General features: G+C 38.9%; 4 protein-coding genes across 5 annotated transcripts in view; 2 read left to right on the top strand and 2 right to left on the bottom strand.

Moving 5' to 3' along the window:
* Positions 1-2,241, bottom strand: part of LOC135468574 (uncharacterized) — a 41,206-nt gene extending 38,965 nt beyond the window's left edge. The window contains exon 1 of the mRNA XM_064746911.1: positions 2,078-2,241. Within this exon, the coding sequence (XP_064602981.1) occupies positions 2,078-2,239 (162 nt within the window). The 5' untranslated portion in view covers positions 2,240-2,241. The remainder of the gene's footprint in view (positions 1-2,077) is intronic.
* Positions 2,242-2,406: 165 nt separating this feature from the next.
* On the top strand, positions 2,407-20,762 carry LOC135468423 (DNA polymerase alpha subunit B-like). Its single transcript, XM_064746680.1, has 18 exons — positions 2,407-2,536; positions 4,933-5,063; positions 6,219-6,313; positions 6,569-6,629; positions 7,183-7,298; positions 7,516-7,706; positions 8,204-8,292; positions 8,739-8,894; positions 9,473-9,535; positions 9,723-9,768; positions 10,964-11,085; positions 13,299-13,337; positions 13,559-13,632; positions 14,043-14,133; positions 14,676-14,788; positions 15,081-15,140; positions 16,262-16,388; positions 19,629-20,762. Exons 1-18 carry the CDS (start codon positions 2,446-2,448, stop codon positions 19,770-19,772), a joined length of 1,809 nt encoding a protein of 602 aa, XP_064602750.1. The 5' UTR covers positions 2,407-2,445; the 3' UTR covers positions 19,773-20,762.
* Positions 20,763-21,809: 1,047 nt separating this feature from the next.
* LOC135467582 (DNA repair protein RAD51 homolog 1) lies at positions 21,810-33,185 on the bottom strand. Of its 2 annotated transcripts, none has more exons than XM_064745356.1 (10): positions 33,118-33,185; positions 31,069-31,181; positions 30,241-30,378; positions 29,449-29,566; positions 29,095-29,186; positions 27,843-27,937; positions 27,387-27,500; positions 26,857-26,986; positions 26,364-26,485; positions 21,810-23,172 (listed from the first exon to the last, which is right to left on the bottom strand). In XM_064745356.1, exons 2-10 carry the CDS (start codon positions 31,153-31,155, stop codon positions 23,049-23,051), a joined length of 1,020 nt encoding a protein of 339 aa, XP_064601426.1. In that variant the 5' UTR covers positions 31,156-31,181; positions 33,118-33,185; the 3' UTR covers positions 21,810-23,048. The 2 variants fall into 2 exon arrangements, with proteins under 2 accessions (XP_064601426.1, XP_064601425.1); XM_064745355.1 differs by having other exon boundaries at positions 33,023-33,177.
* A 1,654-nt stretch (positions 33,186-34,839) lies between these two features.
* LOC135468011 (centrosomal protein of 128 kDa-like) lies at positions 34,840-65,266 on the top strand. The gene is made up of 32 exons (XM_064746008.1): positions 34,840-35,455; positions 36,312-36,552; positions 39,793-39,879; positions 40,832-40,943; positions 42,185-42,222; positions 42,864-43,030; positions 43,330-43,402; positions 43,758-43,874; positions 44,700-44,810; positions 45,229-45,303; positions 46,077-46,194; positions 47,190-47,353; positions 47,556-47,821; positions 48,308-48,482; positions 51,602-51,721; positions 51,943-52,074; positions 52,721-52,795; positions 53,315-53,401; positions 53,740-53,799; positions 54,041-54,127; positions 55,307-55,404; positions 55,816-55,882; positions 56,512-56,540; positions 56,824-56,893; positions 57,233-57,310; positions 57,649-57,708; positions 59,861-60,032; positions 60,513-60,562; positions 60,918-61,025; positions 62,114-62,157; positions 62,356-62,419; positions 63,414-65,266. Exons 2-32 carry the CDS (start codon positions 36,421-36,423, stop codon positions 63,675-63,677), a joined length of 3,300 nt encoding a protein of 1,099 aa, XP_064602078.1. The 5' UTR covers positions 34,840-35,455; positions 36,312-36,420; the 3' UTR covers positions 63,678-65,266.
* Positions 65,267-72,089: the final 6,823 nt, after the last annotated feature.

The following is a 72,089-nucleotide window of genomic DNA, read 5'->3' as shown; positions in this document are numbered from 1 at the left end:
CATCAGAAAGTCAGCAGTCAGATCACTGAGATCTTTGAGTCACCATTCAGCCTGGCACAATTCATAAATGTTGAGTTTGGCTATTTCATTTCCTGTTAATGGGAATACCAGTTTTGAATCTAAGGTTATTATAAAAACAACACAGAGTAACTATAATTTCAACTACTGCTGATGGTGAGGAAAGCTAAGCAATATTCTGTACCAGTATCTTTATGTGTTTCTTTATGTCTTATCACCTTAAAACAATAAAACACATGTTACAGTTACAAGTCACTTCCCTTCCATTCTTTATCTGCACAGGCATGTCCAGTTTGGGAGATGGGTTTTGTACGGTTTTAAGTTCAACTTGACTGGAAGACTCTGGGCTTTACAACCTATGATGAAACGATTTATCAGGTAAATCAATACCATATGTTTCAAATCTGAGTCAGGCAATGTTCTTTTAGCCACAGATCAATGCAGATTTCTTTTCATTCATGTTTTGAAACTGCCACACAGTTCGTGGGCTATGTCATCTGACATTATAGTCACAGCTTCGAGCGGCATTGAGCGCAGCAGAACTGCTGAACTCTGAAATTGTACCCAATGTATTTTTCTTGATTAAGCATGTCTGCGCCCACTGCCTGCCTTCAACGCATTTCACTGGATGTCATTTAACCCCCCATACTGCGGGAAGTCAAGCCTGACGGGGTGTTATTACCTGTAGTACAGACCAGGGTATATACAAAACAAATGCGCACTCTAAATCACGACTAATGTATAATAGGTGATTCCGTCTGAACAACATGCAAACATTCATCAAACGTCAATTTTTAGGGGGCTATTGTGGAGAGAAAACAGGGTATGGTTACTTTTTCGGGAGTATATACAAAAGAAATGCGCAGTTTGGGTTGCTATATCATGACTTAAACTAGGTGATTCTGCCTAAACGATATGCGAGCGTTCATCAAAAGGGACTTATTTTAGGGCTATATTGGATCGAATTGGGGGCATGGTTACTTGTTCACGGGCATATACAAAAGAAATATGCATATGCATAATCTGGAGGGAGGGCCGGGGGGCATATTTTTTAAATGGCATCTCTTAAATGGTTGGCATCTCTTAAATGGTTGGCATCTTTTAAATGATTGGCATCTCCAAAATGACTGTGATTTCTGTTGTAGACATTTGTACACACATTTACAAAAATGGAATGAACACAAAGCATGTAGGCCTACTTACATCTGCTGTGCTTGTGGTGGAGTTTTGCTTTCTCCAATTATCCACTGCAGTCTCCTCATAACAACTTTGTGCGCGCAGTACCAACGGCCACGTTTACCTTCATGGAACACTCTATGCAGATATTGGAAATGTTGCAGGTCAGGCATTAGAAGTTGTATCCATTCTAAAAGAACAGCTGGATCTAAACCTTTAAAGTATACGAACACGCCTATCTGGAATGGCTGCCACTTTTTCAACCCTTTTGTCCCAAATAGCCTCCTGACATGTCTGATAGCAGGTAGCCACAATTTGGCTTCATCGATGCAGTCTTGAATGGTCGTCCACATTTCAGAAATATGTTTGTTTCACGTAGACATAACTTCATCCCACTTTCACAGATTTTTGTAGGAGTGCCGTTTAGGCCCTACTACACAAACATACCCTATAGTTTTTGTTTGTATGGGTTTATACCTGTATATCCACTTGCTGTATGCTTAAGGCTAACTTTGTGCGTGCACCAAAAGGCTGTTTATGTAATTTTGTGTTTGTATCTTTAGTCGTCCCTTTCCTCGCACGCCTTTCTTGCATATCAGTACACAACCAGCCCTCCCCATGACAGCATTTACTGACTGATACTCACGCTCATTTTCCCTTGGCCCAGCGGGAAGGTGTGCGCAGGGTTTACCATAAACACAAGGTGGCCATTCATGCGCCTACACGGGTTTCCTCCTGTTCCTTAGGACCACATACAATACACGATACTAGGCAGAAATAGTCGATAAAAAAAAACGGTGGGGTGCTATAAGACGATAATGCACTCAGTTACTTGCGTCCAGCCACGTCATTTTAGCAAACCAACAATACTAGTCAGACTTACCACAATCGAATATGATGCACCCGAGTCGGAAGTGAGGAGATCGAGGGTTATGTTTTCTACATTGCTAGCTACTGTCACGGAATAATCAGTGATAGTTTTGTTGAAAACTGGACTCAATATTCCAGGCTTTACGGAGAGTTTTTCCAGAGTGCAGTCGTCCATTTTGAAACCTAGGACGCTTCAGTGCGGAGGTGCAAAAAAACAAGAGTATTTACAATACATTTAGTTTCCAAAAATATATTTGGAATTATTTGTCAAATGATAACTGCACACGACAAAATTTCGGTGAGTAACAGATTTTGACCAATGGTTATTTTGAATGAGTCAATCTTGCGGCCAAGTGATTATTTCCGCGGGAAAGAGGAAAAATGACTTCTGTGTCGGCCGGAGATCTTGTGGATGAATTCGAATGTTTTGGTGTTGAACTGAGCATTGATGACGATGATATAATCGACAAATGTGAGTTCCGAAAATTCCAAGTTGTGGACGTTTTTGGTTATTGTCGATACGATGGAAATGATTTCATCTTCACGTCCACTGCGCGGCCGCGCTTTCTTTTGTTGTTGTTGTACAATTTATACTTGTAGACACAATGATGTATCTAAGGTTATCCTAAAGCTAAGCTGGACGTTCAAACGTAACGCCCAGCTTCGGCCGGGTGTTTAGCGGACAATTTCTTTAAAAAAAAAAAAACCGGCTCGAACCCTACTTTATTTTTGCTATCCACCGATTTCGTAAAACGCCCGAAATGTATGTCCAAGCCAGCATTGGTAAACCATCTTTCAACAGTAATCCAGCCGTTTAAACTTTCGAATTGGACGACTCAGATCAGCATCTGTTATGTGTGGAATTTTTTTTTTTTTTCAACTTCGGACAAGGTGATAGGCGGTAAAATTTTTATCCAACCCAACATGCTTATTATTAATTGCATGCCCTGTAAACAGTTAGCAAAAATAAGGTTGGATTTGAGCGATTTTTTTTTCCAGTTAAATTGTCTGCGTGGAGGTCTATATGACAGAATTGGGGCGTTAGAAAAGAAATGACAAGGTCAGCTGTGGGCTAAGCAAAGGTTGCCTGGGATAAACGAGGAGGGCCAGGTTTAGTGTCTGGCTTCAGCACGCTCTTTGTCTTAACTTATGATCTTGGTCTTGCCTTAGTGGGGGTTAGGGAAAGGGAATGAGGGATGAATGATGTGACCAGGTTTTATTATTTATATGAAGAAAACCCGGCATTTCAGGAGTGTTAGGACGAGACAATGGTCAGTAATAGACAGAGCCAAAAATGAGGAACTACACAGGACAAAAAACATAGCTGAAACAACAGGGAATATCTGATAAATGACCAAAAACCCCTCATAATATAAGCCAAGGGCAATTACCATGACAACACAGAGCTGTGAACTCCAGCAGCCAAATCTGTTTCGTGACATGGGGGCCCAAAGGGGTAAATAGTAACAGCTGATACAAACCAATAAAACCAATCAGCTGTCAAGAGAGTATAAATAATAGTAGTAAATAATATTGTGAGCCAGCTGTTTAGTGCGGTTGAATTGGGAATTAACGCGATGGTGTGGTGCCCCATTTTTGGGGGGTACTAGCATAAAAATATTCACGTGGAAAAATGGCAAAATTGTTGTCACAAGTACATCTCCAGGCATCACTTTTGGCCAGATTTGAGAGTATAACAAGTTCTTATTAATGTAAATTCTTAATATGAAAAAATAAAAACTATGCTGACAATCGTAATCCTGCCATACCTGGGTAAACAAAGCGACATGCTCGAATGGGAATCCAGGAACAAACATGATTTCAGCTGATTTTCTTCCCTTCAAACTTGTTGGCTGCTATTAAAGCCCTCCACATATGATGCTGCCGTTGACTCCAGATTGTTTATTTTTATTTTCTAAAGCTTAAAGTTCCACTGTTGAATTTAGTTGAAAAACATTTTCAATCTCTGCAGCTCTTAGGTAAATAAAATTGGAAATATATGTATTTTGGAGTAACCTTTGCCCGACCTATGATGATTTGGCAAGAATCGTCCTTTGTGTTTATTGTGAGCGACAGATTTGTTGTTACCACTCCAGCGATCTAACAATGTGTGGCCGCCATCTTTGTTATCTTACAAATTGTCAAGCATTATGGATTAAGGTTTGTTCTCTTATAAAATAGATTATTCCATTAAAAAAAATAAAGAATTCGTGATATATTCTTGTCACGCAGGTCTAAAGTTCACCTTTCTCAAAGATAACAGATTCTCATTTCGCGAATAAAGCAATCCATTCAGTAATATTTGGCGTGGTAAATCACTTTACACCATTACACCAGCCGTTAAAAATTATCTCGATTGTCAGGACTCAATTTTCGCGAATTCGTTTATACCATGATATGAATTAATTCCAGCAGTAAAGGCTAAATGTGTATTAATGATGAGGTGGGTGGTCTTAAACATTATGACTGTGTAGTCAGTAACTTGAGTCATTGCCTCAGGTATTTTGTTCCTGAGCGGAATTTATACTTACCCCTCATTAAGAACACCAAGATATTGGTATAACTTTGGTACTTCTCTTCTCAAAATACCTACCTTTTTCATGACCCAGAATAAAACAAAAGATCTTTCACACCTACAACCTATTTTTTGTGATAGGTCCATACAGGTGACGTCTGGCCGTAGGTTTAGCCTTAAAGGTTTGTCTTTGAGATGCCCTGGCCTGACAAAATTAATACAGGAAAGATAGGCAAAAATTGCAAATGATACAGCCTTATTTCAAATTCTGGCTAAATCTAGGCGCTTTTTTACGGATGCCCTCATTGGTTTAGGGCTAATCTAGACTAAAAACTGTTTTTTGTTATTTCTAGTGAAGGGTTTCTGCTCGATCTACCGATTGGATGCCAGTGACCTGAGCTCTGAATGGATTGCGTTTGTCCACAGTAGGAAAGCTGGTCCGAAGAACATCAGTGCTGAGTTGTTAGATGTCTTTGAAAGGGAGGTAAGAATATATAATGTAAAGAATGAAAGTGACAGTTTGTAGTTTGAAAGTTTGCCTGTGTCGCCCTTACCATCTAGATGTTAACTGGATGGTGCAAGTGAAGAGAAACAAGTTTTCAAAGTCTAACAAGTCAATTTTTTTAACATGTGGTATTGTCTCTGATGCTTGATTTTGTCCTTGTGAGGTAACATTTTTGATAGGGCTTCCTGTGCCTTGGTGAGTTGCAACACTTTGAAACAAAAAGTGCAGCATTTTCCCAAAGCTTGACATAATTATTTTTCATGCAAGGCGAAAATGGATGAATATTTCCAGTTATTAAGTTCGGAACATTATCCATTGTGGTTTGTCAGCTCCCAAAATTTGAAATATCTGCTTAACCAGAAAAAAGGTTATGTGAAATTAACTTTGCATAGGCTTTCGGTTAAGCAAATTATTTTTGCATAACCATGGGTTGTATGAACGGGTTCCGCCAAAATGTGTTTGGCAGAAATAGGTTATGAAATTCAAGTACATATAAATTTTATAGTGGATAAGTTTTACACTGGAGACTCCCGGTTAGTACAGTTAACACCAGTCGTTTTCCTTTGTGGTTGACCACCGCTGGACTTATGCAGGCATGAGGGTTTCAGAATTGCCGGGAAACACCTTTTCGGTTTCATGTACTTTTGACCTAGGAAATGGTGGGCTCCCAATAATTTCTACTATGGAAACCAATTTACCTGTAGTAATGTTATGTTGAAGGTATTTCATCAATAAATTTTGGTGTCTGGTGTTTTGTGAAGATTTAATTATCACTGACTTCCCTCGACATTTTCGTTTATGACATATGAACTGTCACTGACTGATTGAGGTGTCGGACAGATGACTGTGGAAACAGGTGTGGTGTGATAACATCATCTTTTTTTATACTTCAATCTTTTTTTTTTTTCCTTTGTCATTTTGCCTGTTTCTGAATTTGTGTAACCGCTAGGCAAACTGAACAATCGTTCACGCCAATTTTGAGGGCTGCACAAGAAATAAGTAAACAGTATTGGAAGAAGTAGAGTTTGATTAGTGCTTAAATTTAAAGTGAAGTTTTAAAATCACTTAGTATCGGAGCTGTTTTGACTTGAGCCTTTACATGCACTTGTATTTACAAATGATTTTATCTTCTAGCGTTTAAACAAGAAAATATCCAAATTACCCAAGACACCAAAAGTAAAGAAGGAAGGAAGCAGTGTGATTTATGACTTGGAGACTCTCCCTGAGGCGTATCCTTTGTGAAAGTGTTTCAGTTTACTACTAAATTTGTATTGCCTTTTTATCTTCAGAGTCCTGTACAAATGGTAGAAATGCAGATACACTAACCAAGCTACCAATACATTTAGTAGTAAAGCTGCAACAAGAAACTTATGCTTCTTACATTTTTAGCATTAAATGTTTACAACTCTTGTGCCTGTCTTGCTGCACTCAGAACAGCTGTTAATTAAGGAAGGAACTTGTGTTTACACCTTAATACCAGCCAGTGTGCACAGTGAAGAGCAGGGGGATGGGTTACTGGACACGTACTCCACTCCATCTTTTAAGGTAAGATCAGGGTGAATAGTCTACCAGAAAAATGTACCTGATGTGGACATGTTCTTGTTGGTATTTTGTGTACATATACTTTTGGGAGCATGTTTTTATTTTGTATCTTCTCATAAGTTTTGGATATTCTAGTTTAACATACTTGTACATATATTAGTCCATGTTTTTATAAGGTATATATGCTTATATATTTACATATATTTTATAGGTGGCTGAGGTGATTAGCATGCCAGTATGGCGCAGTGATTCAGGAGTATTAACAAGCGGTCGCTCTCAGGTTAAGTCCAGCTCATGCTGGCTTTCTCTCTGGATGACTAAAATGAATTCACTGCAAGTTCAGTGCTGATTATGTTAATAAAAGGAGTTTGACTTATGTACTTTGAGCTTATAAAGAATAATTTAGAAAAAAAATTGAGCAGTGTTTACCGAGAACTGTGATCATCTGATGTTATATATGTACTCCTTTATTATAGTAATGATAATCATCATACAAAATCCAGATATAACATGACACTATAGCACTTTGTTTCTGTATTTTGTCTGTACATTTCAGGGCGGACAAAATAAAAAGCGACAGTTAACACCAGATAATCTACCAATCAAACGTCTAACAGGAAAAGGCAGAAGCCCTGTAGTGCCATTTTCTCCCGCCAGTTTTTCACCAGCCAAGTAAGAATTTATTTTTTTTTTTTATTATTATTGTTTGTAATATTTGGACCTTTGTTTAGGGGAACTCCAAGGTTTGGACCTTTTACAATTATCTGAGTAATTTGTTATAAATAACACACACTGTTCTTTTTTTTTTTTGTTTTTGATTTGTTTTAATCTTTCTGTTTGTGTAATTGAGGTATTTTTTCATTCACGTGTATATGTTGATATTTTTCAGCGCCACACCATCACGCAAATATGGTTCCCGCACCACAGCCGGTGATGTTGTGGCTAGTTACGGAAATGCTGACAAAGTGAGCTGGAAGCGTGAGGCAGAGAACACAGCGTCGATTACCCCATGGGATCTCACAGATATGCTGGACAAACCCTACAAGTTCATGTTCCAGAAGCTGGCAGACAAAGCTCATGGTATGATCTACAACAACAACACTGAGCTTTCTATGCTTTCTTTAAAGAACATGTGAACAGGAATAAGGAAATCAAAAGGCTTACTTAATTTCTGGTCCTTTTTTAGTATTTCATGAAGCAATATATCCGGTCTCACATACACAGATAATTGATTTTAACGAGTTAATGCTGTCACTGAATTCAGCGCAACAAGTTAATGCTATTGCTGAATTCAGCGCAACAAGTTAATGCTATTGCTGAATTCAGTGCAACAAGTTAATGCTATTGCTGAATTCAGCACAAGTTAATGCTATCACTGAATTCAGCACAACAAGTTAATGCTTTTACTGAATTCAGCGCAACAAGTTAATGCTATTGCTGAATTCAGCTCAGCAAGTTAATGCTATCTCTGAATTCAGCAGAACAAGTGAATCCCTTTTGGTTGTCCACCTGTGATAGCAGCCAGGTACTGTATTTATATGACTGTATGCTTCTTTGTTCTGTTTTGATGTCTGCAGTGCTAAATGATGGGGTAGAGGAGCTGGCACAGTACCTTCAGACTCACCACAAGATAGAGGAGTTCTCACATGTGGCATTGCCTGTACAGGTAATGGTGACATTTGTGTGTTTCTCAAAAGGACTGTAACATGTTTGTAACTATTATGTCTATATCATCGAAATCATCAGGTTTGTTGGGACAGTCTCTCCATAAGAATCATCGTTGGCTGAGCGTCAAAATGGCATCCAGGTGGAATTCGTTAGCATTTCACATGAGAGGTGACATGTTTAACTGCAGCTTGATGTCAGGGGGTCTGATAAGTACTTGGTGAAGGTCAGGGCTTTACTCTGGGTAGTGCAGCCATACCTGCACTCATGAAGGTGAAAAATTTTTGAGTATTGCATTGAAACACTAGCGGATCTCTTCTGATTTCAATTTTAGAAAAGAAAATGGGAAATATATACTGTGTATCAGAGTATGACTGTCAAGCGATATATGTCCATGATTACAGCAATCATGTTCCGGAGTATGATATAACAATGTACACGTTCCAGGATGAAGTGACTGTGTGTGGTAGAATCTGCTGTGATAGTCAAGGTAAACTCAATGCCAAGTCTGTGGTACTGGAGGGCTCCAGGGAAACTTCGGCAGGCAGGTGTATACCCATTGACCTCTCCGAGCTCAAAGAGTATTCACTGTTTCCTGGCCAGGTAAAAATACCACCGTTTCTGTAATTCTGTGATTTTCTGTAAATGTACATGTTGTATATACGTGTATATATTCATGAAGTTCCGTTTGTGGTATTGTACCGAGTAGACCATTCTATTTGTGGTATTGTACTGAGTAGACCATTCTATTTGTGGTATTGTACCGAGTAGACCATTCTATTTGTTAATGTGATTCATCAGCGTGCATCTGTATTCACAGATGACGACTTCTGTACATAATCAAAGTTGAATAAAAATTTTCCTGTTCAGTTTACCTCATCTAAAGATGAGAAGGTAGTTTCAAAATATATGTTGAATCAGTCATTCTTCACCAAAGGTGAACTAGTACAGGTATAAGTTAAACAATATAGCCACATTGATGTGGGTTATTTTGAGATTATAGAGTGCTTCAACCTGACCATACATAGAGCTAACCTATTTCCTCATGACATCTCATTTGCTGAGTTCAGACTAGTAAGTATGTGATCAAAAATTGGAATGTTTTGGTAAAGGGCCAAATGTTTTGGTAAAGATTTTATATCCAAATAGTACTTTATGAACTATTTTGGCTTGTTTCACAGGTTGTGGCTTTTGATGGTATAAATATCACAGGCCAGAAGTTTGTGACCAGAAAACTTCACAAGGTGAGAACTTCATGTGACAAATGTGCCCCTAATTACCTTGTCGTGTGATGTTTCATCTCGTCAAAGCACAAGCAACTTACGCGCATTCAGTGATTTACTGCCAACGTAAACAAAATATGGCTGGTCTTTGTGAAATTTTCACTGAAGTAATATGTTAGGTATAGAAATATTTGTTCTTGTTTTGTAGGGAGTGCCCCCACCCCAGCCTGAGAAAGCTGTCAAGATTGAAGCTGGTATGTTTATGATGTGCTGTTACTGCTTGTTTAAGATGTCTTCTATATATGTGTTGTACATGTTAAAATGGAAAAGATATTGATACTGTCCCTGACTTGATCAGACAATTGAAGTGTTAAGTAAATAATATGTATTAACATGTTTGAATATAAAACTCTTTGCCAGGTCGTTATTAGTATAATGCAAAGATTTAGAAATGCCAAAAAGTTTAGAGAAGTCTTCATACCATTGACTCACTGTATAGCAAACACAAAATCTAGGTAAGAGTACATGTATCTGTGAACAAAACCAGTAATAAGTTTGTTGTATTGCATATAAGGACGTAAATGTTATGGTGGCCACTGGCCTGTTCTACACATCAGATAACATGACGTATGAATTTGTGGTATTGCATATAAGGATGTAAATGTTATGGTGGCCACTGGCCCGTTCTACGGATCAGATAACATGACATATGAATTTGTGGTATTGCAGATGAGGTTGTGAATATTATGGTGGCCACTGGCCCGTTCTACACATCAGATAACATGACGTATGAATTTGTGGTATTGCATGTAAGGATGTAAATGTTATGGTGGCCACTGGCCCATTCTACACATCAGATAACATGACGTATGAATTTGTGGTATTGCAGATGAGGATGTAAATGTTATGGTGGCCACTGGCCCGTTCTACACATCAGATAACATGACGTATGAATTTGTGGTATTGCATATAAGGATGTAAATGTTACGGTGGCCACTGGCCCGTTCTACGCATCAGATAACATGATGTATGAATTTGTTGTATTGCATATAAGGATGTAAATGTTATGGTGGCCACTGGCCCGTTCTACGCATCAGATAACATGATGTATGAATTTGTGGTATTGCATATAAGGATGTAAATGTTATGGTGGCCACTGGCCCATTCTACACATCAGATAACATGACGTATGAATTTGTGGTATTGCATATAAGGATGTAAATGTTATGGTGGCCACTGGCCCGTTCTTCGCATCAGATAACATGATGTATGAATTTGTGGTATTGCATATAAGGATGTAAATGTTATGGTGGCCACTGGCCCATTCTACGCATCAGATAACATGACGTATGAATTTGTGGTATTGCATGTAAGGATGTAAATGTTATGGTGGCCACTGGCCCGTTCTACGCATCAGATAACATGACGTATGAATTTGTGGTATTGCAGATGAGGTTGTGAATGTTATGGTGGCCACTGGCCCGTTCTCCACATCAGATAACATGATGTATGAACCCTTGGGAGACCTGTACAAGTATTTACAGAGAGACCAGCCACACCTACTCATACTGGTGAGGATCTGAATGGAAACTGAGTGGTTAAAGTAAATGTAAATGTGACTTGCCAGTCAAAATTCTCTGTTTACAACCATTGAACCTTTATATTCTGTGGACAGTACTCTGTTTACAACCATGGTAAGCTTTATAATCTGTGGAAAGTACTCTGTTTACAACCATTATTGAACCTTTATATTCTGTGGACAGTACTCTGTTTACAACCATTGAACCTTTACATTCTGTAGACAGTACTCTGTTTACAACCATTGAACCTTTATATTCTGTGGAAAGTACTCTGTTTACAACCATGGTAAGCTTTATATTCTGTGGACAGCACTCTGTTTACAACCATTGAACCTTTATATTCTGTGGACAGTACTCTGTTTACAACCATGGTAAGCTTTATATTCTGTGGACAGTATTCTGTTTACAACCATGGTAAGCTTTATATTCTGTGGAAAGTACTCTGTTTACAACCATTGTAAACTTTATATTCTGTGGACAGTACTCTGTTTACAACCATGGTAAGCTTTATATTCTGTGGAAAGTACTCTGTTTACAACCATGGTAAGCTTTATAATCTGTGGACAGTACTCTGTTTACAACCATTGAACCTTCATATTCTGTGGACAGTACTCTGTTTACAACCATTGTAAGCTTTATATTCTGTGGACAGTACTCTGTTTACAACCATTGAACCTTTATATTCTGTGGAAAGTACTCTGTTTACAACCATGGTAAGCTTTATAATCTGTGGACAGTACTCTGTTTACAACCATTGAACCTTTACATTCTGTGGACAGTACTCTGTTTACAACCATTGTAAGCTTTATATTCTGTGGACAGTACTCTGTTTACAACCATTGAACCTTTATATTCTGTGGAAAGTACTCTGTTTACAACCATGGTAAGCTTTATAATCTGTGGACAGTACTCTGTTTACAACCATTGAACCTTTATATTCTGTGGAAAGTACTCTGTTTACAACCATGGTAAGCTTTATAATCTGGACAGTACTCTGTTTACAACCATGGTAAACTTTACATTCTGTGGACAGTACTCTGTTTACAACCATGGTAAGCTTTATAATCTGTGGACAGTACTCTGTTTACAACCATTGAACCTTTATATTCTGTGGACAGTACTCTGTTTACAACCATGGTAAGCTTTATATTCTGTGGACAGTACTCTGTTTACAACCATTGAACCTTCATATTCTGTGGACAGTACTCTGTTTACAACCATTATAAGCTTTATATTCTGTGGACAGTACTCTGTTTACAACCATTGAACCTTTATATTCTGTGGAAAGTACTCTGTTTACAACCATGGTAAGCTTTATAATCTGTGGACAGTACTCTGTTTACAACCATTGAACCTTTACATTCTGTGGACAGTACTCTGTTTACAACCATTGTAAGCTTTATATTCTGTGGACAGTACTCTGTTTACAACCATTGAACCTTTATATTCTGTGGAAAGTACTCTGTTTACAACCATGGTAAGCTTTATAATCTGTGGACAGTACTCTGTTTACAACCATTGAACCTTTACATTCTGTGGACAGTACTCTGTTTACAACCATTGAACCTTTACATTCTGTGGACAGTACTCTGTTTACAACCATTGTAAGCTTTATATTCTGTGGACAGTACTCTGTTTACAACCATTGAACCTTTATATTCTGTGGAAAGTACTCTGTTTACAACCATGGTAAGCTTTATAATCTGTGGACAGTACTCTGTTTACAACCATTGAACCTTTATATTCTGTGGAAAGTACTCTGTTTACAACCATGGTAAGCTTTATAATCTGGACAGTACTCTGTTTGCAACCATTGTAAACTTTACATTCTGTGGACAGTACTCTGTTTACAACCATGGTAAGCTTTATAATCTGTGGACAGTACTCTGTTTACAACCATTGAACCTTTATATTCTGTGGACAGTACTCTGTTTACAACCATGGTAAGCTTTATAATCTGGACAGTACTCTGTTTACAACCATTGTAAACTTTACATTCTGTGGACAGTACTCTGTTTACAACCATGGTAAGCTTTATAATCTGTGAACAGTACTCTGTTTACAACCATTGAACCTTTATATTCTGTGGAAAGTACTCTGTATCTATATAACATTAGAACCTAGATGATTCATTTGTGTGATGTTAGTAAGACAAGTTGCCCAGATATCTCCTCATTTCCGCTTATTTCCACTTATTTCCACAGATGGGTCCATTTGTTGATTCTAAGAATGAAGAAGTTGAGGTAAGGAAATGTATTGCTGTCAAACTTGCTGTTCTCTGTGATATTTTATATAGGTAATTGATCAGACTTGCAGCCATTGTTAAGCTTGATAGTGCTTCACGTGTGCCAGAAACTGAAAGCAAATAAAGAATGAATAGTCTTTTGGTTGTTAATTATTATTATTATTATTATTTTTTGCGCTAAACCCCTATTTGCTAATTTTTGTCTCTTTTATTTTTCAGAAAGGAACTTTGGAAACCACTTTTGAAGAAGTTTTCCAAAGGAAAATGGATGAAATAAGCATTCTGACGCAAAGGTAGACAAACAAAATAAAAAACATGTCAAAAATCAGAGACAGAGGCCTCAGAAAATACTGGCATCACAACCCTCAACCTTGGGCAACGTCATCTCATCCCACTTGTCCACCAAATTCATTAACTCAGACAATAATAAAGTCATGCAAGTAAATAAACAAGGCAACATGGCTGCAGATACAGACATATTCATTTGAATACAAATTAGAAATTTGGTAAACAATTGATTTACTCAGTCACTGTGTTAATCGAATCAAATCCTTTCAGGACATTGACACTCTGTTATAGCGCACTGTTGTTAAATGCCTGTTTAATGAGTCTGTTCCCCTGGCCTATAAGAAGCTGTAATTGGAGGGATACATGTATGTCTGGTTTTCACAGTAAAGAGGATCTTTATGTGTTTGTGTTACAGAATACAGTGTGAAGTTGTAGTCGTTCCCTCACAAAGAGATGTTCACCATGACTATGTGTACCCACAGCCACCATTCAGAATGAACTCAAAGGTAGTGGACTGTAATTAGGCCCTCTATCATTGTTGAGCTTGGAATGCAATAAATAAATTTATTTTACACCTTCCACAGTTTTGCTCGTCTTTAAACGAGATCTTGATTGCGTATGTTTGATGTATGTCGCCATTAGCAACATTCATATTGCACATCACTAATAGACAATACCATGGCATTGGATGTTACAATGTCTGTTTTTTTATATATGTAGAAGTTTTTGTGTCAGAGTTCATGGCAGAGGCATGAGCTGGTTGTTTAATCACGTCTGATTGCAGCACAGTATTAGAACCCATTCACATGAGCCTGTATTCAGTCAGTAACCTACAAACGTGCACTGTTATAAAGGAAAACTGTATTGTTAATGTTTACTTGTGTTTTCTTGCACTATCATACAGGTAGTATACAATATAAAGTCAGGAGCGTGGAGAAATATTGTATGTGTATTTTACAAAATGAAGGAATCAATCGGAGTATGCAGTGCCATGAGGTACATACTTCCTGTGGCATATTGATGACATAGGTAATGTTTTCTGCTCCAGCACAAACACGTGAGGTTTGTGAGTGACCCATGCACACTGAGGGTGAACAACACAGTCATAGGTCTCACTTCCACAGATGTATTGTTACACCTGAGTGGAGAAGAAATCTCTGGGTGAGTAGGAAGTATGTTGGCAATGAGTTGTGCAGTAAAGTATTGTACTGTACTTGAAGAGGAAATCTCTGAGTGAGACGGAAGTACATTCTCCTAGTAATGTTGTGCGATGAAATATTGTACTATACTGTGTATGCAAGGTAAATCTCCCAGTAGGATATTACGTGTGTCTGTTCAGAGGTAAGGTACAATTTAAGCCATTCTTGTTTGCTGTGGATACTGTAACCAATAGGGAACGATCGTGTCCAAGGTCAGGCTTCACATTATTGGTCTCCTGTTTTCCTTCCCTCAGACCTTCAGGTTCCTCAGACAGACTGGGCAGATTAGCCAAGCACTTGCTCACTCAACACAGGTAAGCAAAAGCCTTCACTACAGTGGACCCTCTGGGTATGCAATTATAGAAAACATTTCCTGTCATCAACCTGCAAATGGTCATTTTTGCCTGGTTTCGAGAAACATTTTTTACAGTGGCGTGAAACAATAGATCAATAAATGGAAATAGGAGACATTTCCATAGAGAATGGTGAAGGTTTGATACATGTGGTGAATGGTTTGTAAATATACACATCATGAAGATAGTGCGAACAAATGCTGTTTCTTGGTACATATTTTCTAATATGATTTACGGACAATTATTAACAAGCGGAGCAAGTCCATTGTGGTTAAAAGTGTCAATGTTTATGGGACCTCTGAAATATGACATGGTCATCTGGAGAAAAACCCCTGAAAAAGATCAGCTAAATGTTTCACCAAAAAATTTGTCCGTGCCCAGTAATGGATAGTTTTGTACTGGATTTGTCACTTGAAACACGAAACCTTTACAGTTCCCATTAGTAAGTAGGATCCTTCTTTAAATGTATCTTCAAACTTATCTTTACATAAATGTTTTTCATATGTCTTCTACACAGTCAACTCTATATATGAATTATTTGAGAGCATCGCTGGCGATGTTGTCATAAATTATTTGAAGGCCATTGGCCTATATAATAAAATATAAATTTTAATTGTCGTAAATATCTATAGATAAACAGTTACATACATATAGATTTCTAGATAAACTGTTTTGACAGTATGCTGGTTTTCGAGTTTTAACTCTTATTTTTCTTTTTTATCTGATTTTAAACATGTCTGTACTTTTTGTTTTACTTTTGATGTTCACACTATTGTATCGAAAACCGTAACTGTCTCGTGTTTTCACTTTGTTCTCGCCACGACATGGCTGAAATATTGCCGATGTGGCTTTAAGCCATAATCATTCATTCACTCATTCTTCACATGTCTCATTGAACACAATTCAGAGTATAATTATTGGAAAATGAGGCTGAAAAGTAAGCATTTGATAATAACTAAGGTGTGAGACATGGTTTTACACCTGTTGTACCAGTTCAGTATTGCTAGTGTAGATAATTAATCAACCCTTCATAGTAGATCAGAATTCTATACAGTCGTGTACATTGTAGTGTTTTGTTGTAGTTATTACCCGCTGAATCCTCCGTCAGAGGAAGTGAACATTGACTATGACAAACTTGAGCTGTATGCCAGGCTTCCCGTCAACCCACATGTACTGCTGGTGCCCTCTGACCTTCGGTACTTCATTAAGGTAAGCGTTGTGCACAGCATACATGCTATTTGGAAATGTGTCGGTAGTGAACAATCTGCTTCTAATGTTCATGTTTTACATTCAGATGTTTTTGTGATAATGCTACTAGACTTGTCTGACTTCTGTCTGGTATGATCAGCTTGATGAGAAATTTCACCCTTTTATCCAAATAAATACACCTGGCTAAAGCCAGTTAAACTAAAACTGTTATCCAACAGAGTTGCCTGGATCCATGCTAGTAGACTTTTACCACTTCTGGTAGCCAAGTGTCTATATAGGTCATGATATTAGGACATGAAAAAAAAAAAAGTGGAAAGGAATTTACTAGATTTGAACCCTAGATTGCCAGGTATCATTTACAATTGACCAGGTACCAAAGACTAGCAATAGAGAATAGGTGGCTTTGATCTTCTGCTGATAGCCAAAAGACAGAAACAATACATTGTTGCAAAGTTGATGCCTCAGAGCAAAAGACAATAAGAATACATTGTTGCAAAGTTGATGCTTCCGAGCAAAAGACATGGATACATTGTTGCAAAGTTGATGCTTTGGGGCAAAAGACAAGGATACATTGTTGCAAAGTTGATACTTCGGAGCAAAAGACAAGGATACGTTGTTGCAAAGTTGATGCTTCGAAGCAAAAGACAAGGATACATTGTTGCAAAGTTGATGCTTCAGAGCAAAAGACAAGGATACATTGTTGCAAAGTTGATCCCCATTCTCAATGGTTTCATTCAGTCTAGCATGAAGCTTTCCTGTTATTTAGTTAGAATGGTTTAGTCAAATTTTGGATGGTTTTTTTGGTCATAACATGAAAACAACAAAAATAATTCTTTTAAATGGTTTTAATAATTGACCTATTTTTGAGCCAAGTTTATTGCTCAGTTTTGGCCTTTTGTGCATACCAGACTTTTTTACAATATGGGTAAGGCGATCCACCTACGAACATTAAACGAAAAGTTTTTCTCAAAAGGTTTAGCCGTATTGGAGAAGAAGATTTTTTTAGCTCATCATTAAAATTTAAAATGGCCGCTAAATCGTGTGACTGGTAAAACAGCACAGAAAGGCCAGAATTTGCTTCATATGTTGTTCATTAAGATTCCAAAGTTTGTTTTTTTTTTACCTTTACCGGTGTATTTGTTTATTTTTACAAGATATTGTAATTTTACGAGTTGCCCATAGAGAATAATAATGCTAATAGGAATGATTTCAAGAGGTGTCCTGCCAGGATACAAGCATGGACCCCTAATTATTATTAGACAATTTGGGACTATCTGATGTGTAATCTAGTCAGATATTTCTCAATAACAGTAACTGATACAGTGTGTCAGACTACGATTGCAGGATCTGTTTATTAAAAAGTGGACAGAAGATATTAGATACTCCCCCTAGGGCCACTTTTACAGGGAGATCAAGACCAAATTTGAGTTAGTAAAATACTTTTACGCGTTACCTGGCCAACTGTTACTTTCTTTACTATACTTTCAAACATCAAATCATTCACCACCTGTAGAAGTTGGCAGATGGACAAACGTATCGACTTGTATGAATGAATTTGTAATAAGTGTCAAAGTGCGCAGGTGACGAAAAGCATTATATTTTTTAGTGTAACTTCTTCAGTGACAAAAGGAACAAAAATATCTGGCAATATTATATTCGCAACAAAGATCACACGGATTAAATAGCATGTTTGTAAATACAACCATTGGAGTTATGAGAAGGTTAGCATAATATGTTAACTACGTCTTGTCTAGTTGTTAAAGTGTTTCTAGGTGTCCTGGTGAATTGTAATTTATTTCCCTTTTGCCAGGTTTTGTATTCCCACTATGTAATTATCTCAGTGCCCTGATAATGGCCTGAGGGTAATAAAGAGAGTTACGAAGGCATTGCTTGATAGAACACTGACTTTATTGGTTATATCACTATGTAATGTTTTTATTGTCCGTATGATGTTTTTATTGGTAGTGACAGTATGTAATGTTTTTATTGGTCATGTCCGTATGTAATGTTTTTATTGGTGGTGACAGTATGTAATGTTTTTATTGGTTATGTCCGTATGTAATGGTTTTATTGGTCATGTCTGTATGTAAGGTTCTTATTGGTTATGTCCGTATGTAATGTTCTTATTGGTCATATCCGTATGTAATGTTTTTATTGGTTGTGTCCGTATGTAATGTTCTTATTGGCTATGTCCGTATGTAATGTTTTTATTGGTGGTGACAGTATGTAATGTTTTTATTGGTTATGTCCGTATGTAATGTTTTTATTGGTCATGTCCGTATGTAAGGTTCTTATTGGTTATGTCCGTATGTCAGGTTTTTATTGGTCATGTCCGTATGTCAGGTTCTTATTGGTGGTGACAGTATGTAATGTTTTTATTGGTCATGTCCGTATGTAATGTTTTTATTGGTGGTGACAGTATGTAATGTTTTTATTGGTTATGTCCGTATGTAATGTTTTTATTGGCCATGTCCGTATGTAAGGTTCTTATTGGTTATGTCCGTATGTCAGGTTTTTATTGGTTATGTCAGTATGTAATGTTCTTATTGGTCATATCCGTATGTAATGTTTTTATTGGTCATATCCATATGTAATGTTTTTATTGGTCATGTCAGTATGAATGTTTTTATTGGTCTTGTCCATATGTAAGGTTTTTATTGGTCATGTCAGTATGAATGTTTTTATTGGTCTTGTCCATATGTAAGGTTTTTATTGGTTGTGTCCGTATGTAATGTTTTTATTGGTGGTGACAGTATGTAATGTTTTTATTGGTTATGTCTGTATGTAATGTTTTTATTGGCCATGTCCGTATGTAAGGTTCTTATTGGTTATGTCCGTATGTCAGGTTTTTATTGGTTATGTCAGTATGTAATGTTTTTATTGGTTATGTCAGTATGTAATGTTCTTATTGGTCATATCCGTATGTAATGTTTTTATTGGTCATATCCATATGTAATGTTTTTATTGGTCATGTCAGTATGAATGTTTTTATTGGTCTTGTCCATATGTAAGGTTTTTATTGGTTGTGTCCGTATGTAATGTTTTTATTGGTGGTGACAGTATGTAATGTTTTTATTGGTCGTGTTCGCATGTAATGTTTTTATTGGTCGTGTTTGTATGTAATGTTTTGATTTGATGAATACTTTTTTAGATTTTCTCCAGCGCGTCCTCTCGTGGTAAAACAAGACTGACAGAAAATTAATATTGAGATATTACAGTGATTGTTTACTGCTGTTGTAGGATATTGATGGATGTTGTTGTGTGAACCCGGGGCGACTAGCTAAAGGTCATACGGGAGGCACGTACGCCCGCCTACGACTGCAGCCCTCTGACAAGACCGACAGTCGTGGTGTAGAGGTCTCTGGTCAAGTGATACGAGTGTGAGGCTTATATGTGCAGCTCCCTGAGGATTGAGTCAAGACTTCAGTTAAATCATTAAATCGGCTTGTTTACAACTGAGACATTAGCATACAGAAGACACTGATGTTTAATGGAGACATCTGTGAACAAGAGGTCATAATGTACAACATAATCACAATGGACAGAGTACATGTACCTAGGCAGAGAGATTTTCTGCTCTGTGTAATACCCCCTCAGTTTGCCATCAGAATTACCCCTGCTGCAGTCAGTGCATCGTACAGTGTAGATAGAAGCAGTTGCCCAGTCCTGGTTTACAGTCTGTTCACAAAGTGCATCAACACTGGTGCCTGCCAGTAATGTATATGTGATTAACCCTTGAGAAAAGCATGCAATTCTCTGCTTGACGGCAAAACAGTTACATACTGTTGACATGCATGGCGTACAACTGTACTACCTAAAACTGAACAGTGAATGCTGTTCAAAGCTGATTAAATCACTGTCAATGTTCCAGGTCACACATGTGTTCTACTGTTTACCTCTGCCTATATGTAACTCCGTAACAACTTATTACAGTTCTGTAAACATGCCTGCAACATTACCCTGGACAACAGGCACAGACAAAATTATACAGTAGGAAGCTGATGCTGGCTTATTTAGGAAGTAGACTGAATGCCATAATAACCTCTGCCAATGAGGATTCACAGCTAAATCTGGTGAAAAGAGGATAAATATAATGATTTAGGTGTTGTATAATGTAATTTCATGATTCATTGCATGTAATATGTGGGACAATGTGAGCCCAGAAATACAGGCGAGCCCAAAAATACAGGTGATCCATGATATGAGAAATATATCAAGGTGCACCATACATGAACCAACAGCGGGCTCATTTTCCTTGGTTTGATGAACAACTGTATTGTGGTCACTATCAATCAGTTTACATCAGTCATCTTGATCATCGTCTTGATATAAACATTTGCATATTACTGTCAGAATTATTTATGCTCTGAATGTGTACACTAAAATAAATCAAAAATTTTTATATCTTGGCATTCATCTTGTGTTTTATGAGCATCAGCACCTGTTTGTTGATTGCTTTGTGTCTTGCCAAAAAAACTTGAGAAATTTTGAACTATCATTTGATGCCCAGCCGGTTCATACTCTTGCCATTTGTATCACACTGTAATAAGGAGCAGTAGATCCAGGGTCAATCCTGGGCTGAGTCACCTTGAAAGAGGAAGTTGTAACTTCCTTGATTGGCGTTCAGCATGAAGGGAATAGTGCAACGAGTGCTTGACCCGTATCAGTATAATGGCTCGGGCGGGACGACTTACTTGCCTTCGGTAAGGGGTCTTGGTGAAGCAGCACTAGATAAAAGAGCGGTGAATATCTGTCCTGCAACAAGGAGGCACATTATATGCACTAAATGTAATATGTCTAAAGCAAACCTCAAAACACCTTTCTAAAATTAATGGAACTCTCCACAACAGGGAATATGGGCAAGTTAGTCCTGGATGAAATTTAAGGTAGTGCGTCTGTGGGCTTTTAAGTCTTGTGCATAATTGCAGCATGTCTTTTGACTGACATGGTACTAAAAATCTCATCACTGGTGATTGCTTTCTGCTTTGAGAAAAAAATTATCAAAACAATGCTAAGTGACAATTTCCAATCTTTGCATGTCTGCAAATTGTATTGTATCCATTTTGCTGGTCTTCAGGGCCATATTCAGATTTAAAATCCATTTCATATGTCGAGATCAGGATTTAGGTGGAGAAAACAGTGCAAGAGAAATCACACCTTGTCAGGTACATGACGAACACTTGGAGGCGAACCAGCAGCTGAATACTTGGAGGCAAGGTTTACAATCAGCCTGTGAAGGGTGTCAGAAGCATGCATTTGCACATAAATTAACCATGGCATAAACCACCAAGAAAGCTGGCAACGCCACTTAGAATTTTTTTTCTTTTTAAATTACAAAGTATAGTCAGACAAGACTTCTTAATGTTTTTGTAATAGTTTATTTTATGTACATATGTACAGAAAAAACAAAATTCTATCAGAAACTTGGAGATCGATAAGCTATGACAAAACCATCTTAGCTACGGTACATGTACCTGTGTCTACCCTACAGGTGTATGTTTGACTTACTAAATTAATGAAGCACAATTTCACAATAAAACAAAAGGCACTTTTTGAAGAGAGCACACTGCTACATGTAAATGTACAAATCCCTGTCCTCTTGACAGAAGGAGAATACTCTCAACTTTCTGTCAGTGGTGAAACGCGATTAAATCAGAAAATCTGGTCTAATGATTGACGTCATTTTTTCTGTAACTCAAAGCAATGTAGTTGTGTACTGACCTACACCAAACTTGACCTGTAACTCATTACAGGTAATATGGGTACCCATATTAAATTCATTATGATGAAACTGACTTTGCATGACGGCTTAACTTACTGACCAATGAACTTAGTGTTTTACCGTTATCTAACAAACAAAATGGATTATTTATAAAACTGGATTTGTTTCTTAAATAAAGTATTTACATCACTGACTGGCTGATAGGCAAGCCTAAGCTACTATGAATTTTAAGTATAGTGCATTTATTCATGTGTGACCAAGGCTGTAGTCCTTAACCCAGGAAATCTTGTCTCTACTGTTAGCCAATCCCTGTCTATGCTGTATGTTTTTAATACCCCGAATGACTGGTTTACAGATTGCCATTTGTTTACACAATGCTCGCCCAGGTGGCAATCAACAGCCCAATTCATTGGTGTGTTGAAAAGTGACACAGACCAACAAATGTGTCCCCCATCAACAGTTACCACTCACAGTAGCTGATCCCATGATACAAGCTTGAAGGTGCCTTTTTGACAACATTACAGCTGAGCAGCAAACTGCTGATCTGTTTATTACAATGTGTTTTGATGTTCATGTGGAAATGTGGGTGTGAATTATACAAGCAGTCACAGCATCACAAGATAATTTAGAGAAGAGCAGACATTTAATACAAAAGGTCAAGTACGTTCATTTTAACACATCCATAATAGCATCATGGTAATAAAGTACACTGCAATGGCTCGAATGAAATAAAAGCCCAATACTATCTTGTTTTGTCATGTCTAATCAAACAAATTATTAGATAGTACCAGTAAACATTTTGTTTTTTTTTTGTTTGTTTATATGGTGTATTTGATTCCTCCTCCTTGCAGATCTGGGTCTAGAAGTACTGGTAAGACTCATACCAGGTGAGCAGCTTCGACCAAATGATAAAGAGATTGCAGTGTCTATTCAAAGACTCAGTCTTTGGCATCTCCGATACCATCAGCGTTTATAGCAAACATGGCTTCTGCTTCGGGAAGACAAGGTGAATCATAAATCTTACAAATTCTTGTTTCTCCGCGGCCTTTACGAAGATATAACCTACAACACAAACAACCGACACAACAGTCAGAAATCTGCAACACAATCAAGTAATTGTCCATCATGTAACAGAGACAGACATCAGAAATTTACAATAGTCAAGATATATTGTATAGCCACAACAACACCAGGCAGTATATACCAACTATTACAATTTCACAAAATAAAAACTTGAGAACTAGTCAAACCGTATTATTAATTTATTTATTTGGTTGGTGTTTTACGCCGGGCTCAAGAATACAGTCAAGTTGTACAAAACATTCTTTTTGACCAGTCAATATAATAAATCCATGTGAATACTGCAACAACAACAAATGTTCCTTCACATAAAAGAGGCACGGGTAAAAATCTGCTACAAGATGCTGTAGGAGTGTGCCAACCATCAAAAAATCAATGATACGAAAATGATCAGCTAAGAGAGACTTTCTGATCATCTGGAGCAATTTGCTGCACCGTACTGTTGATAAATGCATTCAGTTTATTGAGTGAACAAACAAGATATTATCAGAGGCCTAAGCAACAAGGGAAAGAGACAGAATCATGCTGCAAATTGGGTGGCAGTTGCTTCTGCAAAATGCAGCAAAAGGTTTTCTGTTCAAGGGAATTAGATTTTCTGATGTTGTGCACCTGAACTTCAGTCTAATCTTGCATTAGACAGGACACAGCAGAATATTCACCATGTGACTGAGGCATGAGCCATGATGTTTCCACCAAAGTTTTCCCTGGGATACTCATCTTGTGACTGGAGCATGAGCCATGATGTTTCCACCAAAGTTTTCCCTGGGATACTCATCTTGTGGCTGGAGCATGAGCTATGATGTTTCCACCAAAGTTTTCCCTGGGATACCCACCTTGTGGCTGGAGCATGAGCTATGATGTTTCCACCAAAGTTTTCCCTGGGATACTCATCTTGTGACTGGAGCATGAGCTATGATGTTTCCACCAAAGGGTTTCCTGGGATACTCATCTTGTGGTTGGAGCATGAGCTATGATGTTTCCACCAAAGGGTTTCCTGGGATACTCATCTTGTGACTGGGGCATGAGCTATGATGTTTCCACCAAAGGGTTTCCTGGGATACTCATCTTGTGACTGGAGCATGAGCTATGATGTTTCCAACAAAGTGTTTCCTGGGATACTCATCTTGTGACTGAGGCATGAGCTATGATGTTTCCACCAAAGTTTTCCCTGGGATACCCACCTTGTGGTTGGAGCATGAGCTATGATGTTTCCACCAAAGTTTTCCCTGGGATACTCATCTTGTGACTGGAGCATGAGCTATGATGTTTCCACCAAAGTGTTTCCTGGGATACTCATCTTGTGACTGGAGCATGAGCTATGATGTTTCCACCAAAGTTTTCCCTGGGATACTCATCTTGTGACTGGAGCATGAGCTATGATGTTTCCACCAAAGGGTTTCCTGGGATACTCATCTTGTGACTGGAGCATGAGCTATGATGTTTCCACCAAAGGGTTTCCTGGGATACTCATCTTGTGACTGGAGCATGAGCTATGATGTTTCCACCAAAGGGTTTCCTGGGATACTCATCTTGTGACTGAGGCATGAGCTATGATGTTTCCACCAAAGGGTTTCCTGGGATACTCATCTTGTGACTGGGGCATGAGCTATGATGTTTCCACCAAAGTGTTTCCTGGGATACTCATCTTGTGACTGGAGCATGAGCTATGATGTTTCCACCTAAGGGTTTCCTGGGATACTCATCTTGTGACTGAGGCATGAGCTATGATGTTTCCACCAAAGTGTTTCCTGGGATACTTATCTTGTGACTGAGGCATGAGCTATGATGTTTCCACCAAAGGGTCTCCTGGGATACTCATCTTGTGGTTGGAGCATGAACTATGATGTTTCCACCAAAGGGTTTCCTGGGATACTCATCTTGTGACTGGAGCATGAGCTATGATGTTTCCACCAAAGGGTTTCCTGGGATACTCATCTTGTGACTGGAGCATGAGCTATGATGTTTCCACCAAAGTGTTTCCTGGGATACTCATCTTGTGACTGAGGCATGAGCTATGATGTTTCCACCAAAGGGTCTCCTGGGATACCCATCTTGTGGTTGGAGCATGAACTATGATGTTTCCACCAAAGGGTTTCCTGGGATACTCATCTTGTGACTGGAGCATGAGCTATGATGTTTCCACCAAAGGGTTTCCTGGGATACTCATCTTGTGACTGGAGCATGAGCTATGATGTTTCCACCAAAGGGTTTCCTGGGATACTCATCTTGTGACTGGAGCATGAGCTATGATGTTTCCACCAAAGGGTTTCCTGGGATACTCATCTTGTGACTGGAGCATGAGCTATGATGTTTCCACCAAAGGGTTTCCTGGGATACTCATCTTGTGGTTGCAGCATGAACTATGATCTTTCCACCAAAGGGTTTCTTGGGATACTCATCTTGTGACTGGAGCATGAGCTATGATGTTTCCAACAAAGGGTTTCCTGGGATACTCATCTTGTGACTGGAGCATGAGCTATGATGTTTCCACCAAAGGGTTTCCTGGGATACTCATCTTGTGACTGGAGCATGAGCTATGATGTTTCCACCAAAGGGTCTCCTGGGGTACTCATCTTGTGGTTGGAGCATGAACTATGATGTTTCCACCAAAGGGTTTCCTGGGATACTCATCTTGTGACTGGAGCATGAGCTATGATGTTTCCACCAAAGGGTCTCCTGGGATACTCATCTTGTGGTTGAAGCATGAGTTATGATGTTTCCACCAAAGGGTCTCCTGGGATACTCATCTTGTGACTGGAGCATGAGCTATGATGTTTCCACCAAAGGGTTTCCTGGGATACTCATCTTGTGACTGGAGCATGAGCTATGATGTTTCCACCAAAGGGTCTCCTGGGATACTCATCTTGTGGTTGGAGCATGAGCTATGATGTTTCCACCAAAGGGTTTCCTGGGATACTCATCTTGTGACTGGAGCATCAGCTATGATGTTTCCACCAAAGTTTTCCCTGGGATACTCATCTTGTGACTGAGGCATGAGCTATGATGTTTCCACCAAAGGGTTTCCTGGGATACTCATCTTGTGACTGGAGCATGAGCTATCACATTCCCACCAAAGGCCTTTGTGGAAAACTCACCTTGTGGCTGAGACAGTCACCTTGCATTTGAGGCACGAGCTATGATATTAAAACTAAATATCTTCCTCCGATACTCACCTTGTGGTTGAGGCATGAGCTATGATATTTCCACCAATGGGTTTCTTGGGATCAGCAGAGAACATGGCTGCCCCATCCACCTGAGCCACCACCTGGTTAGTTATCACCACGGCAACACCAAACTGAAACAAACACAGAACACTGAGCACTGGCATAACTAAAAAGAACAACAACAACAATGAAGGATCCAGTAATGACTTTTCAGGCCTTTCATACAGTTTAATTGGTTTTATTTATCTCCTCCAAACCACATTATATAAAGAATAACAGATAATTACAGATACTTTCAAAAACACATTCTGGTACATGTATTTTTACTAATAACAGTCCTATTCCTAGGGCTGATCACCAAGACATTTGATTGATGTCATAAAGTTCTCATTGAAACAAAATTTTTGAAATAAATTCTAACTTTCTAATTCACAAGAAAGGGCTGCAAAATGTAGCCTGGTATAAGCCTTTAGTCTACTTTCACAAATCAAAAACACAGTACCTCATCAGCCAGTCGCAGCAATGTGCGTAAAAAGCGTGCCAAGTGCATCTGTCTGGCAGAGAGTTCTCCTCGGCCTGAGTAGTCCGTTCTGTACAAGGCAGTAGCACTGTCCACGATCATCAGAGCATACCTATCAAATAGGCCAGTGTAAATTCTCTTAGCAGCAGGTAACAGCAGTGTTCATATACACCCATAGCTTTTATACATGATGTAACATCAATTCCTTGATATCTTAACATAAACGTAGAAGGTAACAAGCACACACTGGCAAGGTGTGACCAGTTCATTTATGGATATGTCTAAACACTTCAGATTCATTAGTTTGTGGTATTTTGATGTACATTCTAACATCAATGCCATGCAAGGTCTTTAGCAAGCAATTCATTTATGATTACGGCTATTTTGCAGGGGGAAAGCAGAAAAAAATCAGTTCATATGAAGTATAATATTTCAGGTTAACTTGCTTAATCACAAATCACAAAGTCACAAATGGACAGTACTGAGTACAAACTGCCAATGCCATTGGCTACCTTGATTCTGCCATCATGGCAGCTGCCTGTATGAGTAACTGGGACTGGTGGTCACTGTTGTATGCTCTGGCATATGCCACATTGTCCAGGACGTCACTACCAGATAAGCCGTACCTGAGGAGACAAATCACCTGTATGTACTCAGTAAAGCTGATTGGAACTGCTCCAAAACTATAACATTCCAATGTTTACAATCTGATCAACAAACTGGAATTGTTCTCCAAAGTGTTTAAATTCACATTCTGAAGTTAATCTACAACAATTTCATTTATAGAGAGATAAACACAAACTTTAGGCATGATATCAAATTTGCTTTCTGAAACCTGCCCCAGAATATACACTGTATGTAACAGTTTATCTTTATGCCAGGGAATCACAGCAATCTCAAACAATTACCTCAGATACCGATTAACACATACAGGAATACTGTAAATAAAGGCATGGACAAATACAGACCTTTCTGACACAGCCAACAGTCTCTCTGGTCTAAATGTGCCTTCTGTGTCCACATATAAAGCCTTTCCTTCACCACCACCCATGTCTATAGGTAGCTGAAATATACAAAACCGTGCATGTTTGGTTACATTTTACTGCTAGAACAAAATTACAAAACTCCTACACAAGCTGAAATTTTTGTAGCATTTTTTAGAGCATGGACATACTAAGCAGCCAGTATACATGCAACTGAAACATATTTGAACACTTACACCCACCTAAACAGAAATGTCACAGTTTATTGTGATACACCTGTGTTAACATACTGCTCCTGTGACAACCACATAGTATGTTACAACTATTGTGTTACACACCTGGATAAACAGAACACTCCTCTGACACTCACCTGACAAGTTACAGTCAATGTGTAACACACCCGCATTAACAGCATACTCCTTTGACACCCACCTGACAAGTTACAGCTAACATGTAACACACCCGCATTAACAGAATACTCCTTTGACACTCACCTGACAAGTTACAGCTAATGTGTGACACACCTAGGTTAACAGAATACTCCTTTGACACTCACCTGACAAGTTACAGCTAATGTGTGACACACCTGGGTTAACAGAATACTCCTTTGACACCCACTTGGCATGTTACAGCTAATGTGTGACACACCTGGGTTAACAGAATACTCCTTTGACACTCACCTGACAAGTTACAGCTAATGTGTAACACACCCACATTAACAGAATACTTCTTTGACACCTACCTGACAAGTTACAGCTAATGTGTAACACACCCGCGTTAACATAATACTCCTTTGATACTCACATGGCATGTTACAGCTAATGTGTGACACACCTGGGTTCACAGAATATGCCTTGGACACCCACTTGGCATGTTACAGCTAATGTGTGACACGCCCGCATTAACAGAATACTCCTTTGACACTTACATGACATGTTACAGATAATGTGTGACACACCTGGGTTAACAGAATACCCTTCTGACACCCACCTGGCAAGTTAGAGCTAATGTGTGACACACCTGGGTTAACAGAATACTCCTTTGACACCCACCTGACAAGTTACAGCCAATGTGTAACTCATCCAGGTTAACAAAATACTACTTTGACACCAACTTGGCATATTACAGCTGAAGTGTAATACATCCAGGTTAATAGAATACTACTTTGACCCCTACAAGGCGTATTACAGCTAAAGTGTAATACAAATGGGTTCACAGAATACTCCTTGAAACCCACCTGGCAAGTTACAGCTAGTGTGTGACAAATCTGGGTTTTTCCAGTTCTAAATTCCCCGAATATTTCTGTGATTGACCCCGTCTCAATGCCACCTGAAAGACAAAACAGAAAGACACATATACTGAATTGCTGAGAATCAGTACATGTCTACAGGATTGTCATAAAATTGAAGAGTGCAATCAAATTTAAAAAAAAAAAAACTGTGTCCTGAATAAATTTCCTCCACAATAACTGGTAACTGGTTTATTACTGCAGTGGGCTAAACATATTTACATTAATTGACGATGATACATGGATACTTGTCCTACACTGACAACAGAACTGAACATTTGGGGGGTGGTAATGAACAATAACCTTGTAAGAGCTTGTCCAGTTCTTTGGAGCCTGTAGATATCTGTATGATTTCTGAACGCTTCTGGTGAAATTCTGTTGCCGTTGTAAATCCCATTGGTACCAATTTGGCAGCTTCATTCTGCAACATTAAAAAAAAAGATAGCTGTAGGAACTTCAGGTTTAAAATCTGTTGATGATGCAGTTCTGTAGATATAGTGTTAACATTATAACAGGCAAAGTTTCACAATAGTTGCTACATTAAATGTGCATCTTGCATAGTTGCGTCTGTCAGCTCGACAGTGCTGTTAACAGCTTCTGTTTATCAAATTTATCAAGAAAAGACAAATTATTTGCTGGACATTACAAAAAGACCTGGGAGTCCTGAGGCCTACGAGTAAGGCTGGCTTGGGATTGGGACTGAAGCCTAGCATATAATATTAATAATCTCTTCATTTATGGAAGGTAACTTGGTCAATTTACAATGAAACTGTTCTTCCCCATGGCTTTTAAAGAGAAAACAACGTACAGGAAACACCTACTTCAGAGTCCAATAGAGAAAATACATCAATATATGTATATATATATAACATGATAAAGCATAGTGTAATTTGAAAAGTGAAGCTACATATATTCATACCAAAAGCAACAACAGCGAATAGTGCTGGCCCCGCAACTGTTCCAACCAGCAGGAGAAGTAGGGTAGTGGGAACATCTTGTCATGGAGGCAGACAAGCGAATTACGTGGCCGCTGTGGTCACAAATTATCAAAAAGTGTTGAAGTGATATATAAAACAATTTAACATTAACACATACCAAGATCTTGTCTGCTTTTGCTTCACTTATGCCCTTTATGGCCAGTAAACTCTTCTTTGGGGCAAATGCAACAGACTCAACAGTAAAATAGCCAGATTCTTCCAGCTTCTTGATGTCATTTGCTGATATTCCGCTAGCCTACAAATAAAAACGATCATATTAGTCGGTAGTGCCGCATTCGTTCCTACATGAAACTATTCTCCACCAATTCTCCAAACCTACGTTAGGTTTTTAATTTTATACCACAATCCAACAGCACAAAACTTACATACAACTGCTTTTCAAACTGATTAAACCATTACTTTAGCAGCCTATTTTACATTGGTTACAATGCGAAATGCTTTCTATATGTGACGTTGCCGCAGAAGCTTATTTTTCACACGATTTCTTCAAATAAAAGAAACGCCAGCATCCTCAACTGTCATTGTAGAGAGAAGTCTCATCAAAAAGCTTGCATTTTCGTGTTACCCCCTTTTTCTCAAAAATTTTCACTCTTCTAAATTTATCCCAGACTATTCTGCACAGCTACCACAAAAGAATTCATTTTAGACAAGGAGCCTAACTAAAATAAACCTCCACTGTGTGGAGTCGAAGCAAAACAACGACACATTCAATCATCTTTTGTACTGCAACTCCTTGGCTGCATCACTCCAAGTAGAGTTACATGTTTGCAACTAACTCTGCACAGATATAAACTGAACATTTCATACTTCTTTTTCCCTCAACATGCATGTTACTGTTTTCATGTACAATTTATCAGTTTTTAATAGTCATGGAAGAGAGTCAAATTAAAATTATGAAGTCTCAAAATCACAAAAAGATTGGTACCTCAAGACGGTTTAGAGGCATGGGTCCAAAGCTTTCATCTTCTGCCTCTTCCACACCAGCAGCTTGCCGTTCTACCTGCATTGCCATGGCGACTGAGATATGGAAAGCTTATTCTGGGAAATATTAACCACATTTTGAACATATTAACATTGCCCATTTTAAGCAATAGTCTTTGTTGTAGATAACAACAGATTACAACCATTATTACAAAATTATTACAAATATATCGCTCACTTCACTATTATTTTCAACAGAGATCTCATGCTGTTATATTTTCCACAGAGGTCTCATCCAGTTACACCGTCATTTCAACTGATAGACTATACCTGTGGCCTATCGCAAAATTTCTGCTTAATCAATTCAAACTGAAATTTGTGTAGTTTTCCTCCAATATCTAACTCATGCATTTTCAAAAAAATATCACATTCTATACCTTGCGATATTCCATTTTAACACAATAATAGATTATTTTAGTAGTTCTGTTTTGACCTGAACCAAAAAAGTTAATGCATGCATGAAAATTAACAGCCATCACCACTTGTGGATGTATCGGCAAAAGAGGACTGCTTGTGAAAGGAAGATGTCACAGAAAGACTGAACTATGTGCATCATCTTGTTGTCGTATTTGCAAGAAAAATGATGCCATAATCGTCACATGTATATTCTTCATTGACAGTTTTGATAATGGTCCACCTTATATGAGTCCTCCAACTATAAAAAAGCCAACAGTCATCCAGAGCTCTAGTGTATAGCTCTTCCTAAAGGCAGAATTATACAACATTCCATTTAATTTTCTTGGTGTACGGGCAGAGTTCTGTCTCTTCGTGCCTAAGGTACTTATCTAATATTTGCTGCGAAAGTACAGACCTGCACAAATATGCATGCTAAAAATCCTCATCTTCATTCCTGAGCAGCCTGCTGCTTTTTGAAGATCATCGTCTTTCATTAAAACAAAACCTAACAATGATGGCGGTGGTGAGTCTAAACAATGTCACCTCCCGTGGGTGGAGTGTTCTCAGTGAACATTTTTCTCACCCCAACACAGTTCATCTTGAACCCTACATTAGCTGCTGCAATATTTCACTGACACAAATCTGAACTATTAGTGAAAACCGTACTCCAGCTATGTGGTCAAGCCTAAGCAATTTTTTCGTTTTGTAAAATTTTAAATGGAGCCAAATGCTACAAGTACAAGTCATTGCTCAAAAAAGGGATGGTCACCATTACATTTTGGTTTCGTTTTAACGTGGGACAATGATCTTCGAGACCGACAGGCTACTAATGAATAAGGGTGAGGCCGCCAAAATTGTAGCGCGCATATCTGTGGAGGTCTGAACTTCCACAGGAGACACACTATAAATGCCTGAGTCACAAGTTGGCAGAACGCTGGCACTACTTCCAGATAACTAAATATAAGGCTGCATGACACTACCATAGTGACTTCAAAATAATATTAGAGTGAAGTTGCAAGACTACAGAAAAACAGGGTTTTCTATTCTAACTTGTCTTCAAATGCTTATTTTACATCTACAGCATGCAAAGCTACTTTATTATTTCAAGATATATACCAATCACAATGCCAAAATTCTCCGGTGTAGTCTCTTTAACACTTTACAGTAGGACTGATGACAACATGGCTGATATCTTCAAAGATTATTTATTTCCTGCCACAGTTAGCACTGAATGACTATGTTTACATTTTCTATGTTGGACTGGGGCTCGCAGAAATATAAAAACAAACACAGTCATCCACGACCAAGAGTAACTTTTGGTCATTTCATTTTTTTGCCTCACATCAAGTGTAAGAACTAACGTTTCAGTTTTTGGTAGTCAATCGAACAGAAAGAAGACAACAAAATCTCAGTGCCAGACAACGCTGTCACTTATAAGTTTCGTAATCCGACTTAACCACAGTCTATGGTGTAGGATTACAAACTTCGGGCGAAATACGCACCTCTGTAGTTTTCCAACAAAGTAAACACACAGCTAACAAAATTAATGATGAAAGTTCAAACTGTAACAAAGAAAAAAACGGTATAGGGTATATACTGTGCACTAGACGTGAAATTATGAGCAACGATCCCTGTTTCTGGGAAGAGGAAAGTCGCGTATCCCGCCAACCACTGACGTCACTTCGTTCTAGAGAACTCTTAGAGGGGAGACAACCTTGTGTACATCACAAAGATCAATCTTATTACGTGCTTGGGTACTCACTGAAAGGGCACTTCAATCAAAGCACCTTGAAAAATTAAAAGTCGGACGTATTTTTTTTATTAATCAACTATCAAAGTTCAATGTTTTGTTTAACTGAACTGTTGCATAACAATGTATAGCATGCCCACAAGGTTGGATCTACTTACATACACTTACATTAGATGAGGTACAACTTTTGTAAAACTTTGGAAGTCATATCTGGGACTATGATATACATTGTACTATAATATATTTCCCCCGGGCTCTTTCCATTTTCCTCCCACCATAATGCTGGCCGTTGTCGCATAAGTGAAATATTCTGGAGTACGACGTAAAACATCAATCAAATAAATAAATAAAGAAATAAATAAATAAATACCTGTACTATAATATACTGTGAATAATGGTCGCAGATCATATTAATTGAACTTGTTTCATAAATGCTGTTATCTGGAATAGCTCCATAAGGTGACATGATTAAAAAAGTTACAAAAAAGTAAATCATGAAGTTTATTGAAGAATGAGGTCACTGCCATTAAAACAGCTAACAGAAAAATAAACATAATAACACATTGTAAGAATGATAATAATTATAATTAATTATTATTATTATTATTATTATTATTATTATTATTATTATTATTTAAAAAAAAAACAGAATTGCCAATACTGGAAGTTGTGTTAGATCTACTGACTTGAGAATCACATGATAACTTATTTGTTACTGAACACAATATTTACTTCAAAGGTAGCATTTTTTTGATTCAGTACTCCAGTTACTTTGGAAATTCTTCTTATTCAGTTTAGAAGATAATGCTCACGGTCTTCACTAAGATGGAATCGGAAACAACAGTGTCACCTATTGGCATTTGGTCATTTGTTTATGTCATAATTTTCGTGGAGCTACAGGCAAATAGAATGATTGTTAATGATGTTTTGTGGATGACTTACAATGTATACACAGTGTCGCGTGTTAATTTATCATTGACCATAATTTTTAATTGAGTCACAAAGATATCTGAACGCGGGACCCTTGTAAACCCCAACATGTAGGAAATGTGTGTTGTCTGATACCAGCACTGATATGGTGATTATATGGTGCTGCATGTGGCAGGCTGAGAGGTATTCATACACATGTTGCATGAGAATTGAATTTGTATATATCCAAGAAAATCCCCAGAAATCACGTTATCTGTTCAAACTTTGCAAATCTGGTATCAAGTATATTTTTAATTAAAAGTTTTATAGGTGAGATTTTTCAACAGGGCCATTTTTATTATGTCAATAACAATGATGTTTCTTGGTGGAGCTGAATTCACATTCCATCGAGATGGTATGTACAGCTATATGTTAACCATTGCTGCAACAGTATGTTTTCTTTTGTTGTTGTCTTGAAAAAAAAAACTGGTACTCTCCAGTTAATCTATCCATTCATTATTATAACCACGTGGGTTTATTTACGTGAGTCTGTCAACTTTCAACCTAGTTTTAACCAATCACTGAGCTTCTTATTCGACAACTCTTCGCTTCCGGAAAGAGCGGTTGTTTCGATTTTCGTTTACTTTATGATAGATCCAAACACAGCTTGTTTGATACTACTGTATTTGTTTTCACGCGAGCATGAAAACTGTGGGATGTAATGTAACACGCTGTGTCTGTAGTGTAGTAAACGGTAAGGTACCTAATTAGGTAACTAAAGGTAAACTCCATCGATGAAGGACACATGGGGAACAAGTTGGTACACGAATCGTTGTTGTTGTTTGAATTAGCTGACAACGGGCCACGTAAATTGTTTTGTTTTATAGCGCACCACCCATAGCCATACAAGAGTCTACCTTTGCAATTCACCTTTCGCACTAAGTGGCAAACAATAACATCAGTGAGAAGTGGAAGGAATCCTTAATAATTAATCGGACCGTGCGGTGTCTGCGTTGTGTTTAACTCGACCTAAACTAAAGCTGGTAGGCTTCCCTCCGTTTTTTTAAACGTGTTACAACCTGTCGGTGTTGTAACTATCAGCAAACTACAGATGGTTCAGCCAGCGCATTTGTCATTGTTGGTTATGTCAAGAAAAGAGGGTGTGCCTATTGACTACTGAGGTCGCACTGAACAGTAGGAATCTCTGTGATATAGTGGTGGCATTCTGAAGAAAGAGCTTTAAAAAGATTTGAATCGACTTTCCCAGGAATATATGGTAAGTCCCAGTTACCTTCTCGGTGTGACATTTTGTGAGTCAGTAGCTGAATGGTATTGTCATATTTTCAGCTTTTCATTCTGCCAATGCTTGCAGCAGTAATATACATGTATTTGTAATGTGTGCATACTGATACTTTGACTGCATTAATTACTATAATTAATTAGGGGATCAGGTCAAGAAACCCTCTAGCAAGAATGCCTGCTATCTAAACACCCTATACCTAAACGGCAGAGATCCAACATGTTTGCAGTTGACGGTCTACAACAACAATACTGGTCAGTCAGCGAGTGTCATGTACGCGTTCCTATAAGCCTAGGTATTTTTGAAAGTATGTGACAAATATCAATACGACTAACTGTGTAATCTTTGTCAAAAATATCAGATATTCTCTGTTCATTTCTCTATACATCAACAATCATGTTTATATGCAATCAGTTCAGAAACTTTAAAGTTCAGAAATAATTTATAAATGTGTATTTTACCATAGCAACATATAGCAACATTTATAGGCCATATGTATATAGAACACATAGAATCCATACAGAGGCATACATCACAAAACATGTAGCTAGCTTAAGCATGCATTATATAGAGGGGGTGTTCTGGCTAGAATGTGTTCTGACTGTAATTCATTAATCAGTGACACTGCAAGTATGTTGTACATATTAATTTCATTGTTGACTGCATAGGGAATTTTAACCATGAGCATTGTGGATAAGGATACTTAGTGAATAATGTTAAAACTAAAGTTTAAGCTTACTTTAACTACATGTATAGTCAAGAATGTGAACAAAATATAGATATAGAAATTTATTCCCTGTCGAGTGACTATTCATTTGTGTGTTATTTCCAGAATGAACATACCTGGTACACTACAGATGAATGCAGTCTCTGATTCCTAAATCAGTGACTGGTCAGCAACCCGTAATGTGTTAAGCTGGTGTTCGTTTATAAGAGTTTGAATGATGTCCACAGAAAGTGATGAAATGTATGCTCCTCGGGTTTCGAGGTCCCGCTCAAATTATGTAGACTCTTCCGACAGTTATGAAGCCATGATGGCTGACCCTGTTAATAAACTGGCATCCAACCTCAAGGTAAGTTCTGTGGTGTTCTCTGTTAAAACAAATACAAACTTGAAGATAACTCACTGCTTGTCCACACTCTGATTCCTGCCAAGTCTGGACTAAGGTTGTGTTTTATTCTGTATCTTCATAACTCATTTTTCTCTTTTGAGAAATTGTATTAAAATTAAAGTGCCTTTGTTCAGATCTGACATGATTCCTTGATTGTAAATTAGGTCACATTCAAGTCCAGCTCTCTCACTGGATAGACTATGCCTGTGCCTCAGGTACATTTAGTTTGTCAGATAATACCTGTGGACTTCTTCAGAGACTTCGGCTTCTCTACTGACTACTGCTAACTCAGTGATAAGAGATATTTTCCAGTACAGCTAAAGACACAAATTTAAAGGACAAGACAGAACCTGGCTAAAACATATTTCACTCGAAAGGAGGATAGTCAGGCCTTCTGAAAAGTATCATACTGTCTTATTTTAATGGGATTTCACCGAGTAACGTAGAACAAAATGACAATACTGTACAAACGGCTGGTGTGGTGGCAGCCATCTTCAGAATTTTATCCAATCCAACATGTTGCTGTCAGGTTGTGCTGCATAAGCTGTGGCATAGACTTTACCCATTCTCTCCATGAAATGACATATGATAACAGAGAACTACTGCATAAGACATCATTTTTCGATCGTTTACAATGATTTGTATATGTTTAGTCAGAAGGGCCATTTCACAAAGTGTTGTGGACATATCTGTATCATCTACAGATGGAAGATCAGTTGATTCACAGTCCATGTAATTTTCAGCGACTGAATCACCAATGGTGTCATACAGCAGCATACCGTGTCAGGCCAAACTGCATTCATCTCCCCAGAAGACCTTAGGCCTACTCAGACACTCTGTTCAGTTTATACAATTACATTTTTTGTCGTTCATGTTAGTGTATAGTCAGCATGCAGTTGCTAAATAACGAGTGTCAGTAAGGGAAAAGTCCATTACGGATGCCGAAGGTTAATGGGAATGAGAAGGCGGCATCTCATCGGACAATGCTTAAAATTAATTAAATAATATTTTTTCTCTGAATTTATTTCATCTAAAGAATTTGAATTTCGCCCTTTGTCTGTCTCACAGACAAGGGATGTTTTTTCTGTTTTCTTCTATAAAATACAATAAAATTATTGAAACGCAGTGTTTAATCCAAGGTGCTTTCCCTGACATCCATGAAAACTAGGTCAGCACTGCTCTCATATTAGAAGCCATCAGTACAAAATTGAAGCATAAAATCCGGCGACAGTCAAATGCCTAGATCAGCCTCAGTGACGCTTAGATTTATGTCAATTGGTGTCAGATTTGAGCATGAATCCAGTTGTACAACAATTCTATTGCAATTTTGTAAATATTTAATAGGGGTCTGAATTACTGGTACCAGCACAACCCCTCTGGTGACTATGACATGAACCAGGAATATAAATGATATAGTAAACCAACTGTATGAACAGTTCAAGCAATGGAAAAAATGTCCTTCCAGTATGTCCTGTTTATCTTTTGGTTGTTCATCGTGGAAGGTCACAACTTTAATCTGCCATAGGGTGCTGCTTAGACTATTATATGGGAAATAACGTTAGAGAGCTAGAGCAAATGTGACGTCACCTTGCTGTTGATAATGGAGACGTCCTGAAGCTGTGACAAGACGAAGTTTTACTAAACTTCTACTTGGTGGAAAAAAATCTAAACAGATATTTAATGCCGATTTATGTTCCTTTGAATGGTGGTCTTTCAGTGGACATAAACATTAATCAGGTGCTATCTTTCACTTTAAGACATAGTTTTAATAAATTTATTTATTTTTTCCCTGTTTTTTTATACAGATTATGGTGATGTCATATGGGTAATTTTTAAGTTTCTTGTGTGATGGTTCTTAAATGACATTTGCCTAGGAAGATATTGTGGACATTGCATGTGTTATGGACAAGGATGTATTTGTGTCTTTCAGGTTTCTGTTTTCTTTGTTTTATGGAGAAATCTGTTTACATACCTCTATTATACTTTTTTTTGCAACACTGTCTATTTTATGTTCTGTGGTGGTGTGAGGAAATGTAGTGTTGAAGTTGGCAATTCCTAAATACTTTTTCTCTATGTATGTCCTTTAATTTTGTAAGAATGTGTCAACAATTTGTTTTGCTGGATAAAACAGAAAGTGACATGTATGATTTCACAATCTGTAGCCCCTGGATGAGCTACTTTTGTTTGCATTCTGGTAATCAATACAACTGAATTTTGAAAACTAGTAACAGTACATATAGCTATTGTATATTCAGATATATATATATGTACACCAGAAAAAAAATGCATGTATAAAGGATGCACTTTTTTCAAGGAGACAGTTCTTGTTTCAAGGCCCTTAAAGATGGACATTAATAGACTATAACAAAGAGCTCAACTGGTTTAAGGTGGATGTGATGTTGGGTTCAGGTTGAGTGCTGTTGTCAATACTAGTAACCCATAAAGTTAAAATGTTCATTGTATTCTATCTGCTAGCTGTTTCCAGTCTGCCTTTCTGTGATGTCACAGTTTCAGTGGCAGTTTTGTCTGTGGGCTGTGTAATTGTAGTCTGTGGTGATAAATTCACCAAGTCAGGTGTGTAACTTTCATGGACAAGATCACATTACAGAATTGTTGGAAGAGTGCCAACCCCGAAACACTGGCTGCCCATTTCTCAGCGCTTTGTTGGCATTTACTCTCGGGTTTGCATGCTGTTTATTCCTGTGTTTAACAGGCCGTTTTAAATTGCCTGTTAGGGAAAACATCTCAAACTGGAGACATCCCCAAACTGAAGGGTCACTGAATTGGAAAGCACTTAAAACAGTCTTCAATTCTCTCTTGTCTCCTCAGTAAAACCGGCAGTGTCCTTGCTTTTCAGGCTTAGTATAATTTTGTCAAAAGCATTGAATAGAGCATTCACAGAGTAACCTTCGACTTTCTTGAGTGCACAGATGGTCCAAAATTTGGGTAAAAATGATAAAGTTGTTGAGGAGATTATCAATCTATCTTGACTTTTTCATGACTATAACACTGGAAATAGGCACCTTTGAAACAAAGTGAGTTTAGACAAGTGCAGTACACAATATCTGCGACAACCAGCAAGATGATGGCGATTGCAAAGAAAATATCAGAGTTTTCCCACATCAAATCATTTTGCCGAGTGATGATACATGTATAAAGTATTTATTTGTATTTAACATTACCCTTGCTGACCTGTTACAGGACACAACTAGAAATCTGCGTAGTTTGGATCACATGCTGGGTACATATAGAGAGGTGGGCAGGGAGCAGAAGTCTGCCATAGACAAGGTGAGGAGTTCTATCTAAAATGTAGCATAAAGTGGACAAATAATATATTTATTTGATTGGTGTTTTACACTATACTCAAGAATATTTCACTTATGTGATGGCAGCCAGCATTATGGTGGGAGGAAACCGGGCAGAGCTGGAAGAAACCCACAACCATCCGCAGGACGAATAATGTATGATATAGTTTTTGTATCCATCTAAAGTGAAATATCAGGTAATGAGTCATAAGATGATTAAATGTCTGATTGAGCACATGTGCTCCTTTTGAATTGTAACTGAAAAGCTCAATTTGTGCCATTACATAAAGAAAGCAGCCAAGCGACTTTGTGACCTCCACAATGGATTCCACCAGGCCTTCACTTTGTGGCCTCCACTGGATTCCACCAGGCATTCACTTTGTGGCCTCCACTGGTTTCCTCCTGGCCTTCACTTTGTGACCGCGACTGGATTCCACCAGACATTCACTTTGTGACCTCCACTGGATTCCACCAGGCCTTCACTTTGTGACCTCCACAATGGATTCCACCAGGCATTCACTTTGTGACCTCCACTGGATTCCACCAGGCATTCACTTTGTGACCTCCACTGGTTTCTGCCTGGCCTTCACTTTGTGACCTCCACAATGGATTCCACCAGGCATTCATTTTGTGACCTCCACAATGGATCCCACCAGGCATTCACTTTGTGACCTCCACAATGGATTCCACCAGGCATTCACTTTGTGACCTCCACTGGATTCCACCAGGCATTCACCTTGTGACCTCCCCTGGATTCCACCAGGCATTCATTAGATTCACAAAACATTTCACTGATGCCGGGAAGCATGTCAGTATAATATTTTAAAAAAAAAAAGCATGTGAAGAAGTAAATTTGGTTTGCATGGGTTGTAAATGTATGTATGTAAAATATGGGTCAACACTGAAATAATTAATGGATGGAAATCTGCTTACAGCTGCGCACAGACCTGGATAAGACAGCAGAGGAATTGGAGCAGGAGAGGCTACGTAACTCTATGTTAACAGCTCGCAGCTTGAAAGTCAGTGACCTTGATGGACCAGACCGCAGTAAGTTATATTATTGTTAAGGCCACGCCAATTATAATTTCACTCTTTTGTTAATGTTGGAGGAGGGTGTAAGGATAGAAATAAAACGAAGAAATCATCTAATAATTGGGAAATGTAGACTATCCCAGCTGTTCTTTCTTGGTGTCACCTATTAAAAAAAGCAATGGTTCTAGAGGTATAATACATCTTATCATAAAGTAAAAGTATGGTTTTTTAATAGCTCTGGTATGATGTTTTGTAATAGCTCTGGTATGATGTTTTTTAATAGCTCTAGTATGATGTTTTTTAATAGCTCTGGTATGATGTGTTTTAATAGCTATGGTGTGATGTTTTTAATAGCTCTGGTGTGATGTTTTTCAATAGCTCTGGTATGATGTTTTTCAAGGCTCTGGTATGATGTGTTTTTATTGCTCTGGTATGATGTTTTTAATAGCTCTGGTATGATGTTTTGTAATAGCTCTGGTATGATGTTTTTAATAGCTCTGGTATGATGTTTTTTAATAGCTCTGGTATGATGTGTTTTAATAGCTCTGGTATGATGTTTTTAATAGCTCTGGTATGATGTTTTTTAATAGCTCTGGTGTGATGTTTTTTAATAGCTCTGGTATGATGTTTTTAATAGCTCTGGTATGATGTTTTTAATAGCTCTGGTATGATGTGTTTTTATTGCTCTGGTATGATGTTTTTAATAGCTCTGGTATGATGTTTTTTAATAGCTCTGGTGTGATGTTTTTTAATAGCTCTGGTATGATGTTTTTAATAGCTCTGGTATGATGTTTTTAGTAGCTCTGGTGTGATGTGTTTTTATTGCTTTGGTATGATGTTTTTTAATAGCTCTGGTATGATGTTTTTAATAGCTCTGGTATGATGTTTTTAATAGCTCTGGTATGATGTTTTTAGTAGCTCTGGTGTGATGTGTTTTAATTGCTCTGGTATGGTGTTTTAATAGATCTAGTGTGATGTTTTTTAATAGCTCTGGTATGATGTTTTTTAATGGCTCTGGTATGATGTTTTTTAATAGCTCTGGTATGATGTTTTTAGTAGCTCTGGTGTGATGTGTTTTTATTGCTCTGGTGTGATGTGTTTTTAGTAGCTCTGGTGTGATGTGTTTTTATTGCTCTGGTATGATGTTATTATGGAAATCTTTTTTGTACTGACATATAACTTACCGTCATTGTGAAGTATATGACTGTGTCTACTGATTTCCTGGACTGCTCTTAAACTTTATTTGTACTTTCCAGCACGTAGGAAATCACACTATGACGACTACTCTGCTCATGTGAGTAACAAATATTCTAAATCTCGAGTGAGTATTTCTTTTTTTCACAAATTCCTTTTAACATTTCAGTTTGTGTTTTACCCAGTAAGTATTTATCAGCTGATAGTAGATATTAGTATGCTTTGTTACCCAGTGTATGCCGGTCAGCTGTAAGTAAGTATGTATGTAAGTACTGTATTTCCTGGAAAGTTTGGTGTGTAAAAATGCACTTTCAGAATCCTATAAAGGCCTTCAAATGACAGTTATGAAGCCAGAATTATTTCCCCGTAAAGTTTTTCTGATAAGAAATTAATTACATTTCACAAAAAAGCTCAAATCAGTCGGAATCAAGCAAAATGTGTCATTTGAACTATTCTAAACTTCAGTTAAACTACATGTACAGTACATATGACTTGCGATCTGTGAGTACGTATTAGTGTTTGTGGTTAGCCATGAATCAGTTGTTAATGTGGTCACTTACTGTTGTGCTTAAACTGAGTACTGAGAGGAATACGGAAAGCATTTCTGATCACAGGAGATCTTAGACATCTGTCATTAAGTGGGATCACAAAGATTGTGTAAAATGAGAGCATGGATCTAGGGAATATTACAAGATGTGTTGCAGATACTGGTAAAAAAAGTAGTTACGTCTTTTCCAATAGAGCGATGTGGAGTCGCCAACACGACGCAAGAAGAAGTCAGGATCTGTACGCTTTGCCGATGACATGAACCGAGAACTGCATGACCTTCACCAGTCAGTGCGAGATCTGTCTCACAATCAGGTGACTTTAGAGGACAGCTTCAGTCGACAGCTGGACAGACGGGACAGGTGAGACTTTTGTATCTAAACTGACCATTCTGGCTAACTATGAAGTACACAAGCTGAGAAATTCTTACATTCATTTCTTGGTTCCTTTTTTAGCAATTTGGGTGCATGTTTCAGTTGACACAAATCATAAGTTTTAAGCCAATGTGAAGAAACAGATCATATCAATTCTTACATCACAGTGTTTTTGTATCCTTAATTTACCTTTCAATGTTTTAGACCTGGTTTGGTGAAATATGGGCATGATTATGGCCATGACGTATGAAACATGTAATGCCAGGATGTAATAATATGTTTTGTAGGGATGATTTTGATACCAGAAGAAGTTTACGGGACATATCAGAAGGACTGAGGACACATGTAGCAATAGATCCAGTAAGTTGTTTCTACACAATTATTTGTACAAGTTTTATTGGTTCTTGTGTCTGTACTCAATGCTGACTTGTGTTACCAGATCAGTCTGTCTATGAAAGATTTAATGATGCAGGTGTAGTTTAGCCAAGAATGAGCCGTTTGTTCAAGGGTCACAAGATGTTATAACGTTACACGGAACTAACTCCCCATTATTAGCACCATAATTGTAAAGATTTTTATCCCCAGCATTGTAGTTGCTAACAGGATTTTCTGATGTGTGAGGTAATAGGAAAATGAATGACTGTTAGGGCGTACCTGCTCTTCTTTATCAATGGCTAAAAATCCACGTGCTGATGGAGTAGTGTTGTTTTTGTAGGTATCATCCAGTGTGGAAAGACGCCTGCAGTCGCTACAAAATGATCTGTTAGCAGAGCGCAGGATGATGGATAGGAAATTTGATGAAGTGGGAACCATCTCCTCAGAACTAAAACAGGTATGGACCGTCTCGTCAGAGTTAAAGCAGGTATACACCATCTCATCATAGCTAAAACAAGTAGGCACCATCTCATCAGAGCTAAAACAGGTAGGCATCATCTAGGCAGAGCTAACATAGGTAGGCATCATCTTATTACAGCTAAAACAGGTAGGCACCATCTCATCAGAGCTAAAGCAGGTAGGCATCATCTTATCAAAGCTAAAACAGGTAGGCATCATTTCGCTAGAGCTAAAACAGGTAGGCACCAACTTTTCAAAGTTAAAACATATGCACCAACTTGTCAGAGCTAAACATAGGCACCAAATCATCAGAGATAAAATCCCGTCATAGTTAAAACAGGTGGGCAGCTTGTCGTTCGAGCTGAAACAGGTAAGCACCAGCTTGTGAGAGCTAGAACAGGTAGGTACCATCTCATCAGAGCTAAAACAGGTCGGCACATCTTGTCAGAGCTAAAACAGATATAGGACTGTCTGTGGCATTTTGTTTTATTTTCACATCTCCTCTAGATTTGTTGCTCCCATGTAGTTACATTAACACTACTTGGGACCAAAAAATTACTGAATGTTTAAACTAATTGTCAAATTCTGCTGTGAAAGCACATTAGTTTGTGTCATTTTGTTTTATAGTCTTTTTGCCACTGTTTTCATGCCAGTAGCTGAAATAGCACCATATTGTGTAGCATACATGTAGCTTCATAAGAAATGAAAGTCAAAGACGAATGCCCCTCTTGAAATTCTTGTCAATTATTGACAGGTAACTGTTCATCCATCAATCAAATCTTGCATCAATGTCAATCAGCAGTTTTATGTCCTGTCTTTGAAGGCTCTACACAGTCAGCTCCAGGCTCCACCTCTAGCTCCTCCCACTCAGCCCGCCCCTGAGGACTGGAAGATGAAGAGTCAGCTATTACAGTCAGAGTCTATCAGACACAGGGTAAGACAATGTGTGGGATTCATCTGGAGTTGTGTCTGAACCCTTGTTACCGCCCCTGATGGAAAAAATCGGATCGAGTGCAGGTTATTGATATTGCTCAACTAGCTGGGGTATTTTGTACACAGAGGTCCTTAATGCAAGGAAACATAATACAGTTTTATAATAGTATGTTAGGAGAGTGCACCTCTCTTTCACAGAGAGGAGAATCTCTTGTGCTGGGTAAGAATTTCTACGTTTATTGCCGCTATGCTGAATGTCATGGTTTGTCGGAGTAAAATGGAGAAAAACATGTAGATGCAAGAGTTGGTGAGGTGTCTATGTTTAACTGGTGTTATTTCTTCATTATGTTTGCTGGAGGTTTTTGGGTACTAAGGACAAAGCATTTCCTAAACTCATCATCTTGTGTTGATGTTTACAGCTTGAGTCTGAACTCGACCATGTCAAGAGAAAGCTAGATCATAGTGAAGGTGGGAAGTCAGCACTTCAGCAACAGGTAAGTGCTTGTCTTTGTACCTTGAGCCAGTATCTGTTTAAACAAAAGAACGCTATACCTACATATCTGTTTCACATGTTGTAGCATTTTCATTCTGATTATGCTATGATATTTATTGTAATAATGAAGGATTAAATGTTCATTGTTAACCCGTCATCATCTTGTAGTTTCTTGCACAATCAATCCTGGCCTTGGACAGGAAATGTGTACATTTCCCTGCTGTCACTGTATGGGGGACTTCATGACGCTAAAGCAGTTGACAATGCTGGTGTGGCTGTGATATTTCCCTGCTGTCATTGTATGGGGGACTTCATGACACTTAAGCGATTGACGATGCTGGTGGGGCTGTGATATTTCCCCGCTGTCACTGTATGGGGGACTTCGGGGACACTTGATCTGTTGATGACACTGGTACGGCTGTGATACACTGTAACATTCCTTGAACGCCATTTGTCCGCATAACACTTGCCAGTGATTTTTTGATTGTTTATGCCAGACCCACTGCTTTCCATCACTCCAAAAATTGACTACCATCATCCTGGTGAAAAATTGTCTGATGAAAAATTGTCTGATGAAAAATTGTCTGATGAAAAATTGTCTGATGAAAAATGGTAGAATATGGCATTAAAACAACAATCAAATAAATAAGTAAATTAAATGTGAACTTATTTACTGGTAGATGAACTAAACTATCCCTTGATAGTTCTGGCCAGATTGGTTGATTTGGATATTAGTCTTCAGTTGAGTTATTGTTTATGGTTTTTTTTCTGCAGATAGACGATTTAAAACTACAGCTATCTCGAGCTGATGAGGAGAGGTCCAAAATCCGGTCACAACTGACGGAAAGTCGTATGGAGGAAGATGTGAGGGATCGGAGGAAAATGAGAACAGGTTAGAAAAATAACAGCTTATCTACACATCCAGCTGTCTGAAGTACATGTAATGTTTTACTTGAAGTGCAGAACTGGACTTTGTAGATTCCTTCTGCTCTAGGTAATGATAATGAATCGGTGGTGCCTGTTGTGTAGTGTTACCTTCATTGAAGACCAACTGTCTTCCACCAATGTTATGGCATGCGAGTTCACGTGGAAAAGCTCATTTCCCAAAAGACGGTGGTTTATGTCTGGCACTCTGGTTACTTCCACCCTGACCATAAAATTTGTAGAAGTGAAAATTCTCTAGTCACTCATAAAACATCAATAAATCCCTTTCTTATGTACCACACTCAAGTAAACAGCAGTTGATATGTTATGAGACAATTGCAGATCAATAAATCCCTTTCTTTTGTGCTTCACTCAAGTGAACAACAGTTGATATGTTATGAGACAATTGCAGATCAAAAAATCCCTTTCTTTTGTGCTTCACTCAAGTGAACAGCAGTTGATATGTTATGAGACAATTGCAGATCAATAAATCCCTTTCTTTTGTGCTTCACTCAAATGAACAGCAGTTGATATGTTATGAGACAATTGCAGATCAATAAATCCCTTTCTTTTGTGCTTCACTCAAGTGAATTGCAGGTGATATGTTATGAGACAATTGCAGATCAATAAATCCCTTTCTTTTGTGCTTCACTCAAGTGAACAACAGTTGATATGTTATGAGACAATTGCAGATCAATAAATCCCTTTCTTTTGTGCTTCACTCAAATGAACAGCAGTTGATATGTTATGAGACAATTGCAGATCAATAAATCCCTTTCTTTTGTGCTTCACTCAAGTGAACAGCAGTTGATATGTTATAAGGTAATTGCAGAAATTTGCATGGTGGAATTGTTGACACTGTATCATGGTGATTATTTTACCATATTGATCATGTTAATGTTTTCATCTTCTCTTTGGTATGATGGTATGTATTTTACAGTTCATCTTTTTGTTTGTACGTAGTTGAAGAAGAGAAGGATAGAGAACGTCAGAGATTCCAGTCAGAAATAAACGAGCTGAGGGGTCATCTGTCAAAGTCGCTGAGCATGACCAGTGAGGTGGATGACCTGCGTCGAGGCGTGGAGCGCAGCGAGAGACAGAGGGCGCAGCTCTCAGACCACATCGAGGTTTGCAGCCTTAATCTTCTAAACCAATCTTAATGAAGCTCAAATTTTGTTAACGAGCTTCATTCTTAATATTTGTTTACTGAAAATGTTTGTTAACGGGGATTCCTGAATGGGAGATATAAAAATTAGTGAAATAAACAGCGAGTGATAAATAAAGGGTAAATAAAAGGTGAGATAAAGTACTTCATGCCACATTTTCCAGGTCCTCACAAAAGATCTGGAAAACCGTGAAAAGCAAAATGCAAAGTACATCACCCAGCTGAAGGAGGTGTCTGACAAGTCTGAGGAAGCAAACCGTCAGAAGTCTCACCTGACCACTCAGCTTGAAGATGCCCTACAGAGACTGAAGGAGTACACGCGGGAGGTGGAGAGGCTGTCTAATGAGCTGAGGGTCACACAGCAGGCACTGGCAGAGAGCGAGCGCAAGAAAGAGGAGTTCAAGGGAAGAGCTCAGGAGACAGTCAGACAGTAAGTCAATACCAACAGCAGACAGCTTCACTTGTCATTTTTTCGGTTGTTGTTTGATGCCTTTCTCAAAATTTTTCTGGAGTACAAGGGTTTTTCAACAGCAACTTGAAGTCAGGAGGTTTGTCAGGTAGCTGGCCAGGAGGTTTGTCAGGTAGCTGGCCAGGAGGTTTGTCAGGTAGCTAGCCACGGTGGGTGGCTTACTCAGGGTATTATAGTTTCTCCTGCCCGTCAGCCGACCCAGAGTTCTGTTTGTGAACAATTTGTGAGAAAGACGTTAAACACCCTTCAGATAAATTACTCACTTGGCAGTCAGTTTTCTGAGTGCAGTTCCTGGGTTAACCAGTTCACTTGCACTAGTTACGAACTTAACATTTTCCAGATGTTTTGGCTGCAATGAAATAATTTTATTTTGGACTTTATAGAAAACTAGAAAAGTTTTCTATTTGTACAACAGCCTAAGGTGTATCTGTTATTGTTTGCGGCCAGATGGAAGATGAAGTGTAAACAGGTAGAGAGAGACGCAGACCGCCACAAACACAGCGCTTCACAGATGATGCAGAGGAATGAACACCTGGTCAAGGAGCTAGAAAACATCAAACAGCATGGAAGTGCAGCTACTGTGCAGCTGGAGAACATACGCCGGGAAATGGGTGACATTCTGGTAGGTCATTGATGGAGTCGGAGTGGGGATGCAGGTGGGTGTGATGGAGATATGGGAGTCTCAGCTATCACATGTCTACTACCACATCTCTACAAGGCTACAATACCATTTCATGTCCATGTGGTGTGGGGATAGGATAAACTGCCTTTGTATTGAAAAGGTTATTAAGGCTTTGTCAAGATTTAAGTGTTCCCTTTCCGTAAATCTGTGTGATACAAAATTAATTAAATAATCTTTGTTAGAAAACTGGTGAGATAAATAAATAGATGATCAAGAGAAGATAAAAGTATTAGCATACCTGCAGATGGTCATGGGTTTCCCCAGGCTCTGCCCGGTTTCATCCCACCATAATGCATATAATTGAAATATTCTTGAGTACAGCGTAAAACACAAATCAAATAAGTAAATAAATATTATAAATGGGTATAACCTTGTTATTATTGCTGGTATGCAGCTTTGGTATGCAGCCTTTGTATTCAGGCTGGTATGCAGCTTTGGTATGCAGCCATTGTGTTCAGGCTGGTATGCAGCTTTGGTATGCAGCCTTTGTGTTCAGGCTGGTATGCAGCTTTGGTATGCAGCCTTTGTATTCAGGCTGGTATGCAGCTTTGGTATGCAGCCTTTGTATTCAGGCTGGTATGCAGCTTTGGTATGCAGCCTTTGTGTTCAGGCTGGTATGCAGCTTTGGTATGCAGCCTTTGTGTTCAGGCTGGTATGCAGCTTTGGTATGCAGCCTTTGTATTCAGGCTGGTATGCAGCTTTGGTAAGCAGCCTTTGTGTTCAGGCTGGAATGCAGCTTTGGTATGCAGCCTTTGTGTTCAGGCTGGTATGCAGCTTTGGTATGCAGCCATTGTGTTCAGGCTGGTATGCAGCTTTGGTATGCAGCCTTTGTGTTCAGGCTGGAATGCAGCTTTGGTATGCAGCCTTTGTATTCAGGCTGGTATGCAGCTTTGGTATGCAGCCATTGTGTTCAGGCTGGTATGCAGCTTTGGTATGCAGCCTTTGTATTCAGGCTGGTATGCAGCTTTGGTATGCAGCCTTTGTATTCAGGCTGGTATGCAGCTTTGGTATGCAGCCTTTGTATTCAGGCTGGTATGCAGCTTTGGTATGCAGCCTTTGTATTCAGGCTGGTATGCAGCTTTGGTATGCAGCCTTTGTATTCAGGCTGGTATGCAGCTTTGGTATGCAGCCTTTGTATTCAGGCTGGTATGCAGCTTTGGTATGCAGCCTTTGTATTCAGGCTGGTATGCAGCTTTGGTATGCAGCCTTTGTATTCAGGCTGGTATGCAGCTTTGGTATGCAGCCTTTGTATTCAGGCTGGTATGCAGCTTTGTTTTACAGCCTTGGTATGCAGGCTGGAATGCAGCCTTGGTGTGTAGGCTGGTATGGTATGAACTTTGGAATGTTAGCAGATTCAGATGAGATATGTGACAGTTTGTGTGTGTGTTTGTACAGGCAGTGCGTGCAGCTCAGCATGAGGCATGTGACGGTTTGCGTGTGTGTTTGTACAGGCAGTGCGTGCAGCTCAGGTTGAGACGTGCGACAGTTTGCATGTGTATTTGTACAGGCAGTGCGTGCGGCTCAGGATGAGACGTGTGACAGTTTGGGTGTGTATTTGTACAGGCAGTGCATGCAGCTCAGGATTAGACATGTGACAGTTTGTGTGTGTATTTGTACAGGCAGTGCGTGCAGCTCAGGATTAGACATGTGACAGTTTGTGTGTATTTGTACAGGCAATGCGTGTGGCTCAGGATTAGACATGTGACAGTTTGTGTGTATCTGTACAGGCAGTGCGTGCAGCTCAGGATTAGACATGTGACAGTTTGTGTGTATTTGTACAGCCAGTGTGTGTGGCTCAGGATTAGACATGTGACAGTTTGTGTGTGTATTTGTACAGGCAGTGCATGTGGCTCAGGATGAGACATGTGACAGTTTGTGTGTGTATTTGTACAGGCAGTACGTGTGGCTCAGGATGAGACATGTGACAGTTTGTGTGTGTATTTGTACAGGCAGTGCCTGCGGCTCAGGATGAGACATGTGACAGTTTGTGTGTGCATTTGTACAGGCAGTGCCTGCGGCTCAGGATTAGACATGTGACAGTTTGTGTGTGTATTTGTACAGGCAGTGTGTGCAGCTCAGGATGAGATGTGACAGTTTGTGTGTGTATTTGTACAGGCAGTGCGTGCGGCTCAGGAATTTTTTTTTTTTTTTTTTTTTGATTGGTGTTTTACGCCGTACTCAAGAATATTTCACTTATACGACGGCGGCCAGCATTATGGTGGGTGGAAACCGGGCAGAGCCCGGCGGAAACCCACGACCATCCGCAGGTTGCTGACAGACCTTCCCACGTACGGCCGGAGAGGAAGCCAGCATGAGCTGGTCTTGAACTCACAGCGACCGCATTGGTGAGAGGCTTCTGGGTCACTACGCTGCGCTAGCGCGCTAACCGACTGAGCCACGGAGGCCCCCGGCTCAGGAATAGACATGTGACAGTTTGTGTGTGTATTTGTACAGGCAGTGCGTGTGGCTCAGGATGAGACATGTGACAGTTTGTGTGTGTATTTGTACAGGCAATGCGTGCAGCTCAGGAAGAGACATGTGACAGTTTGTGTGTGTATTTGTACAGGCAGTGGGTGCCGCTCAGCATGAGACATGTGACAGTTTGTGTGTGTATTTGTACAGGCAGTGCCTGCGGCTCAGGATGAGACATGTGACAGTTTGTGTGTGTTTGTACAGGCAGTTCGTGCGGCTCAGGATGAGACGTGACAGTTTGTGTGTGTATTTGTACAGGCAGTGCGTGCAGCTCAGCATGAGATGTGACAGTTTGTGTGTGTGTTTGTACAGGGAGTGAGTGCAGCTCAGGATGAGACATGTGGCAGTTTGTGTGTGTGTGTTTGTACAGGCAGTGCGTGCAGCTCAGGATGAGACATGTGACAGTTTGTGTGTGTATTTGTACCGGCAGTGCGTGCAGCTCAGGATGTGACAGTTTGTGTGTGTGTTTGTACAGGCAGTGCGTGCAGCTCAGGATTAGACATGTGACAGTTTGTGTGTGTATTTGTACAGGCAGTGCGTGCAGCTCAGGATGAGACATGTGACAGTTTGTGTGTGTGTTTGTACAGGCAGTGCGTGCGGCTCAGGATGAGCAGCTGCGACTGAGGGACGTGGAGGTTAACGAGCTCAAGTCACACCGTCTCGACCTGGATAGAGAGATGAGGGATGCTAGGACAGTCGCAGAAAAGGTGAGTGGTTGTTTTGGATGGTTGAACAAGGTTTCCTTCTGGAGATATTGGAACACTGACTGAAGAGGGAAAAAAGTTTTTTTTACTTTTCTGTAACAGTGGGTGTTTTTTAGCTGTTTAATCGTAGTTAATTTACACCTACACATAAACTTATGGATGAAATATTCTACTGATATAGGAGTTATTGTTTTGTGTAACCAGTTGTGTTGTTGTTGATACAGCTGGAGAATGAACTACGTAATGCTGACTCGCGGCTGACAGGTGTGCTGGAAGAGAAGAACAGGCTAGAAGATCAGTTGACTAGCATCCAGGCTGCCCACTTACTGACTCAGGACAAGGCCAGCCATTTGGAGGTTTGACTCACTATTATGTCTTAGTCAGATCAGGCATAATTTAACCTAAAAATTTTGCCTGAAAAAGTTCATTTTTACAAGTGCTTAAACTTACTTCATCCAAACAAACCTCAAAACGCCTGAGGTTAGAATCAGTCGAAAAATCAGTTAAAATCAGTAGGCTGCTCAGAATGAGGCAAGATGAGCAATAAAGCCGCGGTCGGAATTTTAGGTCGCTAGCCGTTCTGTGAACAGGATGATCTTCACAATATTGACTGTTATGGAGTATGGTAATGTTGACAACTACAACATAGTAATATGCACTGTATATTGTGCATGTTAAACTTCCGCTGATAATCATTTATATCTGTACACAAGTACATATTTATTCTACAGATGGCCTGCAGGGAAATTTCCCCTAAAACTGACAGGATATTTAGTTTATTAACACGCCCTCAGGAAATAAAGATGCATTTAGTTCTGTTTGTTTTGACTTTGTGTAGCGTTTAGGGAAAATTGCAATGAATCAGGTGTTAATAGAATGTTTTTTTTTAAATATTTTTTAATAATATTTCAGACATCTAAAATTACTATTTGACAGCAAAACAGTACAATAAATTTACTTTTGTAACCAAGTAAGGTAACTTTGGTAATTTGACTGTTACAGAAAGAGTGTCAGGAGTTACAGTTAACAAAAGCTGACCTGGCAGCTCAGCTGGGGGATGCTAATGTTCAGAAACAGGTGAGTGAGGAATGACATGCAGTAACCTTGGATTACCTGTTTCCTGTATACAACAATATCATACACAGAAGATCACATATTGATACATTTGTTTTAACATAACATTAGTGAACATATATACATATCACTTGCGAATCACTTAAATCACCATTTAACAGTCTAAAATCAGGCATGGATATTTCACCTCAGAATAAGGCCAGACTGGCTTTGTGAAACCGATCAGGTTACTGTCTAAATGTTTCTACATATAGAATAAGAAAATGACCAGCTGAATTAGTGCCTTTCAGAAATTCGAAGAATTTAAGTATTTTCTTGTAGAGCTCTCCTGACATAAAGTTTTAAGTCAACATGTTGAAAAATGCCCTGTGGTTAACCTGTATTTTGTAGGTTTTGCCTACATGGTGCATTGTCCCGAGCAGGGCTCTCATTGACACACATATTCTTTTGAATAAATTTACTTCTGTGAGCTGTGACTGTACAAAAGGAAAGACTTGAAAATTCTTGTCTGATTGTTCCCAGGAACTTAAGATGGTTTTAGCAGAGGCAAACCACAAGGAAAAGCTCTTTCAGGAAGAGATTGGCAATGTTAGATGTCAAGTGAAAGAGGTAGGTCCTGTATTTGTTGATGGGCTGGTGTGGAATTTACTGATCTCAATTCTGATTTTATGTTCATCAAGATATGTATACAGCTTATTATTACAAGCAGTGATAGATGTGTATACAGCTTATTATTACAAGCAGTGATAGATGTGACAGGCTACGTAATGGATTCATGTTGCAGTAAAAACACATGACTGTAATGCCAAGTGATTTTGAGCACACATGCCCTGAAATGTGTGACGTACTTCAGTACTGTGTGTAGATTTAAATGTTGGTTTCTTCTTTCTCAGGGTATGACTTTTATGATTCTGATTTAACATTAGAGGTGTATGTGAATTTGACAGGAGCGCGATTCACATCAAGCTGTGTTAGAAGGATTGAAGAGGGAGCTGTCAGAACTTAAGGTGAGTATTTAACAGAAGATACATCAATATCAAAATATTCACATCAGCAGAAATTTTCAAATGCATGAACATTTTTTCTCACATTTTTGTAAGTTGTGAGGGCACAGAAACATCCCAGAAAACTATATGTATGAAAACAGTTTTTTATGAAAAATTGTCAGTTCCCATATTATCCATCCTGGGAATACAGCATCTTCCTTTGGGAATTTCTCTATGTATTTGTTGTCTCCCTTGTTTTCAGGGTCGTGAACACCAGGTGGCTCAGCAGATTGCCCACAGATATAGAAAAGAGCAGGTTGAGACAGAGGCAGAGCTCCAGGCTCTCAAGGTAACATTTTTATTTGTGCTTACAGGAATTTACCCCAAAACAAATGTTCACCTGTAGGACCTTGTGAACATTGGCACGATTCTGTACATTTGTGATACCCATATTGAATTGTTGGTTAATTTAACGTGAAGATTATATCAAGTGTATGTATCAAGTATGTGCAAAAAAATTTCCATTTTCAGTGAAGAAAGAAAGTTCACCTCATAGATGTGTAAAGCTTGCTCATCCATGACTTTGCCTAATCAAGTGTCAATAACATCAGAGGAGTAACACTGATTATCACAGCTGGCCGATAGTGTTCAGAAGCAATCACTAACAAAATCTCTGACAATATTTATGCATTAGTTTATTCATGTTGTGTATGTGTACTGAATATGAAGTGCTTGTACAGTAATTTATTCATGTTGTGTATGTGTACTAAATATGAAGTGCCTGTACAGTAATTTATTCATGTTGTGTATGTGTACTAAATATGAAGTGCTTGTACAGTAATTTATTCATGTTGTGTATGTGTACTAAATATGAAGTGCTTGTATAGTAATTTATTCATGTTGTGTATGTGTACTGAATATGAAGTGCTTGTATAGTAATTTATTCATGTTGTGTATGTGTACTAAATATGAAGTGCTTGTACAGTAATTTATTCATGTTGTGTATGTGTACTAAATATGAAGTGCTTGTACAGTAATTTATTCATGTTGTGTATGTGTACTAAATATGAAGTGCTTGTAAAGTAATTTATTCATGTTGTGTATGTGTACTGAATATGAAGTGCTTGTAAAGTAATTTATTCATGTTGTGTATGTGTACTAAATATGAAGTGCTTGTAAAGTAATTTATTCATGTTGTGTATGTGTACTGAATATGAAGTGCTTGTAAAGTAATTTATTCATGTTGTGTATGTGTACTAAATATGAAGTGCTTGTATAGTAATTTATTCATGTTGTGTATGTGTACTAAATATGAAGTGCTTGTAAAGTAATTTATTCATGTTGTGTATGTGTACTAAATATGAAGTGCTTGTACAGTAATTTATTCATGTTGTGTATGTGTACTAAATATGAAGTGCTTGTAAAGTAATTTCAGCCTGTGGCAGAAAGTGTTGTGAGTTATGACATGAAAATCTGGTTATTTTATTCAGTGGTAAATGGTACATCTGTGAATCTCTCTGATTTCTAGATGGAACTTCATGAACTGAGATCTTCCCTGAAAATGGCCAGAAGACAGGATGAGAATATGAAGGTGGAGTTAGTCAGACTTCATGATGAGATACAGCGGTAAGGTTGACCTCATCTCACTGGTAATTGTTTCTAGTCCATAAGCTTGAAGTTTGCCCGCTGCTGTACAAGAGAGGTTGGGTTTACCTCATGGTTCACTATATCTATATACACTGTACCAACACATAGGTGTTTTCTACTGTCTGATTGCAATGAAGTGTTGATGGTATAGGGAGAGCTGGCTGTGCAGGTGTGAGGTTATGATTTGGCATTTAGTTTACCGAATGCTTAGTTATTGTCTTTTTGATAGGGGACATAATCTTGTATTTGCTGTAATTCACTAGTCAGATAATTCACTCTGTCAGAAAGGTTTCACGCAATCATTTACCTGTCTCTATTTTGATTGGCTTACTGTCCAACGGATTATTGTGATTATATATTGCATTTTTGTTTTGCTTACCTTATAAACAGATACGAAGAGGAGAACAGTGAATTAAGGAGAAAAGTGGAGAGAGCTAAACAAGAGTTCCAAACACAGGTGAGGGAAGATTACCAACTTTAACATCTAGATGTAAAACACCTGTGGGTAACCACATTCAGCCCAAGGTGGTTAATTGTGGTAGTTTTATGTAGATTGTTGAATCAGCTGGTTATAAAAGCATTTGGCAGTCCCCAAAAACCTCTTATGCTGGCATAACTGGATCTCTTATGTCAGGAAATGTGAGGTTGGTTTCCAGCTTGTGGTTGGTCTGACTTTTCGTGTATTTTTCCACACCTAAGTTTGACTCAAGTTCAGTAAGCGCAAGGAAGAGACCAATGCCAATCAGATATGAACAGATGTGTAACTTAAAGCAAATTGTGAAATTTGTTCTAGTGCTGCAGAGTATTCAGTACATGCACTTCAGAAAGTTGTTTTCACATTGTCAATATCACAGTTTTAATTGACATATTTTATTTATTTCATGGGTGTCTTATGCCACACTCAAGAATATTTCACTTCGCAATGGCAGCTAGCATTATGTTTTTTAAGAAACCGAGCAAAGTCTGGCCGCACAGTTTTAAGATCTGAAAGATTTATTCCAGTATGACTCTGTAAAATTTTGCTTAATCAGAATCATCATTCTTCACTTGATCTAACAAGCCATACTTGACTGTTTTCTCCTCTAGACTCAGCTGGCTGAGGATGACTTGGGCAGGTAGGTTTTCTATGTAATAATGGTTCATTGCACTTTGCTTTTTTGTTCCCACATTAAAATATCATGGAAGGTGACCATCATTTTGCTGTTTTCAGTTTATGCAGGTAATTTTTGTATTATTTGCTTAGCATTTAAAGTAAACCTGTAGTGTTGTAAGGAAAGTTATTAGTGCAGCCTACTTATTGACAGTGTTTAGTGATTTCAGATGAATATAAACCTATACATTAGTGATGTTTATACTGATATCTGCACCTTAAATTTCCTGTTATTTGTTGTATAACAGGGTAAAGGTTTTAGAAGATGAGCTACACTGTGCAAAGGAAGCTGTCCGTAGACTGGAGAGAGAGAACTTGGTGAGTTCTGATCATCTGATAGTATGCTGTACTTAAAGTCCTTTCACGTGGAGGATAAAAACCAGTCTGAATATCTCATCCAGTTGTAACAAAACGAGTTCTGCCTTATGTCCCACATTTTTTGTCTGTCAATGTTCTCCATATCATTGTGGAAATTCATTCTTATGCATCTTTCTGTAAACTCTCAGCAAAATGCAGAATATATAAACTTGTTTTTTTTTTTGTTTTTCTTTCCAAGTATGGATGGCATACACATTGTAATTTTGTATGGAGGGTAGTATTAGTGGCACTAATGTCTGTATCACTTGTTGTCATTGGTTTCGTCGTTGTCATTACCAGAACCTGTTGAAGGAGCTTGCGTTTGACGTGGATGCAGCGTTAGATGTGGCCTCTACGGAGTCCCCGGAAAAGTACCAGGTGGGTGATGATGCTGACCTGTAGTGACTGATTTTGTGAAATATGGGAACTACCCATCACCCAAGGAACATTTTGCGCTTGTTTTTGTAAGCCTTGCCATGTGACAGATGTTAACATGTGACAGATATACACATAAAAGTAAATAAAACTAAGCTAACATAAAATGTGATCTAGTAAATAATTGTAAAATAGGGCCTGTATTAGATTGAATGTCCTATTGACAGTTCCTTCAGTAATGCAATACTTGCAGTAGTCCATGTGGGAAAGTATTGTACAGATGATGTTACCTGTTCTAGGCTGTGGTATAATAAGACAGGATGTATGTTGTGTTGTTGTAGGCCATGAACAACGTGAAGGGCTGTCTGTCAGGTCCTCCCCAAGTATTAGCAGAGATGAAGGTGAGATTAGGATTACCTTACTGACTCACTAAGAATACCATGCTGAATCACTGAGATTACCATGCTGAATCACTGAGATTACCATGCTGAATCACTGAGATTACCATGCGGAGTCACTGAGATTACCATGCTGAATCACTGAGATTACCATGCGGAGTCACTGAGATTACCATGCTGAATCACTGAGATTACCATGCGGAGTCACTGAGATTACCATGCTGAATCACTGAGATTACCATGCGGAGTCACTGAGATTACCATGCTGAATCACTGAGATTACCATGCGGAGTCACTGAGATTACCATGCTGAATCACTGAGATTACCATGCGGAGTCAATGAGATTACCATGCTGAATCACTAGGATTACCATGCAGTCACTTAGATTACCATGCTGAGTCACTAAGAGTACCATGCTCAGTCACTGAGATTACCATACTGAATCACTAAGAATACCATACAGAGTCACTGAGATTACCATGCTCATTCACTGAGATTACCATACTGAGTCATTGAGATTACCATACTAAATCACTGAGATTACCATGCTGAGTCACGGAGATTACCATGCTGAGTCACTAAGAGTACCATGCTCAGTCACTGAGATTACCATGCTGAGTTACTGAGATTACCATGCTGAATCACTAAGAGTACCATGCTCAGTCACTGAGATTACCATACTGAGTTACTCAGATTACCATACTGAGTTACTGAGATTACCATGCTGAATCACTGATATTACCATGCTGAGTTACTGAGATTACCATGCTGAGTCACTAAGAGTACCATGCTCAGTCACTGAGATTACCATACTGAATCACTGAGATTACCATGCTGAGTCACTGAGATTACCATGCTGAGTCACTAAGAGTACCATGCTGAGTCACTGAGGTTACCATGCTGAGTTACTGAGATTACCATGCTGAATCACTAAGAGTACCATGCTCAGTCACTGAGATTACCATACTGAGTTACTCAGATTACCATACTGAGTTACTGAGATTACCATGCTGAATCACTGATATTACCATGCTGAGTTACTGAGATTACCATGCTGAGTCACTAAGAGTACCATGCTCAGTCACTGAGATTACCATACTGAATCACTGAGATTACCATGCTGAGTTACTAAGATTACCATGCTGAGTCACTAAGAGTACTATGCTGAGTCACTGAGGTTATCATACTGAATCACTTAGATTACCATGCTGAGTTACTGAGATTACCATGCTGAGTCACTAAGAGTACCATGCTGAGTCACTGAGATTACTATGCTCAGTTACTGAGATTACCATGCTGAATCACTAAGATTACCATGCTCAGTCACTGAGATTACCATGCTGGATTTATGCTGAGGTTACTGTGCTGAGTCACTGAGATTACTGTACTGAGTGATTGGTATTGCCATACTGGGTCTCGAGCATTACCATGCTTGCTGCTTTAAAATTACACAGAAAAGAGCCTGTGGTCATGTTATCTGATTGGTACAAAGCTAAAAGAATGAATCAGCAAGCATGGTTGATCGGCGTAATTTGATCATTGTCTCAAAGCAAAGAGAAGTATAAGTTTGTGATCTAGTTGTGATCTTTAAGCTTGAAAGATGCAAGAACATAACTTTGAATTTGAGACATGTTTTAGTGAAAATCTTCTATTCCATTTATGTACTTATGAAATGCTTATTCCTACCAAATGGCAGTTTTGATTCAAGACAGAGCAACTGTGAATTTCTGTCTTGCCCAGTCCTTGATTCAAAACGTTATGCAAATGTTCACTGCTAAATGACTTGCCTAGCCAAATAATACAACGTCTTGGAGGTACACACAGGATTCTCACAGGTCCTTTTAATGTACTTGAATTTGTTTTGATGGTGTTCATGACCTTGAAAGTCCCTCAAATATTATTTGGGAATAAACCCATGAAAATACTTGATATTCCCAGTGATAAATATCATGTAGATGTCTTGCATTATGTTTAAGATACCAGTAAGCTAGCATGATAGTAGGTGGGGGGTTGAGGGAAGGGTGAAATAGAGCCCCACTAAAGCACATCACCTTATGTCACCTTCATCTGTAAATGGTGTGTATTCATGATTGTATGTTATTATCCCACATATAGTGTGTATATCATCAACACGTGTATGGTGTTTTCCCTCAGGGTAAGATCCAGTGGATAAAGGAGGAGTTCCGTGAGAGGATGAATCGGGAGAAGAAACTGCGACAAGACTTCCGTGAGGCGCTATCTAGCACAGACTCTGACCGTCAGTACTTCCTGAATGAACTGTCCAAGAGAGAGGATGCTCTAGAGGAGCTGAACAATGTCAAGAAAGGTAGGACATTACACATGGATACACACACAATTTTCATTCATTTAATTTTTAAGGGTGGGTGGGTGTTATATTATATACCAGTTGCCTTGACACTTATGATGCTGGATAGGCTAAATGTTGTATTGTCCGAAAGAGAAAAAAAAGAGAAAGAAAGACATCACAATAAAGGTAGTTCATACCACAGATAAGTTTAGATGTTTGTAGACATTTTAAAGAAAAAATTGGCCCATCAATGATGGATCTGCTATCAGTCTCCTAGTGTGTTTGTGTGAGACTTTGATTAACACAATAACTTCTTCTTGTCTGATGACTTTGCAGGTTTTTGTGGTTATCTGTACCTGTGTCTGTAACGCCTTGTATGTGAAGATTACATCATCCTCTATGACAATTTTGTTGTGACGAAGAAATGAAGTTTTTTTCATGATTGATGGGAATAGGAATTCTTCAGTTGACCTTTGATGCTTGCTCTTTGTTTTCCAGAGCTAGTCATCCGCGATAGTGAAAATGTGAATTGTGTTGAGAATCTTCAGGTTAGTATCATATGTTAATGGGTAAAGCAGGTATCAGTACGTCCTGTACTCAATGTACTCATCAGTTCTCATGTTTGCCAGTAGTCTGATTCAATTAGTTAAAAGCAGAAGATGGATAAAATGTTAAATGTTCATGATAAAAATGGAGTATTTTAACTGGAGATTCCTAATATACTCGTTTTACTAATACTAAGGAGTATTGAAATTAACCTTAGCTCATACAGAACAAGTCAGGCCAAAGGTTGAATTGTACTTATATTGTCTAAAACTGTGCAACAAAAATACATGTATACTATGTATTTGTACATCTATAAATTTTTGTTGATTTGTAATTGGTGTAGTCCTTTTCTGACAGGATCAAATCTTGGATCTGACTGACCAGCTAGAGCTACAGAAGCTGAGAGAACAGGAGCAGTCTAGGATCTTCAGTGAGGAGCGTCAGCATGTGATAGAGGATATAGAGGTATAAATATAACAGTGGCAGAATGTGATAGATATAGAGGTATAAATATTTACAGTGGCAGAATGTGATAGAGGATACTGAGGTATAAATATAACAGTGGCAGAATGTGATAGAGGATACTGAGGTGTAAATATAACAGTGGCAGAATGTGATAGAGGATATAGAGGTATAAATATAACAGTGACAGAATGTGATAGAGGATATGGAGGTATAAATATAACAGTGACAGAATGTGATAGAGGATATGGAGGTATAAATATAACAATAAGTCTACAGGCACACTCGTATGGCTAAACTTTGCATGTAGCGGACATCACAGCATGTGATGGAGGATAAAGAGGTATAAATATAACAACATCACAGCATGTGATAGTGTTACTAATCACCGACGTTCCTCCTCCATGATGCTAACCTGTTTAGAAAGTTGCTGTCTGACAGTTATTGTTTATGTGTAAATTTGGTGACTCAATCACACTCTGTGTATCAGAATAAAGCTCAGATGAAAGAAGGCAAAAAGCTACTAGTGAGTGTGTTCTTTTTTGATTTTCCTTTAAAGAGAAAAGGACAATTGAAAATAAATTTTGTTTGGTGTCTGTTTGGGATCACCTATTGATATATATTGTCTTTGCTTGATTATGTTGTAAATGAGGATGTAACTGTAAGTTTAGTGAATATATTTGGACTATAACTTGGTGTTTTCATCATGGCTGGGGATCATATTTATATTTTTAATGTATTCATACATGTAACAATTTAGATGAAATGATGTGGATATAAACAATAAATTGACATTAAGACGACTTTATCAGACATGTATGAGATCCTTACTTAGATGATTATTATGTAAAGACAACATACACCCAGAGGTGATCCCAAATACCCACCATACAAAAATTACTTTCAGTTGTCTTTTTCTCTGTAAAGAAAAATGGAAAAAAATATTAAAAGCATTCTTTGCAAATAAGTTTTCACACTGTTTCATCTGATTTTGGCATTATGTTTTCTCCCCCCTTACCAGAAAATTGGTACAAAATAATGTCCATAAAACATGTTTGATATATTTTGAGGTTTCCTCTGTCTTATTTCAGGAGACCCAAAAAGAGCGAGAGAGAATACAAGAGAGATACCTAAGGTACTGTCCACACATTGATTGTTTCTAGCAGAATTCACACAAAGGCAGCCATGAAAATAGTCTTGAATGTGACATTAAACAAATATCAAATTAAAAAGTGAACCATTGTTCAGAATTTTACTAATTAAGATGGATGACAAGAAGTCTTCATTTTCCACATCTCAAGGACTGATAGTGATTGGATAACTCATGTTTCAGGCTTCAAGAGACGATGAGACTGCTGCAGGATGACCTCAGGGAGACAAAACTGACCTCACATAAGGTAAACACCTGGGTCTTATAAAAACTGACCTCACATAAGGTAAACACCTGGGTCATCAAAACTGACCTCACATAAGGTAAACACCTGGGTCATCAAAACTAACCTCAGATAAGGTAAACACTTGGGTCTTATCAAAACTGACCTCACATAAGGTAAATACTTGGGTCATCAAAACTAACCTCAGCTAAGGTAAACACCTGGGTCTTATCAAAACTGACCTCACATAAGGTAAACACCTGGGTCATCAAAACTAATCTCAAAACTGACCTTACGTGAGGTAAACTCCTGGGTCTTATCAAAACTGACCCCAGATAGAGTAACACCTGACCTCAAATAAGGTAAATACCTGGATCTTATCAAAAGTGACCTCAGATAAGGTAAACACCTGGGTCTTATCAAATCTGACATCACTTAAGGTAAAAACTTGGGTCATCAAAAATGACCTTACGTAAGGTAAATACGTGGGTCATCAAAACTGACCTCAGATAAGGTAAAAACCTGGTTCTTATCAAATCTGACCTCACATAAGGTAAACACTTGGGTCTTATCAAAAGGGATCTCACATAGGTAAACACCTGATTCTTATCAAAAGTGATCTCACATAAGGTAAACACCTGGATCTTATCAAAACTGATCTTACATAAGGTAAACACCTGGGTCTTAAATTTTCTTGTTTAATGAGGCAGATAGGATGTAATCTAAGGCAGTTTGGCAGTAAAGATGTGAAAAGTCATTAACATGGAGTCATGTGTGACTGTACAACAGCAAATGGTGACACCATGTGTTCTGCTGTAATGTAAGATCTGGTAAAAGGGGCAGAAACATTTTGTTGATATAAAATCCTCCAGGGCTTCTAAAAGAGGCCTAAACACCTCATACAATGGTTACAAGTTAAGAGAGCATGTCAAATTTAGTCAGTCCTTATCATTCAAAGGCTTTGGAAGTAGGGTAGATTTTTATTATAACCTTTGATACCTAAATGTTTGTTTTTCAGAGTTGTGAAGATCTCCATGCTTCCACACCAAATCCATCCAAGAAGAAACACAGAGTCAGGATTTGTGAAAGTCCTGTCAGGTCAAGGTCACAGTCAAGATCAGGGTCAAGGTCACGCTCTGGATCAAGGTCAAGGTCAAGGTCTTGCTCCCCCAGTAGAAATGTAGACCTGGGGAAAACCCCGCCACCTTTGACCTTGTCTGATGAGGAATTCAGAAACAGGTTCTTACCCAGGACTCCTGAAGTTGTGCACGAGATTATATGAGTCTCCATTGTTTGACTGCCTTACCCACAGTGAAGGGGAATGGATCTGTCTGTGTGGCAAGGTGCTGCCACTGTTGCCTTGTGCTGTAATACTGCTGGGATTGAACCCATTGTTACCTATATAATTGGCGCTGAGTGAAATAATGGTAGAGTTTTGGCTGATGTTATATGTACAGCCGGCAGGCCAGCCCCAGTTGTAGTGTTGTACAGGGTAGTAATGTTTGTCCCATTTTGTTGTCACACCTGATCTATTAACCTTTATGTCTTGTCATGTCCACCCAGTTTTCTACAACTAAGCTATTTAATTATGGTTTATGAAATAAATATTGATGAGACTGACTATTGATCAAACAAAGTGTTGATCAAAAATCTCATTCATGATCAAACCGTATGTTTATGATCAAAGATCATGTAGATAAAAAATGATGATGATGATGATAATCATGTTTAATCAAACGTGGTGTATGATCTGTTCAGATGAGTTTTGTTATCTGTGAAGATGATTTCCTGTCTGAGTGCACATCAGTACTGCTTGCATCTGTTCTATAATAGTGTGTACTTGAGAAGTGTGTGCAGGGTTACTGTGGAACTCCCACCATTCTGTTTCAACGTTAGCATGTGGTGCATTATGAAACCTGTTCTGTGCTACTGTGCACCTTAGATATCAAACATGTGTAAGTGATAAGTGTGTGTGTTTCATAGAATGTGTGTGAAATATGAGAGAGTGTGTGCATGTGATGAGTGTACAAAGTGTGTTGTGGGCTATAGTCCTGTGTGCTATAGTTATGTGTGTAGGTGATCGTCTCAGTCAGGTAAGCTTGGGTGTGCTACCCTATTTGTCTGTGATATATCCCAGTAAAGTTATAACAGCATATATATTATCTAGGGTTTTAATATCGGACTCTACATGTATTTATGGCGATGCTAATCATAGATTATTTTTGCAACTGGTGTGTGATGATAAACATTTATGAAGTGTAAATATTTTTGAGAAGAATCCGATAACCTGTTAGAGATTGAGTGCTATTGATGTGTTTTTGGAAACCTTTACATTTTCTTAATGGTGGTAACAGCGAAATAATGTTTAACCGGAGATACTTAATTTTGAGAATTGAGAAGTAGTGTTCTTCATTTGTATGGACTTACTTTGTCTACAGTTTTTCTGTGGTTCTTCACAATTTGTTGACATCTTTGTGGATAGGGGTAGCAGCACTGGAGTATATGATGGATGTCAGGTAGTTCAGTATTGGTTAACTTTCCGTGTAATCAGTAACAGCGGGAGACTCGAGGATGAGCTGCACACCCAGTCCAAATGACAGTAGAATGCATTGTTTTCTTCTGTGACGTTGCAGTGCGTTTGTACTTCATGTATGTTTTATGCGCACACCTACACCGTTAATTGTGAGGTAATAATGTAAAGAACAAATGAGTCCACAGGTTTGGACCATCTTGATACAAGCCGAATAGAGTTTTGCGAGTTCCCGGTTGTGTGAGCAATAGAATTGCAATCTGTGTAGCTTGTTGAAATCCTAATTATTGTCTAGAAATCAGGACAAAATGAAATCAATCTAGGAAATAAAACAGAATGAAATTGAGTACAGTTGATCTCTGAGTTGTGTACTTGATAAATCTGCAAAAGACCAATCTCTTCAGTTCTGACTTCTGGTTCTGTTCCTAGAAGTATTCAGTGTGAGAACGTTAAGATGAAATGTTCTTATTTTGTATTTCCTAACGAAAGAACGAGTAGGCCTGCAGCCTACTACAAAATGAATGTTGTTTGGGAGTAACATTGCATTAATTTTCACTTAACCTTGCATGCATAGCACCAGCTCAAATACGCATGCAGAAAAACTTCCCGTCGAAGCGCCGCACTTTAGGTTAATAGATCAGTGGAGCCGAAAGTAACACAAATTTTAAAATATGGAACATCATAAACGAGTGATGTATAATATATCAACATATACAGCAACACTGCCCGAAGACGTACGTAAGACGGGGAACGGCCAAAGTCAAACGATTAAACGCAGTATCGATGTTGCGCTGGAAGTCAACGGGAGAATAAACCATGCAGGGAAGTAATGCAAAACTTTTAAAACTTCTAACACGCGTGGTGTCAAGGAAACAACTTTTGGAAATGACATTCAAAACAAAGCCCCAGTTCAACATAACCCGCGGGAAAAGGATGGCAACTTTTATATTCATATATATTTGATTGGAGTTTTACGCTGTGCTCAAGAATATTTCACTTCTACAACAGCAGCGAGTGTTATGGCGGAGGAAACTGGACAGAGCCTGGGTGAAGCACACAACCATCCACAGATTGCTAGCAGACCTGTTCAGGATTGAGTGGCCGGACTACAAGCCTTGTGTTTTTATTTGTATCTTTAGGTAATTGAGCAAGGTTTAACATCACGCTCACGAACATGTCAACTGTTTGACTGCGGTCAAGCTTCATGGGTGGTGGAAACTGAATTGCCCAAGGAAACCTCATCCTGATTGTCTGCCACGATACCAACACGTTAGGTGAACGAGCCAGCAAGTGCCCCCAACCTGACTCACACCACGACCTAACCACCCGGCTTGTTACCACCTTCTTATGTTTGAACGGTATAAGGGGGACAGCTTTGTGGATTCAAACAAGACCACACTAAAGTAAACCTCAAATAAAGACACAAAATGAAAACTCAGAAAAGTGCCAGGTGTATGTGAACGGAATCTCCAGAAAGTTTGTCAGCGCTGATTGTAATGACTGAATAATGTTTTGTGTCTGTCACAACTTGCGGATGGTCGTTGGCTTTTCCTAGGCTTTGCCATATTGCTGGCCGCTGTCATGTATGTGAAATATTCTCGAGTTCGGCGTAAATACCAGTCAAATAAATAAGTAAATACTCATATTTCTTAACACAAGTTACCAACAACTTACATAGTAGTTTGGGGCCTCCGTGGCTCAGTTGGTTATCGCACTAGCGGAGCGCAATGAACCAGGAGTCTCTCACCAATGCGGTCACTGTGAGTTGAAGTCCAGCTCATGCTGGCTTCCTCTCCGGCCGTACGTGGGAAGGTCTTACAGCAACCTGCAGATGGTCATGGGTTTCCCCCAGGCTCTGCCCGGTTTCCTCCCACCATAATGCATATAAGTGAAATATTCTTGAGTACAGCGTAAAACACAAATCAAATAAATAAATAAATATTATAAATGGGTATAACCTTGTTATTATTGCTGGTATGCAGCCTTTGTATTCAGGCTGGAATGCAGCTTTGGTATGCAGCCTTTGTATTCAGGCTGGTATGCAGCTTTGGTATGCAGCCTTTGTATTCAGGCTGGTATGCAGCTTTGGTATGCAGCCTGGTGGTCGTGGGTTTTTCCCCGGGCTCTGCCCAATTTCCACCCACCATAATGCTAGCCGCCGTCGTATAAATGAAATATTCTTGAGTACGACGTAAAACAGCAATCAAATAAATAAATAAATATACAGTGGTTACTTTTGCCAACTTGGTGACAGTGCGGGATCGGCGGCTCTCGTCTTGCGGCTTGCCCAATCTTACGTTCGTAAATACCACTTCACATAATCCGTCAATATAACTTCTGAGTCTTGGTATAGCTTGCAGAACGGTTTAACTTTCCAATGTGTAACATGTACAGGTGGACCATTCAAAGACGAAGAAGACACGATACTACGCTCACACAAGCTGTGTCACGGAGTACATGTAAACTTTGTGAAGATGCACAGAAGACATACAATCTTTTGCTGATAGCAGATATAAAACAGCTTATGAAAAACACCTTGAGGTAGATATCTCAATTTGAGCTCCAAATAAATATTTCGGCAATGCATCTATATTCTTTTCATTTCCTTTCAAACAAAGGGGAGGGGGTGCTAGATCATGATTGTTCACCAAAATAATAACAGACACTCAGAGGATATTATTGTGAAGAAATTTATTATTGCATGACTTTAAAACCTTGAAATGTAGAAGCACATTCACAACTACACACATATTATAAAGATTCACCGCAACACCTCTTACACCAAGGATAAGGAGAACCTTTACGAGATTAAAACTACGGAAACTAGGGAGTTTATAGCTAACTCTCAATACCACAACGTGGTCTCTTATTCATGCTCACTAACCTAGCTACTATCTACTATCTACGAACATTTAAATATAAAATAAACTCCACATACAAACGAAAATGACCATTTAGTGTAAAATGATAATGATCAAATTAGTGCAGGTTACAAGGTATAGGATAACAAGAAGATATTATACAGCATGAAAACAAAGCTCGCCAAGAAGGTGTGTACATTGAGTTCGACCGATCTTTATACAGCGGTTAAACTCTTCAGTGCAGATCTCCATTAAAGCAGGGGGACACACTAGGCTGATTTCTTCGCACGTGTAGGGGTATTTTGTGAATTTCTAAAACCCGCCTAGTGTGCCCTCGCAGGCGAATGCGTATTTCGCAGGCGATCTTGTCCGCCCTGAAATTCGCTTGTATCAAACATGTCAGATACTAGCGAAGAAATACGCTGGCGATTTTACTCGGCCCGTGTAGTGCGTCCGCTCCAACGAATTTCGGTGATCGAGACGACCGAGCTGACCAATCAACCAACATGTAATTGTGATGAACTGTGAAAGTTTGTTTGTGTCACATGGTTTACAAGGTCACATGACATAACCTAATTATCACGATGAATGGAAATATCCGCCTGGTGTGTCTGCAACTATGCTGTGTATATGGGAATCTAGCGATGTTAAAGTTCCAGTATGAAGAAGATGTAACATTGTCCTGACTTGACTAGGATAATGTAATTCTACTTTAAACAAATGTCTCCAGTTCCAGTGTGACTGAAGGGAGTGCTAAAGATCCACTATGAAGGAAATGTTAAAATTTCAGTATGAAGGCAATGTAAAAAATTTAGTATGATGTGAATATCTGACATAGTCCATCTAGAATTAAACAATGAACTTTTTGGATATGCGAAAATGGTTGCCACTGGCACATGTGGTGTAAAGTTAGTATGTACACGTATAAAGTCCCCTTCTCATTGAGAGTGTTCGACTGTGACTTCAGTTTGATTGTCCCAGGTGACCACTGCCGTCATCAACGAAGTTATTATCCCGTCTACAGGCGTTCACATTTTGGACAACAGAAATGATTTGGTGTCCTTTATCATTTTCTCCAGTTTACTGATAGGTGAGCACGGTAGACAGACGAGACCACCCGTCTTCACACACGTCACCACCGTGCATTCACATATCTGATCCGAATCTAGGGCTATCTCCACGATATCGTAGAAGGTGTCGACCAGGGAGACGTTACCGAAGTCCGTGCAGTGCTCCTGCGGACAGATGTTTTCACTGAGGCAGCACGCCCTCACAGACAGTGGATCGCCCTCGTACTCCAGGGTGCAGTAACCGCGGCTGATGGGCCCGTGTATGTCACAGATGTGCAAACATGAGGGCAATAAACTGGCTGATCGTATCGTCTCCAGCGCACACAACATTAACAGCGCCGACGCGAACAGCCAAAGCTGAAAGTAGAATCACTCAATTAAACTACATAGTACATGAATATAATCCTATGAAACCACACAGCGTTTTGGCCTTTCCTACTTTCTTTGATTTAGTCACTTGCAATCGTTTTGTTAGTTTAAGCGTAATTTAGACAAAGCGTGCCAGATAATTATAGACCTGTTAGACAGAAAACATAATCCACCAGTGGATGCCAAGATCCACGCTTCAGAAACCTACCATCATGTTTTCTAAAAACTAATATGTATTACTAGTGGTAGGTTGCGTAAGTTATACACGAATAGAGCCATGTTACTGTAATTCAGTCACAGTGCACCGTTGCACCGACATAAAAGTTTGTTGCGAAAATTACATAATTGAAGGCAGTCTGTTCTGCCATCAACCAGAAAACATAATAATCTGCACGCCAGTTTAACAGACTAGTCTTAGTGTTGGAACAAGATCCAGGGAATGATCTGAGAAACTCCTACATAGTTGTATATATGTATTTCCGTTGAAGCTTGTGACAGTTGTAAAAAGTAACACCCTATTCAATTAAAATCTTTCTAAATCCCTTACTATACTTGTAAGTAGCCCCACTGCGCTGTGGATTATCCTAGATTATACCTCAATGTAAGTTACCCCAAACCACGCACCTTGCTGCATGGGCGGGTAAATGCCTTCAATCGGATGTAGGTCTACACGAAGGATATACACGATATACACGAATCATTGGCTAATGAGGACACAGGTTCAAATCCAGCTCAATCAGGGGCTGTATCGCAATTTTAACTCATGAGGTGGGGTGAGGGGCCTTCGCGGCCGAGGGGGTTAGCACACCAGTGCAATGCAATGAACCATGAGCCTCCTACAAATGCAGTCTCTTTGAGTTCAAGCCCAGCTCATGATGGTTTTTTCCTTGCCTTCCTCATCTTCCTTCTCGCCTCCCAACTTACGGATGATCGTGGGTTTCTCCCGGGCATTCCCGGTTTCCTCAAACCACAATGCTGACCGCCGTCAGAAATATTATCAAGTACGGCTTCATGAGATTAAGGAGGCGAAGTGTGATGGTTTCCTCCACCCATCATTTACCTCATGAGGTTTGTGAGGCAAGGCGCGAAGGTTTCCTTTACTCATTATTTACCTCGTGACATAAGGGAGGCGAGGTGTGCCACCCAACATTTACCTCACAAAATTTGGGAGGTGAGGTGTGATGTTTCCTCCACTCATCATATACCTCACGAAATTTGGGAGACGAAGTGTTAAGGGAATCCTCTACCCATCATTTACTTCGTGAGGTTTGGGAGGCGAGGTGTGAAGGTTTCCGCCACCCATCATTTACATCACGAGATGAGAAGGATCTCTCCACTCAACATTTACCTCATGAGGTTTGTGAGGCGAGGTGTGATGTTTCCTCCACTCATCATTTACCTCACGAGATTTGGGTGACGAAGTGTAAAGGTTTCCTCTACCCATCTTTTACCTCATGAGGTTTGGGAGACGAGGTGTTATGGTTTCCTTCACTCATGATTTACCTCACGAGGTTTGAGAGGCCAGATTTGAAGATTTCCTCCACTCATCATTACCTCATTAATTTGTGTGTGTGTGTGGGGGGGGGGGGGCGGGGAGGGTGAGATGGCTTCCTCTACTCATCATTACCTCATGAGGTTTGGGGAGCGAGGTGTGATGGTTTCCTTCACTCATTCGTGAGTAAGGTGCTTACTTGTGTCACACACACAAGATAAACCGTGAGAATAACTGAATCATATGCAAATTACAGGAGAATAAGTCATACATTTGCAGCTCAGCTATATAAACTGAATACGTCAACACCAGGGATGAACTGGATTAGAGGGGTCAGTGACAGGTAAATCTTCAATTTGCATGAGAATGTGCGAGGGCGGCTATCTGAAGCAGCAGATGTTCGTCTGGCTCATGTAAACAGCTATACGTCTCAGTCCCATAGATACATGAATAAACAGGAGTTTAGTTGAAGATTACTGTCAGTGATGCGCTTGGCTCCCGGTCCCAACTTAGAAGTCTTCAAGTTTAATGTGCTATGAAGCTCTAGCCTTCCTAAGTCTTCAAGTTTAATGTGCTTAAGAGGGTTAGAGCTTCATAGGACATCAAATTAGCATAAATAATTTCTTTTCACGTTGTATCCCTGCGGCAGTTTCAAACTTTCGTTCTCAGAAGGAAAACTGTTTTTTTAGGCATATACACATGGGTTTGGGTGTGGCCAGAACTTCAGTTTCTTCAATGTCACGCTTTCCTCGTACGGTACTACAGAGTGAGTGAGTGAGTGAAAGTTTTAACGTCGCTTTCAACAATATTTCAGTTTTATCGCGACAATAAAACGTGAAGTAGTCGATCTACTATAATTCATTTACTATTCAGTCAAAAAAGGACACCAGAAGTCACATAACAAACACAGACGGAAGTTTAAAATCACAGCTTTCCTGCCATACAAATGGTAGAGAGAAAACCAAAAATAGTATCACTTTCTACAGAATTGAAAAGTTCTGAAAGAGAGCTCACGTAATAAAAGGAATCTCGTACAGGAGCAAAGTCGCCACAGTCAAGCAATATGTGCTTGACTGTGAACCGTTGATCACAAGCAAAGCAATGAGGAGCATCTTCTCCTTTCAACAAATACCCATGCGTAGCACGTGTGTGACCGTAACGACACCTCCTCAAAATGCAAGAGCGGAGACGATGCCGTGAAAGGGATGGTGCTGGACCAACAAACTGACGAATATCATGCAGCTTATTGGTTGTCTGGTCATCCCATTGATCCTGAAATAAGCGCTTGATATAGGAGCAAATAAGTGAACGCAAGTCCAAATATGGAACGCCTTCGCGGCTTCATCTGCAGCAGTATTCCCAGGGATACCCA

This window comes from Liolophura sinensis, chromosome 6 (assembly GCF_032854445.1).
Source record: "Liolophura sinensis isolate JHLJ2023 chromosome 6, CUHK_Ljap_v2, whole genome shotgun sequence".
NCBI lineage: Eukaryota > Metazoa > Mollusca > Polyplacophora > Chitonida > Chitonidae > Liolophura > Liolophura sinensis.
This window is presented reverse-complemented; position numbering and strand designations above follow the sequence as displayed.

Excerpts from the sequence above, each read along its gene's own strand:
- LOC135468423 (XM_064746680.1), top strand. The coding sequence starts at position 2,446 with ATGACTTCTGTGTCGGCCGGAGATCTTGTGGATGAATTCGAATGTTTT. Across the intron at positions 6,314-6,568 it reads TTGGAGACTCTCCCTGAGGC|TGTGCACAGTGAAGAGCAGG; the intron begins GTATCCTTTGTG and ends AATACCAGCCAG. Across the intron at positions 14,789-15,080 it reads AGTGGAGAAGAAATCTCTGG|ACCTTCAGGTTCCTCAGACA; the intron begins GTGAGTAGGAAG and ends TCCTTCCCTCAG.
- LOC135467582 (XM_064745356.1), bottom strand. The coding sequence starts at position 31,155 with ATGGCAATGCAGGTAGAACGGCAAGCTGCTGGTGTGGAAGAGGCAGAA. Across the intron at positions 29,567-30,240 it reads CAAAAGCAGACAAGATCTTG|AATGAAGCTGCCAAATTGGT; the intron begins GTATGTGTTAAT and ends TTAATGTTGCAG. Across the intron at positions 27,938-29,094 it reads CACTAGCTGTAACTTGCCAG|CTACCTATAGACATGGGTGG; the intron begins GTGGGTTTCAAG and ends TGTATATTTCAG.
- LOC135468011 (XM_064746008.1), top strand. The coding sequence starts at position 36,421 with ATGATGTCCACAGAAAGTGATGAAATGTATGCTCCTCGGGTTTCGAGG. Across the intron at positions 47,354-47,555 it reads AGCTCTCAGACCACATCGAG|GTCCTCACAAAAGATCTGGA; the intron begins GTTTGCAGCCTT and ends CACATTTTCCAG. Across the intron at positions 60,563-60,917 it reads ATTGTGTTGAGAATCTTCAG|GATCAAATCTTGGATCTGAC; the intron begins GTTAGTATCATA and ends CTTTTCTGACAG.